The 70,833-nt window shown below is 45.2% G+C and overlaps 5 protein-coding genes and 1 long non-coding RNA gene across 12 annotated transcripts; 3 read left to right on the top strand and 3 right to left on the bottom strand.

Moving 5' to 3' along the window:
- Nucleotides 1–25,559: 25,559 nt before the first annotated feature.
- LOC127306051 (uncharacterized) lies at nt 25,560–26,133 on the top strand. Its single transcript, XM_051336655.2, has one exon. The coding sequence runs from the start codon at nt 25,684–25,686 to the stop codon at nt 25,942–25,944; it is 261 nt and encodes an 86-aa protein (XP_051192615.1). The 5' UTR covers nt 25,560–25,683; the 3' UTR covers nt 25,945–26,133.
- A 1,788-nt stretch (nt 26,134–27,921) lies between these two features.
- On the bottom strand, nt 27,922–40,174 carry LOC127306050 (E3 ubiquitin-protein ligase BRE1-like 2). 6 transcript variants are annotated; one of them, XM_051336650.2, is made up of 19 exons: nt 40,064–40,174; nt 38,969–39,130; nt 38,795–38,882; nt 38,456–38,686; nt 38,187–38,354; nt 35,175–35,365; nt 34,994–35,077; nt 34,760–34,879; nt 34,496–34,682; nt 34,243–34,403; nt 33,092–33,163; nt 32,041–32,117; nt 30,497–30,691; nt 29,670–29,742; nt 29,501–29,587; nt 29,109–29,246; nt 28,763–28,965; nt 28,519–28,681; nt 27,922–28,331 (listed from the first exon to the last, which is right to left on the bottom strand). In XM_051336650.2, the coding sequence occupies exons 2-19, from the start codon at nt 39,128–39,130 to the stop codon at nt 28,200–28,202; spliced, it is 2,532 nt and encodes an 843-aa protein (XP_051192610.1). In that variant the 5' UTR covers nt 40,064–40,174; the 3' UTR covers nt 27,922–28,199. The 6 variants fall into 6 exon arrangements, with proteins under 6 accessions (XP_051192610.1, XP_051192609.1, XP_051192611.1 ...); XM_051336649.2 differs by lacking the exon at nt 40,064–40,174 and adding an exon at nt 39,913–40,020; XM_051336651.2 differs by lacking the exons at nt 33,092–33,163; nt 40,064–40,174 and adding an exon at nt 39,913–40,022.
- A 1,388-nt stretch (nt 40,175–41,562) lies between these two features.
- Nucleotides 41,563–43,196, bottom strand: LOC127306049 (purine permease 3). Its single transcript, XM_051336648.1, has 2 exons — nt 42,278–43,196; nt 41,563–42,048 (listed from the first exon to the last, which is right to left on the bottom strand). Exons 1-2 carry the CDS (start codon nt 43,073–43,075, stop codon nt 41,719–41,721), a joined length of 1,128 nt encoding a protein of 375 aa, XP_051192608.1. The 5' UTR covers nt 43,076–43,196; the 3' UTR covers nt 41,563–41,718.
- Nucleotides 43,197–50,875: 7,679 nt separating this feature from the next.
- LOC127306048 (uncharacterized) lies at nt 50,876–54,860 on the top strand. 2 transcript variants are annotated; one of them, XR_007854340.2, is made up of 3 exons: nt 50,883–51,097; nt 51,177–53,551; nt 53,733–54,860. It is a non-coding gene; the product is annotated as an uncharacterized lncRNA (long non-coding RNA). The 2 variants fall into 2 exon arrangements; XR_007854339.1 differs by lacking the exon at nt 53,733–54,860 and having other exon boundaries at nt 50,876–51,097; nt 51,177–52,832.
- An 8,792-nt stretch (nt 54,861–63,652) lies between these two features.
- On the top strand, nt 63,653–64,468 carry LOC139831999 (ubiquitin carboxyl-terminal hydrolase 21-like). The gene is made up of 3 exons (XM_071821392.1): nt 63,653–63,713; nt 63,833–64,014; nt 64,103–64,468. The coding sequence occupies exons 1-3, from the start codon at nt 63,653–63,655 to the stop codon at nt 64,466–64,468; spliced, it is 609 nt and encodes a 202-aa protein (XP_071677493.1).
- A 3,255-nt stretch (nt 64,469–67,723) lies between these two features.
- LOC127306047 (uncharacterized) lies at nt 67,724–68,875 on the bottom strand. The gene is made up of 2 exons (XM_051336647.2): nt 68,649–68,875; nt 67,724–68,186 (listed from the first exon to the last, which is right to left on the bottom strand). Exons 1-2 carry the CDS (start codon nt 68,757–68,759, stop codon nt 67,953–67,955), a joined length of 345 nt encoding a protein of 114 aa, XP_051192607.1. The 5' UTR covers nt 68,760–68,875; the 3' UTR covers nt 67,724–67,952.
- Nucleotides 68,876–70,833: the final 1,958 nt, after the last annotated feature.

Raw genomic sequence — 70,833 nt, 5'->3', positions numbered from 1 at the left:
CACGTTAGAAAGTCTACGGACTATAAATATGTATCTAGGGTTTATGAAATAAACAACAATCACGTTCACCACAAACCAATCTAGGCGCATCGCCAACTCCCTTGTCTCGAGGGTTTTCTTCCGGGTAAGCATCATGCTGCCTAGATCGCATCTTGCGATCTAGGCAGTACAAGTTTATTCGTTGTTCATGCGTTGTTCGTACTGAAGCCTTTTTGATGGCGAGCAACGTAGTTATCTTAGATGTGTTAGGGTTAGCATTGTTCTTCGTATCATATGCTGTTGTAGTGCAACCCTTAGACGTCTAGCCGCCCTTATACCTGTCTTAGGTGTAGGGGCGGCACCCCGTTTGATCGTTATTTAGCAGATCCGATCCGTTATGGTTGCTCCTTGTTCTTCAAGGATTAGTTTAATATCTGCATGGTTAGGCCTTACAAAGGGTTGAAGGATCCAGCGACGTGTAGGGTGTAGTTTGCTAGCCCTAGACAGGATGTTCCGGGGATCAACCTCGTGTTGGTTTTTAGGCCTTGTCTAGGATTGACTTACGAACACCGTACGCGGCCGCGAGGCTCAATCACGAGTAGGATGTTCCGATTATGCGGTGAAAACCCTAAATCGTAGTAGATCGCTTTAGCTTTATTCTGATCAAGCAGGACCACCATATATTCGTACACCTCGTGCGAATCATGGGTGGATCGGCTCTTTGAGCCGATTCACAGGACAACCTGAGAGCCGATCGAGGCTCGTATTTAATGTTTACGTGTATGCCATGCAGGAAACTAAGCGAGGCATCTCCATCACCTTCCTGACCAGGTATAGGTCAGGTGGCACGCCCTTGCACCAGCATCGGACGTGCGTGCCGGAGTCTTTGCGGGCCGTCGCTCAGAGGGACCAGGGCCAGCCGCAGCCCTAAGTTGTTCCCGGCTCTACTGTGTTGCCTGTCGCTGCTCGCCGGTGGGTTTCTGACCGCAACACATTCTGGCACGCCCGGTGGGACCATCTTCGACATCAACCACATTGCCATCTACATCTGAGATGGCGGACGGCACTCCAGTCACGTACGAGGATCTGACCGAGGAGCTCAAGAAGAAGTATGACGAGGTCAAAGCAATCCTCGAAGCCGACCTCATCGGCTCTTTTCACAGAACCCGCTCATATGGCATCAGGTGGAAAGGGTTCTCACCTGAAGGCGCGCTCGATGGAGTGGACCTGTCCGCCCCGTCAGAAGAACGCACCAGGTCCCTGCGTCAGGGGATTAACTACATGGTGGCTCACTCGCTGCACCGCCATTCTGAGAGCCTGGTGAACACTTTGGAGCGTGTCGCTCTTCGAGTGATCCAGGAAATCATGAGGCATCAGTACTCTCCGTCAGGACCAGCTCTCGGGACTTACCAAGGAGAGAAGCCACTCCAGTCCCGTCCACCGCTGCCATTCGCGTTGGCAGCACCAGAAGTGCCGGGGTCACCGGCATACGCCGTTGACATGGTGGAACGCACGTACCCTGGGAGGTGCCAGCCAAGATTCTCATTCAACATCATAGCGAGGACAAGGAGGGAGCCGTTCCACGCGATCGGTCCCGACACTTCCAAAAAATCCTGGTTACAATCAAGATGAAGGCCGATTCCAGCAATCAGCCCGTATTATCCGTGCCACACGCTCTCCCTGCATTTGGTGTCGACCTCACAGGTGACGGGAAGTTAGGGTATGGGTTTACATCGGCCGATGAGCTAGAGGAAGTCGACATCGGTCCTGGGGATAAGCCGCGACCAACTTTTATCAGCAAGAAGTTAGATCCACAGCTCAGGGGTCAGATGATAGCTCTGTTAAAAGAATACCCAGATTGCTTTGCATGGGATTACACAGAGATGCCTGGGTTAGACAGGAGCATCATTGAACATCGGCTCCCCCTTAAGAAAGGATTTCGGCCGTTCCAACAACGAGCACGTCAGATGAAGGCCGAAATTCTGGAAGAGGTCAAGAAAGAGACCGAGAAGATGTTGGCCGCCGGGTTCATCAGGCCATGCAGGTATGCCGAGTGGATCTCCAGTATCGTTCCTGTAGAGAAGAAGGACGGCCGATGGCGTGTGGCCATCGATTTCCGAGATCTCAACAGAGCCACTCCAAAAGATGAGTATCCGATGCCTGTGGCAGAAACATTGATCAATGCACCGGCCACAAGGTGTTGAGCTTCATGGATGGCAACGCCGGCTATAACCAAATCTTCATGGCTCCGTAAGATATACACAAGACCGCATTCAGAGTACCAGTGCGTAGGCTTGTTTGAATATGTAGTCATGACCTTTGGGTTGAAGAATGCTGGTGCAACGTACCAACGAGCCATGAATTATATATTTCACGATCTGATCGGCAAGTTGGTGGAAATCTACATCGACGACGTGGTAGTCAAATCTGTCTCCATGGAGGGACACTTGGATGATTTACGGCGCATCCTAGACCGAACTCGGAAGTTCGGACTGAGAATGAATCCAAAGAAGTGTGCTTTTGGTGTGACGGCTGGTCAGTTCCTGGGTTTTCTGGTTCATGAACGGGGAATTGAGATCGGCCTGAAAAGTCAAGAGGCGGTGCGTACCATGCAGCCGCCCACCACGAAGAAGGAACTCCAACATCTCATCGGCAAGATCAATTTTGTCCGACGATTCATCTCTAATCTGTCAGGATGAATCGAGCCGTTCATAGCACTGGTGAAGATTAAATCTGACGACGAGTTTCACTGGGGGGCAGAACAACAGCAGGCGTTTGATGAGATTAAGCGGTATCTGACGACACCGCCTGTACTAGTTCCGCCCCAACAAGACAGGCCGTTCTACATCTATTTGTCAGTAGCTGACACGTCCATCGCTTCGGTGGTGGTGCAACTCTATGAGGGTGTTGAGAAGGTCGTCTTCTACCTCAGCAGAAGGATGTTGGACGCGGAGACAAGGTATCCTGAGGTCGAGAAGCTTTGCCTTTGCCTGTTCTTCACCTGCACCAAGCTTCATCACATCCTTTTGACGGCAGAGATCATCGTCATATGCAAGTCAGACGTTGTCAAGCACATGATGTCGGCCCCTGTTTTGAAAGGCCGACTTGGTAAGTGGATGTTTGCGTTGTCAGAGTTCGATCTTCGTTATCAGCCTGCGAAAGCAGTCAAGGGACAAGCGTTGGCCGATCTTATAGCTGAACGGATCAATACCAATATAGCAGCACTCTCTATACGTGCATGGGCTATGTTCTTCGATGGGTCGGCTTGTGACGATGGTTGTGGCATCGGCATTCTGCTCGTGTCGCCTCGGGGGGCAACATACTCCTTTTCCATCAGACTATCTACCCCTTGCACCAACAATGTCGCTGAATATGAGGCAAAGGCGTAAGGGAATGGAGTTGCTACTGGAAGCCGGGCAGAAGTGAGAGCTTTTGGAGACTCAAAGTTGGTGATTAACCAGCTCACGGATGAATATAAGTGCGAGAGTGAATCGCTTTTCCCATATTGGATGGAATGCCGTGAGTTGATGACACAGTTTCGGTACATCAACTTTAATTGGGTCCCAAGATCCCAAAACGCCGAGGCCAACGATCTCGCACAAATGGCGTCAGGCTATAAGGACATATCAGACGGGTCTAAGTTCGTGCAGTTCCGGAACAGATGATTGGAGAGCCGAAATCTTCAATTACTTAAAAGATTCGGCTCGGGGGGCACCTAAACGGATAAGATACAAGGCCATGAAGTATGTCCTCATAGGAGACGACATGTTCTACAGGACGTTGGAAGGGTTACTACTCAAGTGCCTGGGACCAACTGAGTCTAATCGGCTCTTACATGAGGTGCATGAAGGCGCCTGTGGAACTCATCAGTCGGCTCATAAGATGAAATGGCTAATTAGGCGATCGGGGTTTTACTGGCCCACCATGCTTGAAGATTGCTTCAAGTACTACAAGGGGTTCCAAGCGTGCCAGATGTTCGGGAAGATTCAGATGGTACCCGCATCAGCAATGAACCCTATCATCAAGCCTTGGCCGTTTCGAGGGTGGGGCATGGATATGATCGGCAAAATCCATCCGGCGTCGAGTAAAAAACATGAATGGATTTTGGTTATTACAGATTACTTCACCAAGTGGGTGGAGGCCGTCCCTATGAAGAAGGTGAAATCAGAAGATGTGATCAAGTTTGTGAAAGAACACGTCATTCATAGGTTCGGGATTCCCCAAACTATCACGACCGATGGAGGTTCGGTCTTTATTTCTAAAGAATTCAGAAAGTTCTGTGATGACATGGGGATTAAGCTGATCCGATCATCTCCATACTATGCTCAAGCCAACGGGCAAGCTGAAGCGTCCAATCAGAGCCTGATCAAGCTGATCAAGAAAAAAATTGACGAGAACCCTAGGGATTGGCATGAAACGTTATCAGAAGCTTTGTGGGCCTACCGCATGTCATGCCATGGAGCTATAAAAACTTTGCCATACCAGCTCGTCTATGGACAGGAAGCCGTATTACCTTGGGAAATTACGGCTGGATCAAGACGTGTCACGTTTCAGAATGATCTAACAGCTGAAGAATATGCAGCTTTGATGAGTGACACTATTGAGGACGCAACAGAACTTAGACTTTGGTCGTTGGAGAAGATTAAAGAGAACAAAGCCAGGGTAGCTCGTGCATACAATAAGAAGGTTAGACCAAAGGAGTTTCAAGTCGGTGATTTAGTATGGGAAGCTGTGTTGCCATTAGGAACCAAGGACAAAGCATATGGCAAATGGTCTCCTAATTGGCACGGTCCGTACAAAGTTGTCCAGGCCTTGAAAGGTAATGCATACATGCTGGAGCAGTTGGACGGCGTTAAGTTCCCAGTAGCCGTCAATGGTCAACACCTCAAGAAGTATTTTCCAAGCATGTGGGATGATGGGCAGTGAGGTATGGAGGCCGATTTTAAATCGGCCAGTTAAAAAAAAAATCATAGCCGATGCGCAGACATCGACTTGAGAAAACATGTGGAGACAACAGTATGCGAATACGGCCGATGCACGGGCATCGACTTCAGAATAATAAAAGCCGATACATTGCAATCGACTCTAGAGGAATAAGCTCAATTAAGCAGGTTAACGAAATCGGTTCAGACCAGAAATCATGATATTTGGGATGAATCTCCTAGTGAGTTGCTGAGGAGTTCAGTCCGCGCGTTTTAAGGTTGGAGGATGGTTTGGACGTGAGTTAGACCTGTTGGTCCGCGTGAATAGGCAACGGCTTGGCCTCAAATCGCGTTTATAGTGCAAGCTGATGCCCTGCCATCGGCTCTCTGTACAGCGACTTCGTTCGACGATCGGTAAAGTTGACAAGAAAGCAAAATTAATTGAAGAATATTTTCTTCATTAATAGCGGTATTTCTTACAAAGAAAGAGCCGATTGCTCAGGGAAGAAAGAACAAAAGCCGACTACTACTACTAGTCCCTAATCTAAGGGCCATTGCTGCCCTCGTCATCGTCGTCGCTGCCGCCGGCGCAGCTGCTGATAGGCTCCTCATCGGAGCTCCCGTAGCCTTCTACGGGAGCCTCATCTTCCTCATCGTCGTCATCGCTGTCGTCGTCCCACCAGGCGCGGAGGCGCTTCGCCGGTGGGTAGCCTTCGAGGGAGTCGTCGTCGTCCTCCTCCGCCTCTACTTCGGAGGAGGTGAAATCGTCCCAGGAGAAGCGGTCGTCCTCGCTCTCCGCCTCCTCCTCCCCCTCGACGAGGAATTGAAGGTCGCCCTCTCCGTCGGTCAAGGATTTGTCATCCTCGGACCAGATGGAGGAATCGTGTTCCTCCTTGTCCCACTCCGATGCGGCGAGGATGTCGTGCGCCGCCAGCGAGCCCCACTCCGGCGTCGGCTCGCGAGATGAGGAAGAGTCGGAGAAGACTGACGAGGTGGAGGACTGGGAAGAAAGGTCCGACGAGGCGGAGGAGGAAGAAGAAGAAGACATGGCTACGGGGGATGGAGGATTGTTTAGGTGCCGATGGCCGGAGCAGAGCAAGGGGGTAAAGTGGCGAACTGTTCGGCGCAGTTAAATAAAGGGGATATAGTGGAGATTCAATGCCACAGCAGTTTCCAAGGAGGTGGTGCCCAATAGTAATAAATCTGCCAGGTCACGCGGAGAAGTTGAGAAGGCAAGGCATCATGATGAAGGATACTGCGACGGTTTTGCTCTGCCACGACATGACCCGACGAAGAAAAGTAGAGTGATTTTGGAATTACTAATTCCAAAACCGGGGGGGCATGTGTTATCACCAGAATTTGACCGAATCAGAGGTGGGCCGCGATCAAGATGGGCTTGAAGAATGTACATGGAAGAATATACGTGAATCGGCCTTGTATGCAAAGTTTGGGCTAGTTGGCCCGTGTATCTGTAATATAGTAGGATACGTATCGATTAGATAGAGTTTGGCTCGTGCACGGTTGGGATTATTCCCACGTTAGAAAGTCTACGGACTATAAATATGTATCTAGGGTTTATGAAATAAACAACAATCACGTTCACCACAAACCAATCTAGGCGCATCGCCAACTCCCTTGTCTCGAGGGTTTTCTTCCGGGTAAGCATCATGCTGCCTAGATCGCATCTTGCGATCTAGGCAGTACAAGTTTATTCGTTGTTCATGCGTTGCTCGTACTGAAGCCTTTTTGATGGCGAGCAACGTAGTTATCTTAGATATGTTAGGGTTAGCATTGTTCTTCGTATCATATGCTGTTGTAGTGCAACCCTTAGACGTCTAGCCGCCCTTACACCTGTCTTAGGTGTAGGGGCGGCACCCCGCTTGATCGTTATTTAGCAGATCCGATCCGTTATGGTTGCTCCTTGTTCTTCAAGGATTAGTTTAATATTTGCATGGTTAGGCCTTACAAAGGGTTGAAGGATCCAGCGACGTGTAGGGTGTAGTTTGCTAGCCCTAGACAGGATGTTCCGGGGATCAACCTCGTGTTGGTTTTTAGGCCTTGTCTAGGATTGACTTACGAACACCGTACGCGGCCGCGAGGCTCAATCACGAGTAGGATGTTCCGATTATGCGGTGAAAACCCTAAATCGTAGTAGATCGCTTTAGCTTTATTCTGATCAAGCAGGACCACCATATATTCGTACACCTCGTGCGAATCATGGGTGGATCGGCTCTTTGAGCCGATTCACAGGACAACCTGAGAACCGATCGAGGCTCGTATTTAATGTTTACGTGTATGCCATGCAGGAAACTAAGCGAGGAATCTCCATCACCTTCCTGACCAGGTATAGGTCAGGTGGCACGCCCTTGCACCAGCATCGGACGTGCGTGCCGGAGTCTTTGCGGGCCGTCGCTCAGAGGGACCAGGGCCAGCCGCAGCCCTAAGTTGTTCCCGGCTCTACTGTGTTGCCTGTCGCTGCTCGCCGGTGGGTTTCTGACCGCAACAGAAAAGAAAAAAGCTCACCTGGTGGACCGTCGCAGCCCAGCACCATAGCCCATGGACAGCCCAGCCTTGGCCCAGCACCGCAGCCCAGTCCAGCCCACGGACACTTACCGTTTCGTCGCTGGCACAAAACAAGACGAGGGCGTCGTCTTCCTCCACGGCGTCGACAGCGTAGCGAGGAACGGCGGCCACGTCCTCGAAGCTGATAAGGATGCCCCGGACGCCAACGAAGCTTCCAGAACCCTCCACTATCTCTCTCGCGTCCGAGCTTATCCAGGAGCATCAAGATTCGCGCCCATACACCGCTCACCATCGCCAGTACATCTCGGCCAGTACCGCCGGCGAGCCGACGAACCAAACCTCGCCTCGCCCTATAAATATGCCTGGAGCTTCTCCAGGAAACCCTAGAACCTCACCGCCCCTCCATTTCTTCTCAGTCATCCTCAATCTCTCGCATTCTTCCATTCTCTGTCGTCGGCGTCGATCAAGAACACGGTGGTACAGGCCACCCTAGCCTCAGGCGCGTGGTCGAGGAGAGGCGCCTGGCGCCGTAGATCATCTGGGAGGAAGGAATCGTCCTGGATCTTCCTCAAGCCGACAAATTTCGCCGATCCCTTTTGCAGTACCTCGCCGGCAATGGCGAAATCGAGCTCAACTCCGGCGGTCATCGACGTCGCCGACCACACCATCAACTTCACGGTGAGCTTGCGCATCTATAGAGCCAACTTTAGCTTCCTAGTATCATCCCTAGCTCGAGTTAGCCGCTTGGCTGGAGCAGCGCCGCCGCGGATGTCTTCTCCGGCGATGCTCTGGTGAGTCCCCGCACAAACCATCACCACCGTCGTGCTCAGTAGATCAAAGGGAGTCGATTAGTACTAGCCACGCATCTCGGGGAGCCCAGAATCGGCGTCGCCGTCGCGCTCTGACTCGCCGGCGTCAAGCCGCCGGTGATGTCAACGTGGCCGTGGGGTCGATGACCTATTTGACCCGGTCAATTGCCAACGAGGCAGCTGACCTGGACCTGACCCCACCAGTCAGTGTCTCAGACTAGAAACGAACCGGTACGTTTAGTATTTCATTTAAATTTCAAATTCCAGTAAATGTCTGAAACTTTGCAAATTCATAGAAATTTCATTTCAACTCAGAAAAATGCAAATAATATATCAAAATGCTCACAAAAATAAACTCTATTCAAATAAAATATAAAAAAAAATGTGTGTCACAATAAAAATTCATTTATTTTTAACCTTATTAATTATGCCATTTCAATTATTTAAAATAAAATTTGAATTCAATAATTAGTGAAGTTATAAAAATTAAATTTTAACTATTCAGTAACTAAGTAAAATGTTAAAATTAATTTTATTTACCATAATTGCATTAACTTAATTATTAGTGGTAATTCATAAACCCTAGTTTGCAAATTACTATTTTCTATTTTCTTTAAATAGTAATAACTCAAGAAAAAAATATTATAAGCCAATATTATTTTGGTAAATCAACACTCATTTACTTAAACATTCTTAAGTTAACAAATTAAATATTTTAACCTAATAACAATTATTAAACCCTGATTCTTAATTAAACCAAAATAGGAGTTACTCTAATTATTAAATCTTGTAAAAATTAATAAAATGTTAAACCATTACTAATTTTTATTCAAAGTAATTAGTAACCACAACTCTAGTTATCAACTATTATTTTAGGAGTTGTACCATAATTTAGAAACCCTAGTTTTAATTTAAGTAAGACATTGATCTCATTATTTCATGTGTTCATCCATAGTAATTGCAAACCTAAAACCCTAAAGATTTAACCCATGTGATCATTACACTTTAGTAGTAACTCTAAAACCCTAGTTACTTATCACATCTGATCATGTGAATTTCAACTTTACTTGTAGAACCTTGATAAGTAACCAATGAATGCATAATCATGATCCATCAACATAAAACTAATTCACATGAGCTTGTCATTTCATGTTCCTATTCTTAATTAAAAACCTATATGATTCACTAGTATCACCTAGGTATAAACCCTAGCTTGTTAATATATTAGCACCACTGATTATCATACTTAGTATCACACCATTAGGATTAACCTCAACCATCAAACCCTAGTAGAACCATAAGCTAAACCCTAGTACCAACCTTGTGTAACAATTCATATCACATGCTCCTATTCAACCAAACCCTACTTAGGAAATGATAAGCCACTTAGCTTAGAAACTATTAGAGATTATTTGGTAAAGCAAATATGAAGTCATAGTAAACCCTAACTCATAGCAACACCTTGATAACCATCCTTTGATATGATGCTTAGGAGAAACCATAGTAACAAACCTACTAATACTTGCTACATGTAGATCACTTCTACTTAAGCACCAACTAGCCCTATTAGTAAACCCTAATAGCACTTAGCTCCTATTTAAAGTAGTTCTTATTCTTATTTAACCTGTTCTTCAAAAGTTATTCTTTTGAAGTACAAATGTTAATCAAACCATAGAAGCCATAGTCCTTCTTTGAAATACTAAATATTTCTTAAACAACATGTTCTTCAAAAGTTATTCTTTTGAAGTATAGTATAAGTAATCATCAACCATGATCTGTAGCACTTAAAATTGACAATTGTTCTTTACATACTATTCCATCACTTTCTTATGTGTATGATTGTTATAATGCCTTATATCACTTGGTTATGATGCTAATATAACCAAACCCTAATAAGAACCTTGTTTGAGAACCATCCTAAAAGTGCAACACACCCTAAAGAAATCCTTACAACTCATCCATCCTAAAATCATCGAGGTTAGGTTACGCTCGGGACGATTGCATCTCATACTATGCATTATAGCATTATTGCCAGTTCTTTAAACATTGTCCTTACCGGACGATGATGGTATTTCAGCATTTGGACTTCTCACGTATCGAAGCTTTTGCCTGCATAATCTTGCAGTCAAGAAAGGCAAGTTCATCGCTTGCTCATGTCATTTGATTATTTTTATCAAACTATATGCAAAGTACTATACTTATCACTCATGCATTGAAAAGCAAATATTATTTTACAATTATGAATATGACTATGTGGTGGGCAATGGAACCATGGTATGTGATGATATGGTGGAGGTTCCATTGCATGGGTTATATCACCCTAGGATTAATTACCAATGCCGTCCAGTGATTCTAGCGCCGTACAAACCGCGTTGACCATGAGATCTATAATGGCTCTGGGGAAGCCAGCCGTATCTTTTCCCTTCTGCACGCCAACGGATCGGAGAGTCGGTGGGGTGCTGGAGGCACTGCCGCAATAGGTTGGGATATCCTTTTAAATCTCCATCCATTAGTGATGATAAGCTCTACGATCTATGATGGATTGTCCGGAGTACACCATGAGTAAAGCCGTATTATCGGGGGAAGTCTACTGGAGGTGTACGGTTGGACAAAAGGGTGGGTTTGCAGTCGCGGAGAAGGCGGTGTGGGCTTGGGTCTTTATACCTGGCCTCACACCAAGGAAGTGTGAACGGGGGCAAGTCCCTGCGGATGGCAAAAAGGGTGAGATCTCTTGTGGGAAAAGTAACGCACCTCTGCAGAGTGTATCAAATTGTGGCTGTCACTCCTCGTTCGGGAAGGAATCGCGAACGCGGCAGGAAAGGAACTCCACGAAGTTCTAGTCAACCTGTGAAGACTGACGGGCATAGTTTTCAGAATAAAATGAACCTTTTGAAGAAATGTTTATGAAAACTTGCATTCGCCTATGACTTTCTGGTCTGTGGCTGTAGCTAGTGCATGATACACCTATTTCCTAATATGAACTTGTTGAGTACGCTCGTACTCATCCCACTCTTAAATCCCCTGCTTAGCTATGGAGACACCGAAGGAGAAACTACCGTGGAACTCGAAGACGAAGGAGTCAACTGCAACAAGATGAAGAAGCCAATCAAAGAAGTCAATGGAGTCAACTTCTGCATCAGCTAATATGAAAAACCTAGACTAGTAATAGAAGGGAACCTTTCCCTAATCATAGCACCTAAGTAGCTAGATTTCCATAGCAAGCCAATTAGATCTTAAACTTGAATTAGCAATAAGATAGACTACGAGTCGTTCTTCTGGAGCTTTATTTGAAGTTTTACCTCACTGTAAAGTAGGAGGTTGTGTGGATCTTATGTAAACAGATTGTGTATCCTTCTATAGACGTACCTTGGACTCGCATATGTTTCTGTTGTACCACTCTGAGAGATGTAATATGAGTGGAACGGTGTTTCACTTGTGTTATGTCAACGACTTGTGTACTACACCATGCAGTGGTACGCTGGGTCACCACAGAAAGCGCGCGAAACGTTCCCGCGCGTCTGGTGGCCCCAACTTGTCGGCGAGAGACACCGATCGTCGTCCTCATCGCATCGTCTTCCGCGCGCTGTAAAAGCCTGCCGCCGGTCAGCATTCGCCGGACGCGTAGCTTCCACGCGGCGAGTTAATGCCGTCGCCTCGGTTTCATGCGCGCCTACCGCTATTTATCGCCGAACTACCCCGGCTGCGTCGCATTCACCTCCTCGCTCGTCTTCCCCCAAATCATCCCCGAACTCGAAGGAACCAGCAATGGCGAACGACGGTGTGGCCAACAACGGCTTCGGCCGCCGCTCTCTCCACCAATGGGAGGGGCGACTCCTGCACGCGGCGGGCTACCCTGCGCCGCCGGACTTCCGCGCACCGGGAGGCTGGAGGCTGAGCGCAGGCGGCGTGCCGATCCCGCCGCCGCCAACGGGTGGCGGCTGTTGCGGTCAAAACCCACCGGCGGGCAGCGACGGGCAACACAGTAGAGCCGGGAACAACCTAGGGCTGCGGCTGGCCCTGGTCCCTCCGAGCGACGGCCCGCAAAGCCTCTGGTACGCACGTCCGATGCTGATGCAAGGGCGTGCCACCTGACCTATACCTGGTCAGGAAGGTGATGGAGATGCCTCGCTTAGTTTCCTGCATGGCATACACGTAAACATTAAATACGAGCCTCGATCGGCTCTCAGGTTATCCTGTGAATCGGCTCAAGGAGCCGATCCACCCATGATTCGTACGAGGTGCACGAATATATGGTGGTCCTGCTTGATCAAGATAAAGCTAATGCGATCTACGATGATTTAGGGTTTTCACCGCATAATCGGATCATCCTACTCACGATTGGGCCTCGCGGCCACGCACGGTGATCGTAGTTTCCATCCTAGATAGGGCCTAAAAACCAACGCGAGGTTGATCCCCGGAACATCCTGTCTAGGACTAGCAAACGACACCCTACGTGCCGCTGGATCCTCCAACCCTTTGTAAGGTCTAACTATTGCAGATATTAAACTAATCCTTGAAGAACAAGGAGCAACCGTAACGGATCGGATCTACTAAACAATGATCAAGCGGGGTGCCGCTCCTACACCTAAGATAGGTGTAAGGGCGGCTAGACATGCAAGGGTTGCACTACGATAGCATGTTATACGAAGAACTATGCTAACTCTAACACATCTATGATAACTACGTTGCTCGCCATCAAAAAGGCTTCAGTACGAGCAACGCATGAACAACATAAAGCTTCTGCTGCCTAGATCGCAAGATGCGATCTAGGCAGCATGATGCTTACCGGTAGAAACCCTCGAGACGAAGGAGTTGGCGATGCGCCGAGATTGATTTGTTGGTTGAACGTTGGTTGTTGTTTATTTCATAAACCCTAGATACATATTTATAGTCCAGGGGACTTTCTAATGTGGGAATAATCCCAACCGTGCACGATGCCAACTCTAACTAAAACGACACGTAATCTACTATGTTACAGATACACGGGCCAACTAGCCCATATTTTGCATATAAAGGCCGATTCACATATTTCTTCTATGTATATTCTTTAAGCTCATCTTGATCGCGGCCCACCTCTGACTCGGTCAAATTCTGGTGATAACACATGCCCCCCTGGTTTTGGAATTGATAATTCCAAAATCACTCTGTTTTTCTTCGTAGGTCATGTTGTAGCAGAGCAGAACCGTCGCAGCATTCTTCATCATAATGCCCTGTCCTCTCAACTTCTCTGAAAATTTTGATAGGTTCAGCACTACTTCCTTGGACACTGCAAAGGCATTAAATCCCCATCAGGCTCCTCCTTATTTAACTGTGCCGACTGACTCGCTTTTCATCCTTGGGTCTAGCTATCGGCACCAAAAAACCCTCTTCCCCTGTAGCAATGTCTTCTCCTTCATCCATCTCTTCTGGCCTCTCTTTCCAATCTTCTCCCTCGAGCGAGCCGATGTCGGAGTCCGAGTGGGACTCTGACTTCCTGTCAGATGGCGACATGCCCCTGACTGATGAGGAAGGCAACCTCCAGTTCCTCATGGAAGGGGAACTGAAGAGCGAAAGCGAGGATGACCTCCACTCATGGAGGAACTCCACTTCCTCCGATAATGGGGAGGAAGAGGAGGACGAGGAGGTAGAAGAAGAAGAGGCAGAAGACGATTCCTCTTCCTCCGCTGGGTACCCGCCGACGAAGCGCCTCCGTGCTTGGGCGGCCAGTGAAGATGATGATGATGACAACGAAAAGGAAGAAGCCCCGGTCGAAAGTTGGGGCAGCGGTGACGAGGAGTTCTCCGGAAGTAGCGCCGGCGGCAGTTACGACGCCGATGATGAGGGCAGTGAAGATTAGTGACATAGGATCAATAGTACGCGAGCAATCGGCTCTTCTTTTGTTCCTCTTTCCTTGAGCAATCGGCTCTTCATTGTAAAAACCCTCCTTTGTTAATGAAGAAGTATTTCCAGTCAACTTTTTCGCCGATCGTCAAAGTCAAATAATCTCCGAAAAGAGCCGATGGCATCGCACCGGTCTCTATCATAAAAACACGAGTAAGGTCGACCTAGCCGCCCCTCCAAACGGTAACTTGCAACCTCCATCTGAGAAAGCAAACTCAGATCCCCAAATCGCCGCCTGAGCAGTTCCAACTCAAGACCGACTACATCACAGATCTCAACCGTGCCGCCCCCAACTCCTTCAACGCATCCCATGGCGGAATCATCCAACACCGATGCCACGGCTTCTGGTCTGAAGGTAATCCTCAACCTCCTCTCGCCATTCGACTTGTCATGGGATTAATGGCAAACACCTGGATTAATGTTCCGTTCCGCTATTAATTTAGGTTTCAGACATTCTTCTGCCACATCCTTCTCTCGCAAATTCGATGTGCCTCGGTCCTCGTTCTTCCGAGAGTCCCGCCCTGTTAATTTCGTGCGAAGCTAACAGAATCCCCTTCGTGAGTCAGAACTTAGATCTGACTTCCTGGGCCGACTGCCTGCGAGCCTGGCCTAATCCTCCTGAGAGTTGGGTGGCATGGTACAATAGAGTATCCAAAACCCATTATACCACTTGGGAAACCATAGGGATAGCCGATGCCTTGTCATTATCATTGTCTCCTCTTGAGAAGAATGAAAATATTCTGAAAACCATCGGCTACTTCTGGTCTGATGCACTGAATTGCTTCATGTTTGGCCATGGCCCTATGACACCGACTCTGCTGGATGTGGCCATGATCACAGGCCTAGACATTGCATCCCCCAGCCCTTCTGCATTCAAACTGCCAAAAGTCCCTTTCACTCTTTCCTCTAAAAGAGTGTACCACCGGGGCGCCTATCTCAATCGTTATATGAAAAACAAAGGCCCCGTGATAGAGAGGGAACACACAGCCTTCCTGAACTTCTGGCTGGAGCACTTCATATTCTGTGGCCCGTCGCTTGCCCCTACCAAGAATTACCTTTCCCTGGCCTATGAACTCGCTAAAGGCACCCAACTCGGCCTAGGCAAACTGTTTCTTGGAGAAGTCTATCGATCCCTTCAACTGATGTCTGTCAAACTGTTCTCTCAAAAGACAGTTAAAACTGGCGGCCCCTGGTGGTTTATTCAGTTGTGGGCCCAACTATACTTCCAGAACCAGATCCCAGACTTCCCACCGCTGACCACCTGCACCTTTCCAGATGTTAATGGAAAAGAAATTCGATGCACCAGCTATGGCCAAGCTCTGTATGGTCTCCCAGGCAGCAGGCTGATCCCCAAGGAAGCAGCAGGGTGGTTTAAGATTTTCTTCCAAGGTTTGGACAACCCCCTGTTCTACCCTTATACTGAATCGGCAAACTTTGAAAACCCAATCTCTTTTCGATTGGACAACTTTGCCGATGACGCCAGCACCCAGCATTCGTACTCCATCATGATTCGTCCTTGCTTCCTCCCTGTTGGCATGAGTACCTCGAACCGGATCATCAAGCCCGGTTATGAGTGTTATCAACCGGTAGTGGCAGCCCGACAGCTTGGTCTTGGACAGGTGCCTCCACACTTCTTCTTACATCACCTGACAGCAAGTAGAGCTGAACTGCCTGACATCCTTACTGCCCAAAGGTGTTATACCTTCTTTGATGCTTTGGCCATTCCAATTCCCCACGACCTCCGTTTCTCCTTCACTGCCGACGGTTTTGAAACTTGGTGGTCCATGTGGAAGACCCACGTCTTCAGGAGGGCTCTAGGACCGCTGCTGAGACAACTTGATGCCGAGTATGACATCCCTGCAGACCAGGTACCGTCACTTAAACATTTCTTGTAACAGCATTATGGTGATTGTTTGTGACCTGACATCCATCTCCTGGCAGCAACAAGATGGCCCGGCTCCCACACAAGCCGACGGCTCCCCTTTCGTGTTCCTTCCTCCGGCACCAGTGGTTCTCTTCTGCCAGAGCTCGCCACCCCTGAAGAAAGTCATAATGCAGAGTCAGCCGATTTCACCGAAATCGGCTCCCAAGAGTAAAGCATCTTCGGGGCCAGTTGCCCCCCGAGCCTCGACTCAGGCGAGGATGGCAGTGAGGAAGGTGGCTGCCAGGAAAACCCTGAAGCGTAAAGCTCCTGCCCAAGAAAGCTTGCGTGTAAGTTGGTTCAGGCCCTGTCCACATTTATCCACTTCCAAGTCTTTTACAACACGCTCGTATTCTTTTCTGCAGACTTCCACCGAAGAAACCCCCAGCGGGGCCGAAGAATCCAGTCAAGGGGACTCGAGCTCGGGAAATTCCGAGAGGTCCACCACCCAGAGCCAGACGGCTTCACCAGCGCCAGCTTCTAAGAAAAGGTCGATCCCCGAACCTCCTGCTTCCCAAGCCTCGACCAGATCGGGGTCACGCACGAAGCGCCGCTGCGTCAAAAGGGTTCGTAAGATTTCACGAGCCTCTCCATCAAGCCAGGAGGTCTCAAATGTAATTATCTCCCTGGTCACACTTCATGCTAACCCATTGTCATTTGGATCGGCTAATCACTTCCTCCTGCAGACCGAAGAAACTTCTAGCGGAGACGTCGAGGAGGTACCGATGCCATCCACCACCCTGGACCTAGCCACCTCGACGATCGCGGCCGACCAAGTGGCTGACCTAGCCAAGCCCATAGAAAAACCGATCATCACTGCATCGGCTGTTCCTCTTACCTTGGGAGAGGTATACCCCTTCTCCTTGGCTCTATCACCTTCTTCATTGTATGCTAAACTCGCTTTGTTTGCCTTATCAGGGTTGTGATCTCTCGAGCTTGCTGACGTTCGATCCAGAATCCATCGAACCAACTTCTTCCAAGGCGAGTGGAGAGCCGAGTCTTAGCACGGTCCATGGCCCACTCCAGCGTCTCAAAGACTTGCTCTCTTCCTCAACTGAGACCCTGATTGAACATTCCGAGGAAGTCAAGGGCATCCTCGAAGATATCCAGCCCCATCTCCCTATGACACTGCAAGTGAAGCTCTGGCCTGCTGTTACTCTGTCGGTCTTCAAGTCAAGGTTGCAATCGGCTCGACAAAGGGTTACTCTTCGCCGCACCCAGCTTCCACTGAGAGCCGATATTGCGGAAAAGTGTCAACGGCTCAACGAGAAGAAGGCCGCTCTGGACGCCAAGATGGACACTTCTGCCAATCGCGCCGAACTCGAGGCCCTGCGCAAGGAGCTGGAGAGCCTTGAAGAGAGGGTCAGGGTGACCAAGCAGCTCATCCAAGACAAGGAAGCTCTTATTGCCCGTTCTCAAGATGAAGCAAAAGGCCTCACAGCCGATCTGAAGACCGATCTGGCTGAAATTCGCACTCGAGCAGCCAGCTGGTGACGGGTAAAGACGAGGACGACGAGGCTGAGATCGCTGAGGTAGATCGCATCCGAGTTGACGCCCTTCACGCCCTCGACGCGTTTCTTCAGTAGGGCCCCCAGAGACAAATGTTTCGTTGAACTTGAGAAGTACCGATGCATCTACTTCGGCTGTATTTGCTACATTTTTTTTACTAGCCGATTTTCCATCGGCTCCTAATATTTCATTGCCTATGCGTCTGTCTGCCTGATCATGTGCCCCCCGAGCCGAATCTGTCAGGTCACTGCAGATATCGGTTCTGCGGTTATCGGTAGGATTATTCCCGAACATCGGCTCTGCAGTCAGGACCAATGCTGATTTCCCTGAACTTGCCAGCCGATGTAACCCCATACTCCAGTCTTCCGTCACCCGCTAGATCGACGCTGAATGCAGGCGAAGCGTATGGCAAAGATAATACGGGGCAGCTGCTGAATTAGCCCCTATCTTGGTTGTATGGCTCAAAAGAGGCTTACATCTCGTCGTGTCAGCCGATGTCTCATCACCGGCTTTCCTTCGTTTGGGGCGCCATACTCTCCTTTTATGGTCGACCCTCGTGCGCGACTGGAGTGCCGTCCGCCATCTCAGATGTAGATGGCGGTGTGGTTGATGAAGAAGCTTGTCCCACCGGGCGTGCCAGAATGTGTTGCGGTCAAAACCCACCGGCGGGCAGCGACGGGCAACACAGTAGAGCCGGGAACAACCTAGGGCTGCGGCTGGCCCTGGTCCTTCCGAGCGACGGCCCGCAAAGCCTCTGGTACGCACGTCCGATGCTGATGCAAGGGCGTGCCACCTGACCTATACCTGGTCAGGAAGGTGATGGAGATGCCTCGCTTAGTTTCCTGCATGGCATACACGTAAACATTAAATACGAGCCTCGATCGGCTCTCAGGTTATCCTGTGAATCGGCTCAAGGAGCCGATCCACCCATGATTCGTACGAGGTGCACGAATATATGGTGGTCCTGCTTGATCAAGATAAAGCTAATGCGATCTACGACGATTTAGGGTTTTCACCGCATAATCGGATCATCCTACTCACGATTGGGCCTCGCGGCCACGCACGGTGATCGTAAGCCGATCCTAGATAGGGCCTAAAAACCAACGCGAGGTTGATCCCCGGAACATCCTGTCTAGGACTAGCAAACGACACCCTACGTGCCGCTGGATCCTCCAACCCTTTGTAAGGCCTAACTATTGCAGATATTAAACTAATCCTTGAAGAACAAGGAGCAACCGTAACGGATCGGATCTACTAAACAATGATCAAGCGGGGTGCCGCCCCTACACCTAAGATAGGTGTAAGGGCGGCTAGACATGCAAGGGTTGCACTACGATAGCATGTTATACGAAGAACTATGCTAACCCTAACACATCTATGATAACTACGTTGCTCGCCATCAAAAAGGCTTCGATGACGAGCAACGCATGAACAACATAAAGCTTCTGCTGCCTAGATCGCAAGATGCGATCTAGGCAGCATGATGCTTACCGGTAGAAACCCTCGAGACGAAGGAGTTGGCGATGCGCCGAGATTGATTTGTTGGTTGAACGTTGGTTGTTGTTTATTTCATAAACCCTAGATACATATTTATAGTCCAGGGGACTTTCTAGCGTGGGAATAATCCCAACCGTGCACGCTGCCAACTCTAACTAAAACGACACGTAATCTACTATGTTACAGATACACGGGCCAACTAGCCCATATTTTGCATATAAAGGCCGATTAACATATTTCTTCTATGTATATTCTTTAAGCTCATCTTGATCGCGGCCCACCTCTGACTCGGTCAAATTCTGGTGATAACAGCGGCGCACTCGAAGCGGCGATCGAGGAGGTGCGCGTCACTCTCAGTGACGAGCAGCGCGCGGATCCGCGCTTCGACCCCGACAACCACGAAGCGTGGATCGCGTTCTTCCGGCGAAGGTACGAACGCGAACTCGCCGCTTACGACGGCCCTCCTCCTCCTCCGGCAAGGAACAACGCCGCCGGCCGCCGCCGATGGTGGAGCGCGCCCAACCGCACCCTCGAGAATGTGCTCACGCACATCGAGGACAGGAACTCCCCTGTCCTGGGGATGCCGCCGCCGGTGGCCGCTACCGTGTCGCGCCGGCACGGTAGTTCCTGGATACCGAGGAGGATGGCGCCGTCCTCTTCGTCGTCGGGCTCGAGATCGGCGTCTAGGTCCGGCGGGTCGACGCCGGCCACCGTCAAGAAGGAGTGGCCGTCTCCGGCCACCGTGAAGAAGGAGCCGGCGTCCCCACCGCCGACCAGAGGGCGCAGCAGCGGCGCGCTCGTCATCCGCGACCAGCCCTCCTCGCCGCAACGCGGGCGGAAGAGGAAGACAGCGAAGAATGAGGCCGCCGCGGCCGCCGCCAACCAGCTCGCCGAGGAGGAGGCGAAGCGCGCGGAGGACGCCGCGGTGGCGGAGGCGATCGCCAGGTCGCTGAAGGACCTGGTGCCCGCCGACAACAGCCTCCCCATCGACGCCGCGCTGGAGTGGTCCAGGCGCGACTGGGAGCGCCAGGAGGCGGAGCAGCAGCGGCGGATGTTGGATCTGGCCGCCGCGCGACAACTCGCCGCCCGCGCCGCCGCACCGCCGTCCTCGCGGAACGCCGCGCCCAGGGAGGTGATCAAGCTCGAGGAGAGCAGCGACGACGACATCTACCGGCCGTCGCCTCCACGCGCCGGCGACGCTGGCCAGGGCACGAGCCGCTGGTACGAGGCGCCGCCGCCCCAGGACGACGCCGGCTCCAGCGACGACGAAGACGGCGGCGACTACATGACCTTCTACCGCCATTTCGGCATGTAGGAGGCCACTTTTAGTTTTAGTATTAGTTTGCCAATCGCCGAATTCAAATATATGTACGAATTCGGCCTATTTATGTACGAACTCGCCTCTATATGTTAAATATCATTAAATTTCGCTTATGTTTGAAGGAATTCGCCTATTTTATCTGAATTCGTCGTATTACGTTGCATCCATCCTGGGCTCGCGGCTGGGAAAATGGGCCTCCCCACGCTAAATCTTCCTCCAATCCGGACGAAAATTTCGCCGGATTTGGGCGTGGGGAGCCCAAACGAGTGGGGATGCTCTTAGCTATTCTATTCAGGATCGCCATGTCCGTCCAATCCGGAAAAAGAATTTTTGAGATTTCATCGGAAAATTCTATGCTTTGTTTGGTCGCCCGTCCAATTGGTACATGCACGCATTAATATAGCGCCATGACTTTTCATTCCAAATTCACAAGTACATTTGACTTCCGTCAGAAATATGTACACTCCTAACATTCAATATGGAAATAGAAACTCTTTCCGGAAAAAATGTACTAAATGGAAAAAATATGATAAATATAAGATTCATATACTCCTTCCGATTCATGTTACTTGCGACTAGAATCGAGGTATTTAGAACTAAAATATATCTAGATACATCTATATTAGTGTTAAGTAATATGAATCGGAGGGAGTAATAAATAAGTAAATCTTTGATACGATGGACACTTCACAAGCTCGCTGGTAGTTAGAGGAGAATATCAACGTCGGGCAGCATGGGCATGCACACATTTATTCATGGATATTCAGTTGAATACATATTTTTTTGCTAACAGAAAATGATGTAGTATTTATCCTCTCTAGCCCAACCAAGCTAGCTCTATGTGTGGCCAAATAGCAGCAAACCGGCTAGAATTTTTTTTTTTGAAAACACAAATATATTAACCTAGCAAGCAAGCCGCCTCATTAAAAACCTTCCAGTCCCCTTCGGTACCCTGGTAAGGAAAAGAGTACGTCTGAAACTTGCTACTGGAATCATTGTTCGATTACATCATTGCTCAAGAGAGCTAAATCATTAAGGGCATCTACTAAAACATGACTTGGTGGATCTCCCTCCCATTGAATAATACTATCAGTCTCAAAGCATCGCTTTGCAAGTTTATGAGCAACCATATTTCCTTCTCTTGGGCAATGTTGGATCTTGAGCATTCCTAGACGTTGTCCAATTTGAAAGCAGTCAGCCAGAATTGGTGTATATGGCCCCCAAAGATCAGCACCATTGCAAGCTTCAACCAATTCTAGACAATCTGATTCAACAACAACTGGAGAACATCCCAGGTTTTCAGTCAACAACAGGCCATGTCGAAGTGCTTCAGCTTCCGCTACACTAGCATCCATCAGATTACGCTTTGGCCATGCCCCCCCCCCCCCCCCCCCGAGATCACCCCACCAAGGTGATTACGGATAATGACAGCCACAACTCCCCTGCCATTAGGATAATATGATGCATCTATATTTACCTTATAGTTGTTCCGAGGGGGTTTCGTCCAGCGCAACTGTTTTGGTACAGAGGGTTTAGCTGCTATACCAAAATTTAGTGTCAAAGCTTGTATAGAAAAAGCTGATCGGCCTGGTGGCGCCACCTTTTCACCTTTAACAGATTCTCTTCGTTGCCACCAAATGTACCATGAAGCAACTAGGATAGTTTCCTGTAGCCCAAGTTGTCCTAGAACAGGTGACTTCTTAACATTGCTTCTGAGAATCTCCTCTAAAATAACAGACCCCGATCTATCTAAACAGATGAATTCATTGATCACCTCTTCTAGCCCCAGAGACTTTAAGATTTCCTTCGCTCTCAAGCAGGTAAACATAAGATGTCGTATGTCTTCCGACCCCTGCATACAAATTGGACATTGGGCTGAAACCTTAATGTGTCGGTTTGCCAGCACCCCAACACCAGGGATCAAACCATGTAAAGCCCTCCACCCAAAATTTTTAATTTTTGATGGCAAATTTAGCTTCCAGAGAATATCCCAGACCGGGTTCTTCATAGATGTCCCTTGTCCATCAGTTCTCCCAATCTTTATCCGATACTGATGTTCTCATTCAGTGTAGTAAGCAGATTTAACAGAAAAAATATGGGTCTTTGTTTTATGCCATGCCACAAAATCATCATCTAGATTTGGACTTATACGAATCTCCAGAATCTTTTGAACCTCCAATGGATGAAAGGTGTCCCTTATCAAATCTTCATCCCATAACCCAGTATAGGGATCAATTAGCTCATTAACAGTTCGGAGAAGGTTCTGTCCTCTTGCAGAATCAATTTTCCTTGATAGGTTACTAGGGATCCAATGATCCTTCCAAATATTGATATTTTGCCCATTACCCACACGCCAGATATGACCTCTCTTGAGTGTTTGGATACCTTTTACAATACTTTGCCAGGTAAAAGATGAACCCCGTTTTGGACCAGCATTAAGGAGATCGCCTGAGGGGTAGTACTTTGCTCTGAGCACTTGTGCGCAAATAGAATCAGGTTTTTGTCAATAATCGCCACGCTTGTTTAGCAAGCATAGCTAGATTAAAGGCGTGCAGATCCCTAAAACCCATTCCTCCTTCTGTTTTTGGAATACACATTTTCCACCATGAACTCCAATGCATACGCTTTTGTTCTTCAGTATCTCCCCACCAAAACGCAGCCATAGCATCAGTAATGTCCTTACATATATTCTTCGGAATTTTAAAAACTCCCATTGCGAAAACCGGTATTGATTGAATAATAGCCTTCAACAAAATTTCCTTTGCTCCCATAGATAGCAATTTCTCTTTCCATCCTTGCAAAATAGCGATAACTCTTTCCAAAAGATACATAAAATGATCACTCCTTTTCATCCCCACCATAGCAGGCAACCCCAGATATATGTCTGATAGGGCTTCAGTCATGATATTCAGTTCTGTACACATCTCCTCTTTGACTTGTACATCAACATTAGGACTGAAGAAAATACTACATTTTGCCTCACTCACCATCTGTCTAGAATTTGCACAGTAATGCTCAAGCACTTGTCTCAACGAGGTTGCATTAACTCTGTTTGCTTTCATAAGGATCAGGGAATCATCAGCAAATAATAGATGTGAAACTGATGGTGCATTTCTACACACCCTTACACCTTCTATGCCACGAACCTCCTCTCTATGAGCCAATAAACTTGATAACCCTTCTGCACAAATTAAGAAAATATATGGGGATAGAGGGTCCCCCTGTCTCAAACCTCTAGTAGGAAGGAATTCTTGTGTTTCTTGATCATTGTATCTTACTTTAGAATTCACTGAACTAACACAAGCCATGATAAGCTGAACAAAGTTCTGATGGAATCCCAGCCTAATAAGCATATTCTCTAGAAAACCCCACTCAACCCTGTCATAGGCTTTATGCATATCGAGCTTAACTGCACAATAACCATTTTTTCCTTCTTTCTTATTCTTTATGTAATGAATACTTTCATAAGCAACTAAAATATTGTCTGTAATAAGTCTACCAGGAACAAAGGCACTCTGAACCGGTGAAATGATCTCATCAAGAAAAGATTTTAACCGAACAGCAATCATTTTTGATATTACCTTATATAAAACATTGCAGATACTGATGGGCCTGTACTGTGTTATAGTTTCAGGACTCTCCACTTTAGGGATCAGAACTATGACTGTGTCGTTCCATCCCTCCGGGATCACCTTATTATTTATTGCAGCCAGAACTTCTTGAGTTAAAATATCACCAATAATGTGCCAACATTTTTTTAAAAATATAGCATGCAAGCCATCAGATCCAGGCGCCTTCATATCACCAATAGAGAATAAAGCTTTTTTGACATCCTCTGAGGAGAACGATCGCTGAAGTGCCTCATTCATCTCATTAGTTACCCGGGGATTAACTTTGTTCAGAAGTTCTGGGTCAGTGTCATAAACTTCTGTTGAAAACAGTCCAGTAAAATAATCAGAGATCATAGGATTCAAGTAAGCAGTTCCTTCTAGCCAGGCTCCCTGATCATTTCTTAGTCTTTTAATTGGTCCCGAACTGGCTTACTTGTCCAGCACCTAGCTCGCTCCAGTTGGAAATTTCGATGCCTCGTGTGGCGCGGCCGTCGCCTACCTCTGCGCATGTAGTAATGGCGATGCCACGCGTGGCGCGGCCGTCGCCCTGCCTCCGACCTATATATACAGGGGCGCGAGCATCTCATCTCCTCACCACTAAACCCTAGCCGCCGCTGTCGTAGCGCCGCTTCCTCTCAGTCTCCAGCAGATCCACCATGAGCAGCGCCGGACGCGGGCAGGCTGCCGCGCCTCCACCTTCACCTCTCACTCCACCTCCTCCGGCCTCGAGCTCCTCCGAGGAGTTCGACTCCGAAGACAGCATGGGCGACCTCCTCGACCCGGTCAGGGATGCCGCGGCCCTGGCACTCGCGGAGCAGGAAGCAGAGGAGGAGCTGGCGGGCCACGCGGCGTTGGACGCCGAGCTGGAACAGCGCAGGCTGGCGGCCGTCGCTGCAGCAGAGGACTCCGACTCGGAGATATCTTGGTCCTCTGATGACCCTGATGTGCCGACGCCGGAGGAGAAGGCGGCGGAGCAGAGGGCCCTCATCGAGTCTTTCGAGACGCTCAAGGACGACGCCACCAATGCGAGGCTGGAGCAGTGCCTGCAAGAGGACGCGGCGGCGCACCGAGCCATAGCGGCCGCGCGGGAGGCGGCGGAGCGACGAAACGATGGCGCCGGCCCGCCAGGAAGCAAGTAGTCTAGGCCTATAAATCTACTTTGTATAGTTTTTATGCATTTTTATGTACTATTTTGAATGTTTTCAACTATGTTGCAATTCAAAAAATGGGTCGCCCGGTGAGAGCACACCAAAACGCAAACGGACGAGCGGATAAAATTTGTCCGCGGGGCGACGCAAACGGATGCTCGCGACCACTTTTGGGCGTCTGAAATGGCGCGTCGCGCCGATGGAGATGCCCTAAGTGACCGACATGCGGGCCACAACCACCTACGGCTGGAAGGAAGCTTCGGAGCCAGGTCGCGTCGACACGCACGCAGCCTTCCGGTGACGCCGGTCAAAACCGGCATGCAGGCAGGTGCAGCTGCCACCGTGTCCGCGTACTCCGACGCGCGTGCAGCCATATTCAACTCCCCAGATCAGGACAATCTCCGGTTAATTAGTTGCCCCGCCCGAGTATAAAACCCGCCATTCCCCGGCGATCCATTCCATTCCATTTGGTCGACCGAGATCGAGCAGCTTAAACACCAGGATCGGAAAAGCAGTACGTGGCAATCTTGATTCTCTCTTGAAGGGGGGTTCTTTGGGGAAACATGGAGCGCAAGAACTCGTTCGGCACGTCGTGGGCGGACCAGTGGGACACTGGCAGCGACCCGAGCCCGCGCGCCGCAAGCGACGGCGGCAAGAAGCAGGGCGGCGGCGGCAGCGTCGAGAAGACCAAGGCGGCCGCGGCCACCGGGCTGAAGAAGGTGAAGGAGGGCACTGCGCACGGCTTCCAGTGGATCAAGGGCAAGGTGCAGAAGAAGAAGCAGGGCGGCGCCGGCGCCAGCGACGGGATAGCCGCCGGGTATTAGCCCAGGCCCTGCTTCCTCTTGCCGGATGGATGATCCGTGGATCGGTTGATTTGGCGATCTGTGCTTCCTCTTCAGTCTTTGTATATAAGTTTTGCTGTTGGATTTAGGATGTTTCACACCACCTTGTACATGATCGATCGATCGATCTCTTGGATATCTACCTTTTATTGATTGGTTCGTTGTTCCGTCTGTCTCCTGCCGTCGATTGATCCGATGAAATTTGATGTTGATTAGTCCAGTCCGATATACTCATCAGAGGATGCATGTGTCTGTCTCGGAGCGTGGTGCCTGATCTTCAGGTTTGCCCGCTATCAGCTCCACAGTTCCAATTCTAAGACTGGCTGTTTTTTTTCTGAATTCTGAGTTCAGGCTGGCTGCGTTGCATGTGTTTCCACTTCCGCCACTGCCTGCAGCCAACATAGCCTGCAAGTTAATGGAGCAATTCTTGGTCAAATCTTCCTCTTACCGATACTTGGTAGCACTACGACCTAGATTGTGGAATGGACCAAGTTGTTTTGCGTCTCTTTCAGAGATGAAACTTCTGCATCACCACAAAGATAAATGTTAACTTTGGGGCGGATCGAACGCGAACCGCGTCCCATAGTAGGCTGTTTCAGCTTAGGGCATGTACATTAGTTCCGACCCCTTTCTTCTATAGCATTCATGTGAGATTACCTATGAAATCAGTAGCGAGGAGATCCATAGAACACATGTGATTTTTAGTACCCAAGAAAGATCATTAGAAAGCTGAAGGAAGGTAAATCCTATCCGATCGGTTCAATATGGTATCCCTGTACTTTTGTACTTCTGAAACAAATACTTAACTTCTGTAAATCATATGCTAACAGTTCAATTGCTACTAGGTAGTAACAAATCTGTTACTAGGTAAACAACAGATCAACAGTCTGCTGCTAATGCCAATGAAGAATTCTGAAATAAAAATACCAAAGCAACACAACATGTGCAGCTGAACTCTGCTACTAGCACAACAGTGCTCCTGGTTTTCAAAATATTTAAAAATTATATATCAGCGTTTTAAAAAATTCGTCATATTTATTCCGTGAATACATACATATGTCCTGAATACTCTTGCAAATTTTCGGTAGAAATTACATTGTATTTTGAGCTACATGAAAAAAAAACAAATTTGTCCGGAATTTTTCTTTTTTCTATAGATCAAAATACAACATATTTTCTCCAAAATTCATACCGTATCTTTGAAATGTTTATATGTATGTGGATATTTAATATCATTTTTTTATAATTCAAATAATATGATTTTTTAAAAACAGGATCACTGGTGCTCATATGTCAAAGATACTTTTCGGTTGCCCCTTAGCGTCCACATGCTCTTCCTAAACCTGGGTAGGCGGTTTCATCGCTGACGTGCTCCGGCATGCCCGTGGCAACTCATTCGCTTGTCAACTACTATTGCTAGTTCATTTAAAAAAAAAACTACTACTGCTTGTTTATCTAATAGTTTAGTCCAGTTTCCGTTTCGTATACAAAAAAAAAAATTGAAGAAAAATTAACTCTTGGGTAGTATCAGTTTGTTCTATAAGTTTGCTAGAACGGCTTACATTATGAAATGGAGGGAGTACATTTTAGACGAGATGTTTGTTGAGATAGCTGAATAACTAGTGTAAATATTAATGTAGTTTAATCATGCTAAATTTGTACTCCCTCCATCCCCTAAAACAATGTTACTGATTTGTCTAAATTTAAACGTATCTATACAATATCACTCATATATCTAAATTCGGATGTATAATTTAGACAAATTTACAACATCCTTTTTTTTTTGGTATGGGTGGAGTATGAATAATCTTGCTCTCGTCCTTGTTGTAATAACATCAGCGTGTAGCTTTATCTCACAGATGAAACTTTCTGAGTTCAAGCAAGAGCAACTTTTCTAGTTCAAGAGATATAGACAGAGGCCAATGTATGTTCGTCCTAGCGTATAAACACTTTCGAAAAGAAACAAAACTTCACCTTCTATTCATTTCTTGTTTACTCCCAGTTCACTACAAAGTACAAACATAACTAAAAACAGCTTAGCAATAGCCTCATGTAAAGCCACATATCCTACACTCAGACACACATCACAGAAGCTACAACGCTTTGTTACATTTTCACTTTTTGCAGGAAGGCCTATGAGTGCTCGATCTAAGCGCCCCCACGAGAAACATAAACTACATAATTACAAGTTACAAGCATACACCAGTAGGTTGTCATTAGAGCCAACCTCACGGATTTCAGATCTTCACCTCTCGCACATCGTTTTGCCCAAATGGGGTGCCGCAACCTGGGCATTTTCGGTGGCGGAGCTCAAGGTTCCTCTGGATACATGGTGAGCAGAATAGGTGGAAGCATTTGGTGATCACAACCTGACAACAACCAAGACAGGAACATAAGACTAATCAGCAGTAGTTCTGTAGGTGGTCACAACATTAAAAGCTTACACTTTGGTGACATGTGAATAGATTAAATGTTAGATCTCAGCTGCTCATTCTGAGTCACACAAATCCACGTCGTTCAAAAATAAGCTGTGCAATTCACTGGACAATTAATTACCTCTTTTGGTCGGTCAAAGCACACACCACACTTGAGAATAGCCTTGCAATCTTTAATCTCATCCTGAAGCTTCTGAATAGTAGCCTCTTCGTTTTCAGAAGTCAGCTCCATGACTTCATTTTTCACCTCTTCATATTCTTCCTCTAGCTTTCTCTTCTCGCCTCTGAAATAGCGAAGAAATGTAATGACTAAGCCCTGGTGACAGCATAGCTAGACAAACTTGGAACCAAAAAGTAACACTAACCTCTCGCGCTCTAGCTCCACTCTTAGCTCAGCTATCTTTTTCTGATTTAGCTCGTATTCTTTCTCAGATGATCCAACGGTGGATCGAAGCCACTTGAGCTCCTTCTCTGTGTCAGACACCTCCATCAGAGTCTTTTCAAGGTTAATCACATGATGCCTGTTCTCCAAAGAAGTTTTTATAGCTTGCGCGACATAGGATTTCATCTGTGACAATTATTTAAACAAGAAAATTCAAAACCAGCTCAATGGTAAACAGAAACACACACACAATATATTTATAAAAGATTTGCGTCGGTGTGATTTTCAAATACGGTTGGCAGACAGCAAAATTCTAACTCGGAGATTACCTGCTCTTCACCACGGGCAATTTTTTGTTTAGATGAGTCCAGTGAACTATTAACTTGATGGAGTTGCTTCTGTAACAAATGCTTTTCAGAGAGAAGGGATGCAGAGGCCTGCTTTGTCTTCACACTATCTGATACTAGCTGTTAAATGAGAATCAAGTTATTAATGGGAACTAGTAAAAAGCAACAAGATCTTCTGGCAATGCAACAGAGTATATATGATGTGGTCAAACTGCATGACTAATAAGGCGACAAGGCAAGGTGATGTGCCCCACTACTCCAGATGGGGCAGGGAAAGAGAAATAGACCAGGCCACCTAGGGCAACAGCCTCAAAAGTGTAGAGCCCAGAAAGCTGGCAGTGAAGTGTCTGCATCAGGAGAAATATGCTACGCACCTTAATGTTAAAATCATCTCTATCGGCAACCTGTTGCTGAAGATGCTGATTTTGTGTCTGCATGTCTTCATATGCTTGACCAATTGTCTGCAGTAATAGCATCATATGCTTTCTCACACGTGCACACAAGCACGATAAAAAGCTGCTAACAAAGTAAAAATGAGCTAACCTCAATTTCAGAGATATAAGCATCTCCTTCAGCTTCTTTAATCTTTATTGCCTCGTTGAGTTCCAGAACATCTCTGGCAAAAAGATCATACAAAGTATGAAACTGCAGAATGGATACAGAGTACCAACTCCTCATTGAACAATATAATATGCACTGATTCACAAAGATAGCATATACTGCTGGTTGTCACAAAATTTGCAGCAGGAAAATAATACAGCTCATCTCAACTACTGATCGCAAGAACCAGTTGGATAATACTCGATAGCAAGATGAAGACAATTGAGATATATCGCATTAGACTATCAGTTTCAACCTAGTTTGCCAAACATATGAACAGCACAGGTTGGCAAAAATCTAAGTAACAAGTTTAGGAAGCCGTTGCAGGAGTTAAACTGGAACCAACCAGTTCAGATTTTCAATTGGGTTGGTTTCTGGCTGAAAAATGAATCCAGTTTGTTTGGGCATTTGAGTCTTAATTTCAGAATTTGATAAATGGAAATTAGAAATAAGTTGTGACAGCTATGAGGGTTTAAGGGAGTGTATTTCTATTGAGCGGCAAAACAAGCGGATTTGGGAAGTATAAAGTAGTTAGCCATTAAAAAATAATGTACCTAACACACTCAACATCTTTCACATCATTAATAGCAGGGACAAGGATGAAACAACTGCAGTAACTACTCCTGACCCCCCTAATGGATAAATATTTTAAACAGCGCTCCTAGTAAACTGGACAACTATTTCAAGTGGTGAGAGTGAAAGTAAACAGTCACCAATTGCTTCTAGCAGTGGTACACACATCAAACTGTCTCCAAGAGCAGATAACTAACCTTTCGAATGCATCTACCTCGGTCCTTAATTCTTCTAGTTCTGCTTCAGCAAATGAAAGCCTTTGCTGGCATGCAGTTTCAGTTTCATTTGCTGCTCTTACACGAAGTTCAAGACTATGCTCCTCTAGACTAGTTCTCAAATATTCAGCCTGCTTCCGAGCTTGGTTTCCTGATTCCTTGATCTCTGCAATTGTCCTAGATGCACAGAAGTGTAAAATAAGAATCAAACAGATGAAGCAAAATATATGTGCATGCCAAATAGAAGAAACTGTCAACTGCCTATCATTCTATGAAGCATTTTGAGGCGAAATCAATGAGCATTTGGTACTGCAGAAAGCGGCAGACTGACATACACTTCCTTCTTCGGAAAATTTAGCTTATATAATCTAAGATTTTTTTTTCCTTACCGCATATATTTTCTCATACAAGATATATGCCAGCTAGTGTTAGCGACTTAGCGCATCCAAATCAACGTCCTCATCACTTGTTGTAACAATTTGATAGATGTGACCTGGCCATAAACTTGTAACAGTCCATGACTCCATATAGCTGAAGTCGTTAGCTCAACAAGCATCACCATGTCAACGACTTCAAGCTCAAGCGCCACACGGATTGGACTATAATAGCCAAGACAAGGCATAAATGGTGACACTTATCCTTTGCGCCTGTCCATCTTATAGTAACACCGATGGTACGCTACATCGAAGACCGTTCAATATGAAGTCAGACGTACACCGAAGATGTGAGGAACAGAGGCAAATCTCGGACTGTCTGACCTCCTCTTGCATCAGTCATCCCCCAGCATTTGACGAGGAGAAAGGGATGTCAGACCGTCTGACTTACTGCATGTGACTTGGCACATCTAAACCTACAGTTAAGGGGCTGGACTATACCCCTTCTGCACCTATATGATCAAAGGATACAGAGCTTTCTCTTATGAATTTGTGTTGAATCAACAGACAGGTTGAGTGGAAATAGAATTCAATTGGGCATTGTTGATTTCTGTTCTTCCTCCAAAGCCCTATGACATCGGTGTGTGTTGGAGTTTAAATCCTGGGTAGGATTCACTAGTTTTGTTGGCTTTACTGGATTTGGGCCCTCTACCCAAAGGCCATCAGGTTGGTGAGTGTTGTTGGGTGTTTGCCTTGGATTTGCTAGGCTAGTTATCCTCCAACTGATGAAGATTGGGAGCCTATTGTATAAGTGAGCCACACAACTGAAACTAAAATTTAGAATTGCAGTAAAGATGAACTTCCTTTGCTATAATAGGGGTACACATCATAGTATGTGTGTTCAAAAACATAAAGCATAAACCATAACTTTTAACAATCATAAATGGATTATGTATCAACTTCGTTCTCTTGTTCCCAAGGTGTGGTAAACTGTAAATCCCAACTAAGCAGATTTTTTTTCCCAACAGAGAAATTCAAAACCCTGATGGAGAGTACAACTATGCAATTACTAATAATTTAAGAGAAGCATAAGTCATAATCATTAAAAATCAATATAACTGATGAATGGTGATGATAACAATCAAGTCATACCTCGACTCAGAACATTCTTTCCCATACATATCCACAATGTATTCCAACTTCTGCTTATCATTTTCCAACGTCTCAATCTGCCAAAAAAATCATTGAGAAAACATGAATTACAAATATGTAACTGTGTTAGTTCTTCACTACCAAATGTTTGTTTACCAACAACTCTTAATCAGTTTTTTGTTCCCTCTGCAGTCGCTAAATTTTAAACCTTTTAGTAGAGAAAATGGTCAACCTATATCCAACTATGCAAACATGATTCTATTCCTAATTTCTAAATATAACATACTGATATGCTGATAGCCCCTGTGACTAGCAAAATATACAGTTCAGGTCTGATTTTACTCTGCATAGAAATTGACCAAATATGGCAGCATGGGCCCTTGGAAAATAACATTAATTTCACGTAGCTAGTTAAAGGCTGGATATATTTGTATGCTAGATTAAGCAATAACTGTTAATCAAGATCATCACAAAAATACTAGAGCTACCCAATCAAGCTCTGTAACCTTACAATGCAGGATATCCACACTATGACTGTTGTGTGCTGAACTTGGCCAAGTACGAGCATCAAAGAATGTGGCAATGGAGGTATGGCTCCGAGTAGCGAGAGTACTGGGTAGGACGGCCATGTCGCCAAGGATAAGGCATATATGGGAGGGAGTGGGTATTAGATCTTTACTAGTTTATTATCATTGCATGATGAACATATGGTACATGCTGTCTCTTTTAGAGACATGCCTTTCTTAGCCTGAAAATCTAACCACATTTGATCATATCTCACCTTAAGGTAACTAATCCTATCTTTTCTTATCTCTAATTGGCTCAAGGCCCAGGCTACTTGCTCTCCAGCTGCTCCTTTATTCAGCTATTCGGCGGATCTACACTGATGAAAAATCAGATATAACTGCTTGTGCGGCAACATGATGATAGTTACACGCTGAGCTGAGAGAACACCGGTGGAGGGAAAAGGAAAAAAATTCACAGAGAAGCAAATATGTTTCAGGCTGTCAGCACTACTAGAAGACAAGGAGAGATATTTATTATACCATACCAATGCTTTGAGGGACTTGATCTCAGTGAGTTGTGTGTTGTATCTATCAGATATCTCCTTGTGTTCATTGATCTGAAAATTGGAGATACTTTCATCAGATTTTTTGTACTAGAGGTTTGGTTAGCTATTCATAATTTCTCCAGAAGAGGATGATAGAGTATAGAGTTTTGTTAAGATAAACTGTATGCAAATAGTTAGTGAATAGTCTGTTTGAAGGTATAACAATGAGCCTATGAACATGTAGCAGTGCAAGTATGCATAACGGCATCAAAGTACACACATATTTCTTCTCAACACATAATTCAAGTGAGGCAACCAGAATCCAGTTAAGTAAACGCTCATGGTGTTCAATGGAAGATACCTAGAGTATTAATTTTATTCCAGTTTCTGGAAATGGTCACCAATCTTTAGCAAAGAAGAAATATGTCAATTTTAATCTGATGATACTAGACTGACCATAATCTATCCTAGACCTCATTCACTATTACTTTGTGTACCCTTCATTTATAAAATATTCAAGATAAAATGACAATAGTGTGTACGCCATATATATATATTAATATAATTAGATGTGAAAAAAACACTTCTGCATACTATACTCGAAAAGGTAACCGTAAATGGAAGAGACAGTAGCTTGATTACAGGGTTTAGATACTTGTGCATCTTGAGAAATACATGCATCATGTTTGAACATGTTACATTCTAGATCAAGTTGGTTTGGATTGAGTTGGTCATGTGCTAGCGGTGAGCTATTTAAGTCATGGCTTCGATTTTTTTTATAGAATGCTGTCAATAAAGAAAGTTCCCTCAAACAGTGTTTATCCATCATCGCCAACTCGGTTCATGAAACTGTAAGAATGGACTAATTCAGGTACTTGCTCCTTCAATTAATCTATATGTCAGATATATGAATGAGGGGAATAACCCATCAACTGAAATCAAAGCACAGTGAGTAGATGCGCACATAAATCAAATGTAAAAAACATAAATGGTCTATTTTTCATTAGTGTGTGGAAATCTTACTACCAATATGGTAAGTTCATAACAACATTCATAGACATGACTATGAAAATTCCAGTATACTTTTACATATGCAGACTGAGTGCCAGTTTAAAAACATAAATTAAGATGGGTCCAGGTCAATGACAGACCTTCTTAGCTGACAGGGTTCTTAAGGATTCAGCTTCTTCACGTAATGCTACTGCTTCAGAAGCCGCATCCTTTGATCTATTCAACTGATTCTCCATCATTTCCATCTCTTTGGAGAGTGCGGCAGCCATGACATGAATCTCATCCTTGAAGTCTTTTTTACCTATACCAAGGATTTAAGAAGTATATTACATTCTGAAGGAAGAGGTGAACCACAGATCCTGATTTAACAAGCTACCAAGTCAGACCCATTACCTGAATCTTGCAAGGATTCCTCAACCTTGATCTCAAGATCATTCTTCTCAGCCATGAATTTCAGAATCTGATTTTCCAGTTCTTCAATTTTGGCCTCGCAAGTGGTACTGGATTGTTTAATATTGTCGACTGATTCTCCTTTTGCACAAATTTCTTTCTCCCTTTGCAAAAATTGGTTCTTGTCATTCTAAAATCAAAGAAAGTAAAAGCTGATTAAGAAACAATACCATTGCAAAACAGCACATCAGAGGAAAAGCATGGTACCTGTAATACTTCAACCAGACCCTTGTATCGTTCTATCTCAGCATTCAGATGATGCAACTGATCGCTTAGAATTGTACATGGTTTTGAAGTGAAAATGTATTTTTCGTCTTTTAGTTGACCCTGTACAGTGCACACATAGAAGCACCGGGATGCAAATTAAAGGAAGGAAATTAGGATCCAACTCAAAACTGCAACAAATATGTCAACCCCATCCTCCATTACAAAAGTGCCAACCTGAAGATCTTCTAACTGCCTAGACAGTATCAGATTATCCTCTTGAGTCTCATGGAGTTCAAACAGACGGTTTGCTGCAAGAGTCTGGCCTCCATTGGACAAATTAGCAGCTATAAGATAAAGGCTGAGAAGATAAGGCATACATATGAAGAATGATGGAATTTGGTATAATTGAAAGTACCTTAGCCTCATCAACAGCATCTTTGAGATCTCCCCAGCCCATGCTTTTGTCTGAAGACTTATCAGTTGAAAGACCATTCACACCATTTGAACCAGATCCGTTCATTAGCAAACCTCCATGTCTCTGCAACTGCTGAATAACCAACTTCCGTCGACTTTCCTCAAGCTCTGCCATGGTTTCCTCTAGCTCACCTGCATTACAATATGTACACATGCATATGGATTGGTTTGCTTTAGAACCAAAGTTTGAATAAGTTTTCATAGCTCAGAACTTGGTAGCATTGACCAGGATATGGTATGTATTTATGTTTTCTACTAGCACATAAATGCCCATGCGTTGCAACGGGAGATTAAAAAAATGTATTGCATTCAGACGTCGTCGCCACCTCTGCCCGCCGCATTTATATTTGTTATTATGGCGTGGCATTAAACCAGGACCGTCCTATGGTAGTTTTGATTGTTTTATATTAAAATTCGAACCTCTGAATGATTCAGATACATGATATGTTGATTTGAAACAGAAGGTATAAAAGGAAAAGAGAAAGAAACCTAGAGTTAATTATTTGGCACAAAAGAAGCCGGCGATAGAAAATCCATGAAATAAAAATATCCAAGATCCAAGATTATTTTCTCTTTGTTGCCTTCTTTTTTCCTTGGACGCCTATAATTAGTGCACACGTTATAGATTTCCATAATCTGTTGATGGTGCACTCTGGATGTCATATTCTTCATGTGCTTTTTTACTACACTTAATGACTCGTCTCGATCAAAATTCTCTTAGTACCAGGCAAACCCCATCGATAATTATTTTTTTTTGATTTTTTCATGCACACAGCATAACCGACATGAAACCAAGTACTCAAGGCGAGCATGTAATAGGCAATTAGGATGGCATCCATCTGAATTATTCTTTCGGAGTTGCTTAATTAATTTTCCAGAGAATGTCCACATGACAAAGAATGGTATTGCAGCAAACTGTATGCAACTGCACGTTTCCAAACATACAGACGGAAATAAGATACTGAGACCTTCTCCGGGAAATTCAATTCGGCTCCCGGTGCGTATGCACCCTCTACCAAAAAATCATATTTCGAAATATCGAAAAATTTTAATAAAAAAATTTACATGTACATCTTCATAATATATGTTCCTTCGTCAAGTTTCACGAAAAACCAATATTTTTTGTGGTCTATATAAAAAAGAGAAAACTTATATTGTCAAAATCATTATTTTTAGCACTGAGTTTTGTCTTTTTTACACACGTCACATGATAAGTCGATCTTTTATGAAACAACTTTGTAAGCGTGTAGCACGAGAAGATTTACATGCGAATTTTTGGTTTCAATTTTTTTGAAATTCAAAATATGTCTAAGATGTATTTCAAAATAGAGGGGGTGATGACCCGGACGTTTGGAACCTGGGTGCGCGCGCACCCATTCACGAAAAGTTCAAAAAAATGTTATTTAAAAGTTTCAAAAAAATGTGAAGTAAAATTTTGCATTTACATATTATGTTGATACTTACTCACGTGAGTTTTCACGAAAAAATACCATTGTGTGTGGCCTGCATAAAAATGACAAAATGTCCAAATGAGAATAGTGAATAGGAATTTTACTATTCACAGGAATAGGAATTTGCATTTTGTCATTTTTGTGTAAGTCACACACAATGGTATTTTTCCGTGAAAACACACACAAGTAAGTATCAACATAATATATACATGCAAAAATTTACTTCACATTTTTTTGAAACTTTTAAATAGCATTTTTTTGAACTTTTCGTAAATGGGTGCGCGCGCACCTAGGTTCCATTCACCATTTCCGGAGCATATGCTCCCATGTTCCAAAACACCACTCCCGACCTTCTCCCCGATTGTGGAGCTATCTTAGCTATAAAATTTCCAGATAATAAACTGAGATAGCATACAGTGTTGTAGCCATTCGCTGCTGTAGACTCGAGCCTAACCAAGACCACCCGTCCTTCCATGGGGCGTCCTTGCCTCTTGCACTCCTTCGCATCTAGATGCTCTGCCGCCAGCATCCTTTATTCGGCTCACCGCCGGCGCAGCTCGGACGAGATCTTACCTGGGCGGGGAGTACAAGCGCCAAGGCACCAGTCGGATCCCGCACATCCCCGATTCCCAGCATATCAGTGCTTCCCGGATCCCTTCTCTTCCTCCTCTGAATTCACATCCCACGATCTCGATCTGCTCCACCGTCCTGGACCTCCCAGGTCCCTCAGCTCCAGCGCTGGGCTGTGCTCTCTCTTCCATCGCCATCGGTCCATCAGCTCATGCAATTGCTCGCTGATGATTGGAATTTCCGAGCGTATATAAACAAGATGAAGCTGCTATAAAAAATCGATGTGGGACTATTCAGCCGAAAACATCAATACACCACTTTTGTTACTACGTTCGTAGGCCAGGAACCACCCTCGTTATTTTTAAAGCCCAAGTTTAGCAGCCAAATTAAAGCCCAAGGGCGCTTCCTCGTTTGTGGTGGGCAACCCAGGCTGCCTTTTCTTGTTCACGATGGACCGGAGCGTCAAGGGCGCCAGCGACGGGAGCGCGAGGTGTTCTCCTCTCGATAGGCTGCTACAACAAACCGTTTCGTTGACTTACCGGTGGCATTGCTTGTAATTTGCACTCAAACTTAAGGGCAATTTTAAAACGGACGAAAAAAGTGGGGAGAAACCTTACTTCCTTTATTAGTAGGTAAAGATTTGGCAAGGATCTGTTAAACATATACAGTTCATTTCTCCAGTTTTACTGCCAGAACTTTAAGCACAAATAAAATTATTTCCATAAGAAATATCCAAAGTATGATGGAAGGCCAGCCTTGTCAAGAATGCAAAGCCAGGTTTCTGAAAAAAGGGGGAACTTTTAATTGTCCAGATGACAAAAAGGAACGTCATGTTTAGTTAAGCCAAATGCATTCGTGTAGATTACATGTACATGAGAAAGAAAATACAATAACTGTTGATGCCCAGAATGCACACAAGACAGAACAATAACCTGAAAGACGCTTGGTTTCCCGTAATTCTTCGGGGTAGTTGTTTTTGAAAGCCTCGATCTCATCCAGATACCTTTTGTGCTTCTCATTGACAACAGAAATAGCTTGACGGACATTGCCAACCACCTCTTTCAAGTAATTATTATGGTTTTGAAGGGCATCAATAACATCTAAATTTAACAAATACAGTTCAAGAGATGCATAATTAGCAAACATTAAAAAGTACAGTGCAAAGAGAAATGGAGGGAAAGCACAATATTAGTTTCTTTACCCTCATTTGACTTTTCTCCATTTAAAGCTAATGACAGAGATTCACTTCTAGCCTGTTGTGCAGCAATAGCCTCTTGGAGGGACCTCATCAGAGCAACAGTTGCCGAATGGCGTGAAGCAAGAGCTTCTTTAACGAATTTTAGCAGGCTACTGCCATCATTATTTCTAGAATTTTTTGACTTCAAGAGCATGAAGAGAAATATTTCCTCAGAAGGAAATGACTCGGCTGAATCTGAAGAACAAACAACAACACACAATCAGCTAAGGCAACATCGCTAATCAAACAAAAAAAGAAAATTTCATAATGCAAGATTAGCAATTAAACAACTTAGGTAGCAACCTTCTGATACATCTTCATGGTCAAGCGCTTGTAAATTGTCCAAATCCCCACCAACCCGAACTCCAAGCAGGACTAAATCATCAATCAGCTATAATTAACTTTTATTAATAAGAAACACGGCAAGCCAGAAGAGAGCCATAAAAAAAAGTTTACATGAGATTCAGAGGAAAGAACCTGATTCCACATCTTATTCAGAGAAATCAGAGTATCGTCATAAGAACATTGTTCGTTCCTCAACTCCGTGAACTTGGTTTCCAATATATGCATTTCAGACTTCTGTGCCTCCAATTGTTGCACCAGCTTCTGGTTCTCATATTGAAGAGATGTGGCATCCATCTTAAGAAAGAAGATGAAATACAGAAAGTTAAGTCCTACAGCACCAGATAAATACACTGCAACATGACACTAAAAGGGAATAGGTGTTTGCAGAGATTAATATCCACTAACCAAACTTCGAAATTACTTGACCAACTGATAGCAGCGAGTATTCAGTTAGTCTGGTGGTTTTCTTAATTTTCTAACCAAATTACGCCTCAATTCAACTTTTACAATCTAATAAAGAACTTCAAAATCAAAACATATCGAAGTTAGCAACTACAGATTAAAAATTCACCATTTTTTGACTGGGAAACAAGCCAACGTTAACCATGTGGAGAGAAATTGGCATATCAAGCAACCTTTCGACAGCATAATGGATTAATGAACAAAGCTTTGCATTTAAGTGACCCCTAAAATTGTCTACTCGGACAAAGCACTATGGTGAATGGCATGATGAAAATAAACAGTTCCAGGGTTTTTCTTCGACGCTATAATTTGGAACGACTTCTTGAAAGGAGCACACGAGGTAGAATCTCCTACCAAGTCTACTTCTTGACACGCTAAAATACATAGCAAAATTTTATTTTAGGTATTATTACTAAATTCGCCATTTATCGATCATACAGTTCAAAATATACCAAAATTGCGCCTAACTTTGTAGCTTATAGTACACTTTGCTCAAACACATAGAATTATATTCCGCATCTTTCGAGTGATCAAATCAACTGTGTTTTACTAAAGAGCCAAAGGTCTAAGCAAACTACAGCAAAAATAAGAATTTTTCTTTTAAAAATCTATACCCCGACAGGCCGCTGCTGGACTAGGGTTTGGGGCAGGGTCATGGAGGGGCGGACGCCGCCGGTGGAGCGCTCCTACGAGGAGGCCGAGAATAAGGAGAGTAGGGCGGGGTAGGGAGAGGAGGGCGGAGGACGGAGGACGGGGAGGACTCACCGCGCCGGCGGCGGCTTGCTCCAGGTTGCGCAGGTCGCTCGCACACGGCCGGGGAGGTCGCGGTCGGCCGGTCACTGGCTCGTTTACAGAGGGGTGCTCCTAGCCTCCTATACACCGCTTCAGTTGGGCCGCGGCCCGTTCAAGTAAGCGTTTGCTTTTTTTCCTGTTGTTTTTTCCTGTTTCTTTTTAAACATTTTGAAAACTGAAAACTTTCAAAACTGATTTTAATAAAAATATGAATATTCTCTAAAAAAATTATAAATGCTTTTGAAAAGCTTAATTTTTAAAATCTAAAATCTGATCATTTTTCAAAACTGGACATTTTTCAAAAGTCTAAGGTTTTTAAATCGAAAGAAAAGATAAATGGTGAGCATAAAAAAAAAACTAACATAATACCAGAGTAGAAAACATAAAAGAAACGAAAAACTATTAGAAAACCACAACACAAAACCCAAAACAAAAAAACCAAAACGGAAAACAGGCCAGACTCACGCACCCACGGAGAAACATACTCTAGAGAATTAATCGTCGGCCCAAAATAGCGAAGGGGGTGTGCGGCGCGGGCGAGATGCGCTGCGTTAAGCGGAGCATATGATTTCAATACTAAGGTATGTATTGCAAAGCGAGAGAAATGACCTCGGACGGACGCGAGCTGAAATTGGCCTCTATTTCCAGACCTAAATTCTCTGTGTACCCAAACGATGTAATTAGAGGCATGAATTCCTAGTCCCCAATTACATGCCCAATTCACTACATCCAAACACACCAAAAAGGTTTTTATTCCATCTTGATACATAGGACATACACACGTGCCGACACTCTCATGTATATATGTGTCACATTACTCTCTACTTTCTTTACTTTCTTCATATGCACATGCGCCAGTGGACACATATCCTCCGACGGTCCGACGTGGACCCGTCGATGCCATCACTTATTGTCGGCTTCCACAACCGTCTTCATGCTTTCTACTTGGACCTTGGCAACATCATGGCTGCTTCATGCTCCGCGCCCTCCAGTAGGAAGCTCCCTCCCTCGTCATCGCCGATGACCTAGAGCGGCTGGGAGCCGAGACCCTCGAAGACTGCCAGCATGACGCGATGCATCTCTTCGCGGAACATGGCCTGGTCGACGGTGTCGTCGTGGTTGATGTCGAACTGCTCGAAGACGGTATCGTAGAGCGTGGTGACCTTGGCGGGGCAGAAGCCCTCGTCAAGGAGGTGGAAGGGGAAAGCTTGGTGTGGGATATGAGTATAGGACGCCTTCGCCATTGGCATCAAGCGCGGTGAAGCATGCGTCCATGTTGCACGCGACTTGTGGGCCACAAACACTAGGGAGTTTCAAATAATGTGCACTTTAATGTGCCCCAAAATACCACTAAAGTGTCTATAATTGTTTTTAGATGCACCTCAAAAAATGTCGAAATATAATCATGTTGCTAAAACTATTTGCCACCTTTTGGAAAGTGCTTCTAACCGTTTTTCGCCGCAATTTAGGAATTAACTCTAAAAATCTACTTTCCCATAGTGCGTGCGAGTGCGACAAAGCAACCGCAGATACGAATGTACTGGAGTATACAATGCTCATACACATTGTATTGGAGTATGCAATGCATTCCTTCTTTCTGAAATACACGTGCTGGTTGACTGGTTCCATTAATTTTCGCAATCAGGACTTGACTTTTGTTCTGTATCCTGGGCCTTGGCCCGCACCTCGCCGTAGAAATAAGAGGCGAGGCCCCAAAGCGAGAGCCCGAGAGCGATGCCTTTCGTGGCGCTGAAATGTTCATGGAAGAAAACAACGGCGAGGACCTCAGTCACCGGAATGAGCACGGCGATGATGACTCCGGCGAGCAGCGCCGAGCCATAGAAGATGGCGCCGATCGTGCCGAGGCAGAAGCACTGGTACACGGCGGCTGTACCAACCAACAGTAGGTAGTAGCTCGCCTCGCCGAGCTCGAACCGCCGGGCTTCACCTGGGATTGCCTGCGTCGTGTTGTTCAAATTAAATTCTCAGTTCTGCTGTGGGTCAAATTCAGTTTCTAGTTTACAAGATCATCAGTACGTAGGACTGTAGGAGTACAAAAATAGTCACCCCAGAAAAACTGTACTCTACCCGCAAAAAGAAAAAGTACTCTAGTTTTGCATCACTGATATTGATAAAACTGGCCGCAAAAAATTGCATAGCCCGGAATGTTTGAAAGTCTAGTCTCACCTGGAAATCTTTGTTGACAAGCATGCCGACGGCGCAGAACGCCGTGGCCGTGAGCCCGATGACGACCTGCATCTCAACGACGAGCGTGTACGTGAGAGCGGCCGCGCCGGCGCGCGCGGCGTGCCACGCCTGGCTGAGCTCCATGACGGGCAGCATGAGGCCGTAGAGCGCCGCGGCGCCGAGCGCCATGCCGAACCCGGCGCCGTACTGCGGCCCCGTCACCCCCGGCGGCCGGTCCCCTCCGGCGTCCAGCCCCAGCATGGCGGCACCGACGCTGAGCAGCACGATGGCGTTCAACGCGGAGCCCGTGAAGCGGTGGCGCACGAGCAGCAGGGCGAAGCCCGCCGTGAAGGCGAGCTGCGTGGAGATGAGGATGGAGGAGGTGGACACCGGGAGGTAGGCCTGGCTGTAGGCGTAGAGGAAGTTGTCGGCGCCTGACATGAGGCCCACGACAACGGACGCGACGAGGAGGCGGGGCGTGATCAGGAAGACGGCGGCGTCCTGGCGTCGGTGGCGGCGGGAGAGGAAGGAGAAGCAGAGCGGCAGGAGGAGGAGCGGCCAGCCGGCGGTCTGGAGCAGGCTGGAGAGCCACTTGCGGGTTCCGCCGCGGACGAAGTAGGCACGGAGGAGGAGCGGGCCGCACGCCGTGCCGACGACCAAGAGCAGGAAGTTGACGGCGAGGAGGGGGTCGCGGCGGAGGGACTTGGCGGCGGCGATCGGGAGCTCGTGCCATGCGCTAGCCTTAACCTTGCGGGCTTGCTGCTGCGCGCGGTGCTGGGTTGGGATTTCGATCTCCATGTCTGCATGCACGGGACGATTGATCGATGCGAGCAAGTGCTTATGCTCTAAATTGTCTCAGCGATTGAGTGGCGAAAACGTGTCGTTTTCAGCATGGAGGATTATCGGAGTATGCAAAATCATGCAGGCTCCCTTTTTTTAGTGGTTTTGGTCGTTATCAGAGCTTATCGCGGAGAAAAACGATGGCATGTCTTTCAGGGTCAGGACTGTCGGCTACGTGCATCCTCGATCACCGGTGTGACTTCCACAGGATAGAGGAGACTCGGCTGCTAGTAGTGACCAAGAACAGTGAGGATGAACGAGTGTTGACTTGAAGAACACCGACGATACTACTACTTTTCTTCTGGAGTTATGATTGCTTATTAAGCTTACCACTCGGTACAGTGACGATAAGTGTATCTAACTATCTATGCCCATATTTGCATGATCAGTGCTAGCGAGAAAGTATCCGATCGAAATCTAGAGGGAATTTTTGAAACCTGGGTTCAGCGGAACCCAGTTAAACTTACTTTGCTATCTTCCTAACACTAGTTGTTGTGGGTATACTTCATGGGTGTACCATCGACAGTGCCTAGATCCGGCAAGCCCGGGTGGCCCATAGATGGCGATGTGGCGTGTGGCCCGTCGGGCGGCCCAGTTGCTGTTGATCCTAAAGGATGAAGTCCAGCCCAGGATAGGGAAGCCGGATCCCAACCGACCATCGGAGGAAGTCGGATCCGTGAAGGTCCATGTGGAACCCGGATCCATGGAGGCCCATGTGGAACCCGGATCCAGTACGACGTAGGGAGGAAGGCAGATCCTTGACGTACACGGCAAGACCTTGTACTGTAGTTAGGCGACCTGTAATCCGGCTAGGACTCTCCATGTAAACCCTAGATCCGTGCGCCTATATAAGCCGGATCCGGGAAGCCCTGAGGGGAGATCTCGAGCTAGAAGCGAGACAACCACAACTCATTGTAACAACGCGAAAGCACCCAGATAATTCCAGACAAGCAGCAGTAGGCCCTGTCATCGTGCAGGTGTTCCGAAGCCGGGTAACTCGCGTACCACCGTCCCGTGTGCACCCGCCCAATGGCCCCTACTTCTTCTCCCCTCGTGAGGATCCCTCCTCCGGGGTGCATCGATTAGGCAACGACGGTTGGCGCCCACCGTGGGGCTGCGGCGTCTGGAGGCCGGAACCGGGCGGGTTCCACATCTTCATCTGCGAGACCGTTGATTTCGACGGAAACGCACTGTTAAGTAATGTAGCTACGACCGCCGCCGAGCAGGACGCAGCTGCAAAGATTCGATCTGAGTTGCTGGACCTTCCTAAGGAAGACTCCGCCTTAGATCTGAAAATTTCAAATTCTGGTTTCGGTTGCCGGATCCGCGCCTACGTTTTTGGTACTCGGATCCGCGCCTATGTTTTTGGTTGCCGGATCCGCGCCTACGTTTTTGGTACTCGGATCCGCACCTATATTTTTGGGTAACCGGATCCGCACCTCAATTTTTGGGTAGCCGGATCCGCACCTCAATTTTTGGTAGTCGGATCCATACCTATTTTGGTAGTCGGATCCGCACCTATATTTTTGTAGCCGGATCCATACCAAAATTTTGGTATGTGGATCCGCACCTAAATTTTTGGAAGTCGGATCCACACCTAAATTTTGGTAGGTGGATCCGCACCTACAGGACCACTGCGACAATCAATCTCGCACCGGCTCGACGGAACGCCGAAGAAAAACCGCCACGTCCGACGTTTGACTCCGCTCCAAACAGCTAAGTCCCTATTTATATTTAAATTTTAAAATTTTATGATCATGAGATTAAGATTGGTTCACTCATATCCTGAGTCTTTTACCGCTTTCGCTGTTGGTCATATCTTTCCCACGATTTGCCTCGCGCTCGTGAAAAACTTTGTACTGTTTTTGCCGCTTAAGGCTCCAGTACGCTGCAAATTTTCCGCCTTCGGGCGTTAGCTTGAGTTTTCTGGCCTACACGTTTTCTGTTGTTTTATGTGTGGATTCCTTAGTAGTGACATCTCGGTACTTAAAGCCGGCCTCTGTTTCTGAGGTTCTTGATTGTTTCGCTATTAAGCGCTATCGCCTCAGCAGATGTTCTGTGTTTAAAGTTTGCCGTCTCGCGAAAAGTCAAGCATATAAACCAGAAGAACGGATAAACCAGCACTTGCTTAAAACATGTAAATTACATTAACTGTTCAAGTTAGTCGAGTTTTTTCCGCCTTGACAGTTTTATGTTGTTCAACTGCTGCATAGTTTCAGCTTTAAAACATTTGTTCAAAGGCCGTTTTTGTTCCGCCTTACATTTGTTCGTTGAACATGATCAAAGAAACAATTTAATACAAATATGTTTTTATGTTTATGTATCAGGTACATGACACTTGGACGTACAACAGTCCTCGATTTAAGGTGTTTTCAAGCAGATCTAGCATCGCGCGAAGCCCCAGGTGAAGCTAGCCGGATCCAATGAGAGAAGGTTAGGCGGATCCATGGCGTGCACAGCTGGAGAAGCAGCTTGAGTCTTGATTCCGCTATGCTTAGCTGGAACCAACCCTCGGGGGCTGCGGTTTGATCTTAGGTGAAAAGTGTGTTTCTTTTCGGTATCAGTGCTGGAAATTTCCGCCTAGATGCTTGGGATTTATGCTATTCCTAAGTCACATATAAAGATAAAGCTACTCTAAGAGCACCAAGCCGGATTTTCAAGAAAATTCACCTTGGCGCTCGGGGGCTACATCGATGAAGTTCTCTGAGTAACAAGCCGGAAAATTTCCACCTTGACGCTTGGGGGGTAAGTTTCTGAGCATCGAGTCTCCTTGGAGCAAGCCGGCTCAACGCTCGGGGGCTAACTAGCCGGATCCGCACCTATATATTTGGTAGCCGGATCCGCACCTATATATTTGGTAGCCGGATCCGCACCTATATTTTTGGTAGCCGGATCCGCACCTAATTTTTGGTAGTCGGATCCGCACCTCAACTTACCGCTCAAATCACGCGAAAATGGCGCCAAGATAGGCGGAACCGTTTGAATCTTTTAAGGTTCCGGGTAACGGCGTGAAGATAAGCAAATTCTTGTCCGCAAGCAGGGGAGTAACCCGGAGACATGTTATGTACTGTCGATGGATGAAGTCCCGCAGGATGAGGGTTTTTTCCGACTGAAAGTTGGGAAAGAAGAAAATATGAAGTTAGAGCTCTTCAAGTTTCTCCGCGTTACCAATATTGCCGGAGACCATGATGGACTAGTGAGGCGGAAACAGCAGGTGAAACTCGGAGAACTCTGGGGGCTACTGTTGTGGGTATACTTCATGGGTGTACCATCGACAGTGCCTAGATCCGGCAAGCCCGGGTGGCCCATAGATGGCGATGTGGCGTGTGGCCCGTCGGGCGGCCCAGTTGCTGTTGATCCTAAAGGATGAAGTCCAGCCCAGGATAGGGAAGCCGGATCCCAACCGACCATCGGAGGAAGTCGGATCCGTGAAGGTCCATGTGGAACCCGGATCCATGGAGGCCCATGTGGAACCCGGATCCAGTACGACGTAGGGAGGAAGGCAGATCCTTGACGTACACGGCAAGACCTTGTACTGTAGTTAGGCGACCTGTAATCCGGCTAGGACTCTCCATGTAAACCCTAGATCCGTGCGCCTATATAAGCCGGATCCGGGAAGCCCTGAGGGGAGATCTCGAGCTAGAAGCGAGACAACCACAACTCATTGTAACAACGCGAAAGCACCCAGATAATTCCAGACAAGCAGCAGTAGGCCCTGTCATCGTGCAGGTGTTCCGAAGCTGGGTAACTCGCGTACCACCGTCCCGTGTGCACTCCGCCCAATGGCCCCTACTTCTTCTCCCCCTCGTGAGGATCCCTCCTCCGGGGTACCGTCGATTAGGCAACGACACTAGTTGAATGCACGTGCGTTACTACGGCTGTCTAAATCCCTTCGACTTTGAATACCTATCGCAGATTGCAGTAGTACATTCTAAAAAATACATGCTGTGTTTTTGGATTTTTATTTTCATTGCCTTCCCATGTTCCATGTATACGTGCCTCTAGTTACTCATGGGAGAGAACTGGTGCATACTTTTAAACTTAGTTTTGTAGTTCCAACGCATATCGTTGAGATGAGCATAATCGGCGTGCGCAAACTGTTATGACCAACTTCATATAAGATGGAAAGGTAGACACCTTACGAAATAACATATAACATATCAAGGGTAGTCCACATAAGCGTCGGAACGGAAGCTTGAACATCTTAGTGTCATGTTAACACAAACAAAAATTATCTTACAATCAAATACTGGTTGTCAGTGCATTTGCTTTTGCAAATCGAAACATATATTAGAGGACCACATGTTACACTCAATGTAATAAGGCAACAACTGAATATTTAAAAAATATTAATTGGATTACACATATCAATCATTAACACCAATGGCCTAAAAGCATGTTAATACGACAAGCCAATTAATAACTAGTCATTCTAGAAATGAAATGAAAACCACCATCTTAACAAATAAGAATACAAATACATTGTTAATCAATTACGTGAAAACCTTCTATCACGCAAACACAAATGCAAATGCTATACGTGAAAACCACAATCTTAACAAATAAGAACAACGCAACACTTCATGGCTTCTCTCTAACTAATCATATCATGATTCATCTATGATACTACCTCAATCTCAAAGCTTAAGCCTTATATTATTTTTAGAAAGTCAAACTATGCCAAATTTGACTAAGCTTTTACAAAAAATCATTAATATGCAAAATACAAAATTAATATCATTAAATAGATAATAAAATATATTTTCGTATGGTATCTACAAAATATTATATTTGTTGATAGATTGTTCTAAAAGTTTGGTCAAATTTTACTTGATTTCACTTTTCAAAAAAAAAATAAGCTTTAATCTTTGGGATGGAGGTAGTATGAAAAAAAATCATTCGTATCATTTTAAGTTGAACAACTGACCATCGCTCCTTACGTGTCGTTGAGAACCACCATTTGAGCCTTCTGTAATATCCTCAAATTCTTTGCCCTCATTTGCGACTGTGTATCTATTTTTGGTCGCTAACTTTCACCATGAGGCAGCCTCATATACATCGTGAGCTCAATCGATTAGACCTCAATGCAAGCACAACTTCCCTTTTCTGCTCGGAAGAATTCTCGGAAGAATTCTCGTACGGCAGTTAACAAATGTAATTTAGCTTACTAAACACTGGGGGTAAAAAAACTCTAACTACAACAAACAATGATTCACTGATCTATCAAAAAAACATGCCTTGTACTCATCTTAGTATACATGTGGTTGTATTTTGCAGATGATGCAAATATATAAGCCTTGGAGAACTTCGAGCATATATCAATCATATGCTTCACAACTGATTTTACCTTCCTTGACTAACTGGTTATATTACAAACGATGTATTACCTATTATATAAACCAGGTCATAGTTCATGATAAACAATAGATAATAATCATTTTTATCCCTGACTAAGATAACTGGAAAATCTAAATACAGTACTTCTAAGACAAGAGCAGATGTAGCTTTTATCATGACTGCATATGTAGTGAAAAATAGAGTGGTACATGATAACTGAAAAAACAAGATAAATGTCAGGTCTAGATGATGTCAAGTAGATTGTTTATCATTTTTATTTCCACAATAGTACCATAAGTTGCATCCAACACCATAGATCTATCTTTCTAACTGCCAAAAAATAGATAGCATATATATAAGGTTATATCTTGACAGTAAGGTGAGCATACTATAAACAATATAGATATAATAATAACAATAAAGTAAGCATACAGAAAGGAAGGATATATGCAGCACCGGCCCATGGTAGCCAATCCCCTCTTAATTTCTTTCGGATAATGTCTGAATGGACATGTAGGTGCTCAAAAACAAGGCGTACCTAAAAAATTTCTTAGTGGTTGATTGATAGAAAAAGAAGCGAATTCACATAGAGATTCATGTAGAAAGGACATTAAAGTGTGAAGTGTTCAATGACATAACATGACATGCAAAGTTTGTATGGCAAGTTGGAAGAGCTCGGTGGAGGTTGTCAATTGTTACAACAATATGTTCATATGTCCAGGCAAAGTCACTGATGATAATCAACCAACCAGCAACAGCAAGTTCGTACACCACGCCTTATTATCCCGAGCAACATTTCAAAAAAAAAGTACAAGTATCTGCTCTCTGTCTGGAGAGCCACGTAATAAACGACAACATATCTGCCACAAACTTCTTTGTACGATGTCTGGAGGTCACATGAAGCATCAGAATCTCAGAATACAAACCAACAAGTGAGAAGTTATACAGGATTGCCATGACAAACATTGGATCAAACATAGAACCAAACGTGAATTGTATAAGTGTACCTTCATCTCGTCGGCGCATCTGCAGGGATAAATCCCATCTGCAGATCTTCTGGATCATCTTATTATACTCCTTCTCCACCTCCTTTGCGAGTTGCAGGCAACTCTGCATATGTATATGAAGTTCTGAACAACACATACGCAACATTCGGCGATCGATTACATCGCATCACATGATACGCTCGGGGCAAGAGATTGACGTGAGACCTGGAATGCATCGGAGATCACCTGGGTGCGCTTGCATATGCGACAGTGGAGGCCTCGAGGTCATGGACATGGTCACCTTGGAGAGCATCGAGGCGGCGTGAGCATTCGAGGCTTGACCCGGCGAGGCTCCTCAGGTCGCCGATGATTGGACATGGATACGGGGGTGGACGGAATCGAGCGGACACATGACTTGCCAACGTCTCGTTGTCAGCCCCATCAGACCATGCCACGACCACCATGCCATGCCCACGCCACCTCCTAGCATCAACATCGACCACTCATTGCGAGAAGTGATGGAAACCACGCTAAAGGCCCTACAGTGGCCAGTGACGCAACGTGCGAGGAGGCGACGACGCCATGGTGGAGGCCCAACGACGGGAGATCCGGATGGAGCAAGGTAACGAGCGCTACGCCTCCTAATTATTCTGGATCGAGCAAGAGATAGAATGACCAGAAAGAGCATGGTTGCTGTGAAGAGAGAATGGTGGGGAAAAGCAGATTCACATGTAGGTAGGAAACACGGAAAGTTTTGATTCGTGATTGATTTTTGATTGATTGAGTAATTAGTGGGATATTTGTAAAATGGAAACTACTCCATGCATGAGGATATTTCTTTCCTTTTGCGTCAGAGAAAGAAAGGCTGAGCAAGCATCAAAATATTTTTGCCAAGTATTTTAATGCCTGCCGGATTGATTGATACCATGCCTGATTGTTACTATTAGATGGGGTGAAGCGAATACCGTGCGATTAAATTGGACAGACATAATGCTTTCAATGTGTTGAGTGTTAAACGACCAACTTCAATTTAATAGTAAAGATAGTTTGTTTTTCTTCAGAATTTTTTAGCACTTTCAAACATGTTTTTATGTGTTTTTTACCAGTTTCCATCGAAAGCTGATTTTCACCACATATTTGTCGTTAGAGTCACCCCTAGACACCACTGCAAAAAGACTTCACTGAGTATATATCCGTGAAAATACACTCAGCAAACTTTTTTTTGGCCAATGCGATCCTTGCCGAGTAGCCTTTGCGTGGCCTCTGCCGTGTGTTTTGGTTACTAGGCAAAGATCATGTAATCCTATATAACTAAAAAGTTCATCCCCACTAACCTATCCTATATAACTAAATAGTTCATCCCCACTAAGGTATTTCTCTAAGCATGCAAGTTGTCCATATCATCAGGTGGGCCTGCACCAGAAACCTGCCCACATCATCGATGTTTTCTTCTTATCCCTGAAGCTCGGTCCTATCATCTTCCCCAGAGCAGTACAAAACCGTGGTCTTTCTTTTCCCATCGGTTCCTCTTCGTCTCCCCACCAGAGTTTCTTGCAAGAGAAACTGACCCCATTTATTCTACGTCCTCATCTTGGATTTGCTCTCTCTTTTAAGCAGCGGAGCTGATCCATTCCGATCCACCGTAGCGCTGCTTGGTGTTCGTGCCTCTATTCCAGTTTTGGTAAATTTTTTCACCATGATTTGCGGCACCTATAATCGACGCCCATCTCTTTCAGGTACCACGCATGTCAGACGAGATAAACCTGCCTCACCATTGTCGTTGGGCCGCCTTCGCTGCATGCTAATCTGCATCCACGGCCGGCGGGTACAGCTTCCTCGCTTATCATCCATCTTTGGTCCCCTAGCCTGTTGATGCATTCATTAATCTCCGATGTTAGCATGGATTCTAGCCTCCTACCCATCCAATAGTTCAGGTACCAGATTCAAGATGTGTAGATATTGATGGAGGAAGCAATTATGTTTTTCCTCCGCACTTATTTGACTACAACATCAGATAACACTGTCTCTTTCTGTTGCAACAATTAAAAGATTCAGGATAGGCTATTGTTCATGTTCTTTCGAAGTCAAAGTTGGATGATATAAGAGTTTCCGGAATGATGCATAAGCTCATCTTTATCTTCCGGTTCCATTTCCTTTCCTCTGTCAGCTTTGATGTATATCTGTTCTGGATAACAAGAATTATGTGGAATTCTACAGTTAATCATATGTTGTTTGCAGACAGCCCATCGCCACAGATTTAGGCAAATTAAATTACCATGTATGTTCTCCACATTTTCCTATAACAGTTTATATCGTATGGGGCTGGAACATAGCATGACTGATTTCCTTCTGTTTGATCGCCCAAGGCTCGCCCCATCAAGGAAATACTACTATTCAGAGCTGGATTTCTTTTCAGATCACCAATTCAGAGCCATGTACAACTCTAATATGTCATATCACCAGTTGCACGTTTTAGAAAGCTGAACAGAAGTTTACTGGAACGGAAGTACGGATTCCACCATGCATCATGGCGATTAGACGTCTATGTCTCTGTCTCTGAATTATTAAGTACAACTGAGATGAATCAAGCTTTTCCATATTCGAGAATCCTAAGTTGCTGAACGTCAGACCATGGAACATGCAAGATATTCTATTCCCCCTCCATTAGCAGAGCAGGCTGTTTTGCCGGCTAATTTTACTGGAAAAGAAAAATAGCTCAGCTGGGAGCTAGATTGTGGCATCTATTTTGTACCAGCAGTTGCGACATCAGTTCTCTTTACATGCTTAACATGCAATTTCTCACTTCATTGATCTCTCGGTGGTACTTCTTAGCAATATGCTCATAATTTTTAACAAATGTTCTCATTGTTTACATATTGGACAGCTATTCTTTTTCTCGCATTCTTCTTTTAACCATAGTGATCCTATATGTAGACAAGGTAGGCTCCACTTAATATCTTACAATTTAAATATTGCCATTTCCGTTTCCTTATTCATAAATTACTTCCACTGACCTATCTACTTCTCACTTGGGCGGTGTTTGAGTTCCAGCATAACTGGAATTTGGTATTTTCAGTTAGTCATATTTTACAAATATTTATATTTCAATTTCCTTATTCATAAATTGTGTATCTAGACTACTATTCACCAATCACTCGAACTGTACTTAATTTCCATCATAATTTGAATGTTTATTTTCAGTCACACATCAGTGCTATAGATGAACTATGTGGAGCTTCGCCTATGGTTACCGTCTGCCAAGTTCCCATACAAAGATATTGTGGTTGTTTGCACAAGTAAACTTATTGAGAGTGCAATCTTCTTATTTGTATGTGCACTGTTAATATGTGTGAACACCATTCATTTTTCGTTTATTCACATATTGACTAATCATCTTATATTGTATTGTCCAGTTATATTTCTAAATTTTCTTCTTTAAACGTTCGTTCCCAATATTATCCACGGCTGACCGCCGCAACGTGCGGGGTATCATCTAGTTTCTCTAGACATGCAACCATGCCACCTCATCGGGCCCACCACTAAGCTATTGCTCTAGGCACTTTTTTTTTGTTCCTTTTCTTTGAGAAATTTCGGTGCAGTCATGGCTCCTTGCGTGTAGTCATGGCTCCTGAGATTAATACGCCCTACAATCATAATGCCCATTACGATGGCTCACAGCCAACCCACAATTGTTTCTCCTCTCCACCGACTACCGTCTCCTTTCAATCAGTCCACGTTACCTCTTCCTCTCCCCTCGCGAGAAACACCCGAAGTGGGAATTGATGCAGGTATATGAGAGGTTTGCGCAGGATCGCCCTTCCCCCTATAAATTCTATGACGTGCCTCGATTGTTTGCATCGCTCTCCCCGCTATAAATTCTATGATATGCCTCGATTGTCTGCATCGATTCCTCTCCTCTCGCAGTCCAGAACGACACCCGTGGAACTCATCATGATCCGCCATGGCTGCTACAAGGTTAGCGGCCGCTACGGAGTCCTGACACGATGAGGAGAAGAATGGTGACAGCAGGGGAGCCAAGACTCATCATCTGTATCCCCTACACGCAAGTGAATTTTGGGGGCCAACACTCATCCGTATCTCCAGTACATAGGTGAATTTCTACCACTTTGAGCAGATCGTACACGATGCTTGCCGCCCAGGTTCAGTTAGATTCACCTGCTTATTCTACTCACGGCCCTAATTTTTTTGGCAAGTTTGAGTGCTATTTGGAATTTGGGCTTGATTTATTTTGCTTTGCATCTTATTGACACTGATGTTTTATGTGTACACAGGTTATACTGATGTATGCTCTGTGACATTGATGTTACGAACTTGCAAACTGAGATTGCATTAGAGTACTACCTTCATTCAGGCTTTTCACTCCAAGGTCGCAAATGGAATTCTCCATATTCCTTACTCAGATTCAGGTTATCTCAAGCCAGTTAAGCCATACATTTTGTGATTTGTTACTATCTATTTTGTCACAGCTTTTTTAGCAACTGGATATTGGATCTAATTTCTATCGGTTCTTCAATTTGCATCGGTAAATCTCTGGACGCTTATATTTCCCAAGGGAAGTTGAACACGTTCTCTAAAGTGGCATATAAGGCTCTTTTTCAGGCCACATATATGATAATACTTGATTGTTGATGTATCAGCCTGCAAAAGAAGGATGCTACAGGTTACTGAATTTATTTAATTTTCTGCTGATACAACAACAAGATTGTCAAACCAGGGAGCAAAGAAGGAAATCTATTTGTGTCATACTTTGGGTACTAAGCTGGTGCTGAGACAATATATGCATGTCGTAATCTGAAAGGGAATGAACTTGAGTTCAAATATCTAAAGAATGGCCAAGGTCATCTCAAAATAGTTCCAGCCGCCTCGAACATGTAATCTGAATTGTTTTTCCTATATTTTGTCGGATCCATCAGGTCGCTTTGCTTCAACCATGCCATCATGAGTGGTAAATTGGCATCAGTAGTTCAGAACTGACATACCAGTTTCAGGCTTTCAGCATGCTTCTCTCCATGGGGTAGAGTTTGAACGCCTTGATAATAAAAATTACAGTTGGCGTAGCCTTCTCTTGCCTGGTACTACTTTTATTTGGACGACTTTGTAAATTTTCTTGGCGATCAAGATATATGATGTGATGCCCAAAATGCATTTGCATCCATGAAAACGAACTATGTAGAAAAAGATAGATGTCCTACATTTATGCGTGCAAAAACAGTTACCTTACATTATTTGCATTACTAGGATTATTTTTTCCATCACTACAATGATACTCAACAGGTCAGCGTGGATGGACTGGTTGAAGAGTCTAGATGATGTCATTCTTTGATCAATATTATGACACATGTTTATTTAGTACAGGTGTTAGCTAATTGTCCATCATACAGGAGTATACAGCTAGCTATAAACATTCATGCTTACTTTTTTTTTTCTCTTTTTTGTAATCAAATAATTCTTGTGGTCTATGTTGTTGCCAGAGTTTATTCATTTGTCTTTCTTGGATTCTTCTACTGGATGTTTAATTTGGCAAAAATAACTTAACATCAGTTACAGTGGTATTTATTTTTGAATATGTTCACTGTTTTGCAATCATGCATGGGAAGATAAGTGATGTTCATGTTTCATACTCCAAGGGAGTATAGATTTTTCTTTACTCTGCGACCAGAATACTCTTTCATTTTCTCCTTATTTGTCTTAATTTTTCTTGATGGGTGCATTTTTTTATCAAAATATTCCCACTGCAACGCGTGGGGAGTCATCTAGTTTCCTTTAGTGAGACGTCACTCTTCATTTAAGCGATCAGAAATATTCACATAAATATCTCCAATGACTCTTCTCGGTATCAGCCTCCTCCAGGTCCTCTTCTTCTAATCTTGCCCTTTTGGTATTAGCAATTATCTTCAATGACTATTGTTCACATGCCATACTGCGAAAGCACACAGCGTTATAACAAAGCTCAGAGGAACATACGGGAGTGGTGTTTTGGCACCCGGGAGCATATGCTTCCGGTTTTTAAACTTCATTTTAAATGCACTTTTAAAATATTGAAAAATTTGAACATAAAATTTAGTGGATACATCTCAAAATTCTACACGTTCACAAAGTGGTTCCACATAAAACTGACATCTTGAGTGTCATTTGTAAAAAAGACAAATTTTTCTGTAAGAAAAAGTTGTACGAGACGTTTTGTTTATCTTTTTCACACAAGTCACAAAAAATGTCAGTTTTTCGCAAGACTTGATGTGCGCACGTAACATGTTGATACGTAAGCGAGAAATTTTTTGTTCGAATTTTTTAAACATGTCAAAATGTTTTTCCGGTGGCAGGAGTATATGCTTCCATGTGCCGAATTGAATTTCCGGGAACATACTCACTAATATCAGGCAGCTTATCCCAAATGGAACCATGCTAATATGCTATATGGTCCCGGCTAAATTAACCACGAGACATGATTACATAACATTTACGAAAATAGATTCCGTAGTTCATTTTAACGCAAGAACACATCAACATACCACACTCAAAACACTGCTGGAGGAGATACAATTATCTGGATCTGATAACACTGATAACACAGAGACCGTGTCCACAGCTTGGAAACTGCAATAGCTAAATGTTTACTGTACACTAATTAAGGGCGTCACGCGTCACGCTTCCTTTAACCGGTCAGAGATATTATCATGAATATCTTCATCTACGACTCTTCTCGGGACCATCTTTGCCCCTAGCCTTGTCATTATCCTCTATCCCTTTGAGGTTATCAATTATGTAGGGTACAATTGTACACACACCCCAAGTGAAAGCACACAGCGCCATAACATTACTGAGAGGAACATACTTTTCAAAATCAGGCAGCTTATCCAAAATGGAATCACCGCGCCGTTGCTGCAACGTAAACCAGAGGCAATACATGATTATATGACATTTACAAAAATAGAACTTAGCAGAAACGAAACAAACTATAAAAGTATGTGCTCAAACTCGTAGCAAGTAATTCCTTCACGGTTGCATTTCATTCACCGTCAAAAGAAGTGGAACAAAAGGCGAAAAGTGTGTTTAACACATGAGCAGGTTTTTAAAAATCACTTTTTTGGATTCTATTTTTTCTAAAATTAAATACCCACATACATATAAACATTTTGAAGGTACGGTAGGAATTTTGGAGGAAAATATGTCGTATTTTGAGCTATACAAAAAAAAAGACAAATTTTTGACAAATATCTCCATAGATTTGTTTTTTTTTTCATGTAGCTTAAAATACAATGCAATTTCTACTAAAACTTCACACGAGCATTCAGGACATGTGTATGTATTCAAAAAATAAATGTGACAATTTTTTTAAACAAAAAAATATTATTTTTAAAAATTAACTTGGAGCAGTGGTGCTCATGTGCACCTCCCTGCTTCAGCCATCTCCCCCTCTGCCATGACCAGATCCGAGATCTCCTCCTCGCGCTTGCTTATCTCCCCGTGCTGTCCAAGGTCTCCGCCTTGTGGGTGGCAGTGGCGGAACTGTAGTACAACAATTGGGTTCACATGAACCCAATGAAAATTCTAAATTGTTCATTATTATAGTCTTTATCATTAAAGTTAGTGAAAGATTGCACAGTAACAAAGTTAACTGAACCCAATGAGAAAACACTCTAGCTTCGCCACTGGTGGGTGGAGCTCCATCTTTTCAGACCCATCTTGCAAGTTAAGCCAGCGTTTGTCTCCGGCGACCCTTCCATCCAACCAATGGAGAGGTACGACAAGGCATGTTCAAGTCAAGCTCTGCAGACTCCGTGCCCGTTGCTCTGGCTCTGTCGGCCTCCTCCGCCGCCAAGTTCTTCTTGCCGCCACCGTTTGGCTCGTCCTCAGCGCCCCCATAGGTTCGTGACGGCACCCTCTCCATCCCCCTGCGTCGTTCCAAAGCCACAGACGGGCCTGTCATCCATGCAGCCAAGACCGGCCCTGGCGTCCCTTTTGCCATGTACATGGGCAGCATTGTCAAGTTGTCCATCCCGAGGCGTGCCTATCTGGGCTGTGGAGTCGAGTGAATCTGCGGTCGTGCTGACACCAAGCCTGTCAGTGCCGGCCGCCATCGCTGCTTCTTCCCATCGCACTGATGACAATTCTACGCACTTTGGTGCCGTAGAGCAGCTGGATGAAGTCACCGAATCGGCTCCTCAAAACCTTTGGCGGTGAGGTGGTGGAGATGCTCCAGACTTTGAACAGCTCGTACTTCGACCTGAAGCTGCAGACAGCTTGTACTTCGATTTGACCTGAAGGCATGCTGCACCTGGGCAACCTCCCAACGGTGTACGAAGTCAAGCTCGTTCACAACTGCGTGCCCGCGGTCCCCTAAAACTATGAGTCTCTAAGTACGGGTCCAAGCTTCGGATCATCATCCACATCTTTCCATGGATCCAAAAAAAAAATGCAGACAAAAGGTTTGCACGACTCTAACCAGTTCGCTGGCCAGAACGGCGAAGCTCACTGTTAGAGAGGAGAGAAGCACCAACAGCCTTTTGGTTCTATTCTAGTATATCGTTTTAATTTGTAATCCTTTAAACCAAGTGTTTTGTGCAATATTATTAACTCATATTTGATCAAAACATGTGTGATACTCATATCTGTTGATGGAGTTTACATTTTTTTTCAAATGAATGCCTCGCAGCGAATGATTATGATCATACGTAGCGTTATGGAGAAGCTGGAACGCGACCCACATGTCTACGACATGCCCAGAACACGTGCAACACGCCATAGTCAGGGTTAGGGAGACTTTGTTGACCGTTCAATTGTTGCTACCGGTGGGGCAATGGCATGGGATGCGCATGTCAAAAAATAAGTACTCACTCCATTCCAAAAAAAAAAAAAACTGCTCAACCTTTTCTGGATACAAATGTATCTATAACTAAAATATCTTTTTATGTCTATATGCATCTGTATCTAGATAAAATTAAACAACTTTTTAGGGATGGAGGGAGTATATGTTCGGAGGGTGGGCGCCAGATGTAAGAAAACAAGTGGCATAGAAAACAATATATATGTTTCTCTCTCCTCTCCTTCCGAAGAGAATTGGTGGTGGGTCCAAAAGTAAGAAAACAAGTTAGAGATGGAAGTTAGCCCAACCTAATGGTAACCGGCATCATGTCTCTCCAGTGGCATAGAAAACAAAGTTATCAAAGTTAGTGGCATACATCCAATTACTCGATTTTTAATGGCGCATGCCAAATTTACGCGAGAACATGAAATCCCTATATTAAAATCCCCATGAGTTATTCCCAACTGACGACATATTACGTGATTGCAACTATTGCGGTTTATTAATACATATAATGCACACATTATAATGTAGAGACTGATAGTACATTATTCATATAGACCTTTGAAACCACGAAAATTGTCGGGGTATTCCTCATAGATGTGAAATCCCATGGGTTGATCATATAGCAAAGAAATGCTGCCAATGCAACATTTCCTAGGTGAAGTCCCTTGAGTCATCATTAACCAAGCCTTGGTAAAAACACATGAGCCCATAACGTTTCCTAGTGGAAAACCATATGATACACGGCATACCACAACAAATGGACTGGTATGTGTTGGCTCCTAAATTAGTCCTCACCTACAAAAGATTACTATACTTCAACTTTACACGGGCTTACCCACTTAAATACATGTTGTCATGGGACGAGGAACAAATGACCGAGCATTTCACATGCTAGTGAAACACTAGCATTTCATTTCCACTCATGTACTTACTATGGATTCAACGCTATGTTAACATGTGTTGCTAAAACAATTAGGCACAAATGCATATTTTCAGCTAAAAAGTATTTTCATTGTTGTGTTTACTATAACCGCTTTCGAAATGAAACCTAATTCTATAGGCATTTTGTTTCACCAATATCATAATTTTTACGTTTGCATAATATAACTAACACACCTTTCTTTTGCTATTTAGTCAGCATTGCAAAGGACAATCAAATCTAATGGTCCCACATTGTACTTTTCAATATTATTTAAATTTTGCACCTCTTATTTTTTTAACTATTTGGTTGTCTTGGATGGATGGCTCTTTTTTTTTCCAACCATAATAAAAAATGTACTCCCTCCGTCCGGAAAAGGGCGTCCGACCCTTAGTTCATTTCCGTTTTTTCGAAAACCCCCCTACTACATCTAAACCGTGTAAAAGCAGTCCTAAATTTCGGATTTCAAACCACCGTCTTCCCCGACCGGCCCGCCGTCCGCCATCGACGGGGGCGAGGAAGGAGGTCGTCGAGGACCTCTCGCCCTCCGTCCTCCTCTTCGAGGTCCACGCCCTCCAGGCCCTCCGCCGCCTCCGCGCCCTCCGTTTCCCTCTTCCAGGACGTGCTCGAGCTTGAGCGAGCTTTGACGAAGGTGTGGCGCAGGATTCGCCGGAGGAGACGAGCTCGAGCTCCACAGAGGCCACGCGCATGATCTACGTCACCTAGAGAAGAACAGGATCTCCGCCATAGATCCACGCTTGTCGGGAATCCGTGAATCGAAGGAATCCAGGCGTCTCCTCCAACTCCGGTGGCCGGTCGAGCTCGACGCCGTCGCCGCTCTTCAGGCTTCCCCGAGCTGTTCAACGGTTTCAGGGTGATAATCTGTTCCTCCGGGACCCTTTCCCCCTCTCGATTCCCTGGTGGTTTTCCTGGACGTCTTGGTGCTCCTCCGCTGATCAAGAACCAGCGGCGCCGCCGTTGGTGCTGCCAGTGAAGGAACAAGTTTTTGTGCTGCCGGTCAATGAACAGGTCGCCCGTGTAGCTCACTGGTGCTGAATTTTAAGTCCTCTTGGTTGCTAGTGCTGAATCTGAGGTCCTGGAGCTCACTGCTGCTCCCCTGAATTTGACTGAAGTAAGATCTCGAACGATTCTTCCTTTCACGTTTCTCAGTATTGCTTGAACGGAGGGAGTACCTGTGAGGAAGTGTGCACTTCTAATCAGCTCAACTTATTGCTTTACTATAAATAAAATTCAGTCAAGAATATTTGTTCAGAAAATGATACTGAATGACATGTCTCAATTCAGTCAACGAACAGCAACATGTCACAGTACTGCTAATAAGCTGAACAATTCTGCACTTCTAATAAGCTGGACATTTGTGCACTTCTAATCAGCTGAACATGTTGATGTTAGATGTCACAATATTTGCTACAGAATGCTGACTTTGTGTGACTAAGTCACAGCTACAGTATGCTGATTTAGCCCCTACAAGCAAATGGATGTTGAACTACCTAGATTTATCACTTTATGCGAGCAATGTTCCATGATGCAGCATCTCATTGTTCAGCTGACCTTATCGCTTCACCAACCTGTTGCTGTTAGATGTCACAAAGATAGTTGCTATAGAATACCCGCAAAGACAAAGATCTCATTTTCAATGCTCCTTTGTTGCATGTTTACATGGAAAAAGTATGAAACATGTTAAACTTCTTTTTATGTTTATAGGATATGGGCAACAAGCGTAAGAGAATGGACAACAAGATGAGCCTCCAATATGATGACCCAATAGTGCTCTCCAATAGCTATATGATGGAACAAATTGTTGGCGACAACTTATATAAGCTTGTTTCCGAGAGGAAGAAACTACCCCTTAGTGCAAAAGGTATGTGGAGATATGAAAGAATGCGCGAGAAGGACATCTTCTCCGAACCTTTGATCCAGATGAGATTGGGATTCCCTCGAACGAGATCACATGATGAGACTCGTGGAGCACATCACATGCAAGAGCAGCAACAAAGAGGCTTGGTTGGTGTCCTTGACCTCAATTTGAGTTCGACGGAGATGATGAAAGAGCAACAACAGAGTGGCTTGGTTGGTGTCCTTGACCTCAATTTGAGTTCGGCGGAGATGATGCAAGAGCAACAACAGAGAGGCTTGGTTGGTGTCCTTGACCTCAATTTGAGTTCGGCGGAGATGATGCAAGCGCAACAACAGAGAGGCTTGGTTGGTGTCCTTGACCTCAATTTGAGTTCGGCGGAGATGATGCAAGAGCAACAACAGAGAGGCTTGGTTGGTGTCCTTGGCCTCAATTTGAGTTCGGCGGAGATGATGCAAGAGCAACATGGAGGCTTGGAAGGTGTCCCCGATCGACCTGATGAGATGATGCAAGAGCAACATGGAGGCTTGGAAGGTGTCCCCGATCGACCTGATGAGATGATGCAAGAGCAACATGGAGGCTTGGAAGGTGTCCCCGATCGACCTGATGAGATGATGCAAGAGAAACTTGGAGGCTTGGAAGGTGTCCCCGATCGACCTGATGAGATGATGCAAGAGAAACTTGGAGGCTTGGAAGGTGTCCCCGATCGACCTGATGAGATGATGCAAGAGAAACTTGGAGGCTTGGAAGGTGTCCCCGATCGACCTAATGAGATGATGCAAGAGCAACATGGAGGCTTGGAAGGTGTCCCAGATCGACCTGAGGAGATGATGCAAGAGCAACTTGGAGGCAAGCGGAAAGGCAAGGAACTGAGAGATGAGGAGAGATATGGTGCCTATTTTGCCTTGGAAGTAATCAAAAGAAGAGATGGAAGGTTTCAAACGGCGGATAAGAAACTCATAGCAAACATGCTAAACACAAGTAAACGAACAATCGAAAGGATTTGGAACTTAGCCCAAGAACAGATTGGAAAAGGGCAACGAGTTGATGTTTCAAATAAAAAGAAAGGTAATGTTGGCCGTAAGAGATTAGATTTGGACCTCTCGAGGGTAACAACAATCCCACTGAATAAAAGGAGAACGATCCGATCCTTGGCAAAGTGTCTGGGTGTTAAGCGATCAACCTTACACTGTAGGTTTAAGTGGGGCGAGCTGAAACGCCACACGAATAGCCTAAAGCCGTTGATGACGGAAGCAAATAAGATCCAGAGATTAAAATTCTGCCTTGCGATGCTCAATGAGAACTCATTACAATCTCCCGAGCCAACATTTAAGGATATGGAAGACATGGTACACATAGATGAGAAATGGTTCGTTATGACTAGGGAGAGGAACACGTACTACCTACACCCCAAAGAACCTAAACCCTTGCGCACCGTCAAAAACAAAAATAGCATCGGGAAAGTGATGTTCTTAACGGCGGTTGCCAGGCCAAGGTACAGTGACTCTGGCGAAGTCACCTTTGATGGGAAGATTGGAACTTGGGCCTTTGTTAAGGAAACTCCAGCTGCTAAAAAGAGTAAGAATAGAGAAAAAGGAACGATCGAGCTAAAATCAGTGAAAGTTACCAGAGATGTCATGAGGAACTACCTCTGCGAGCTAGTGATTCCTGCCATCCAGGACAAGTGGCCTGATGAGGATGAAGGTAGAACAATCTTCATCCAGCAGGACAATGCCAAACCTCACGTTCTCCCTAATGATGAGGGTTTCCGACAGGCCGTAGCACAAACTGATTTGGACATCAAATTGTTCCAGCAACCTCCAAATAGCCCTGACCTAAATGTGCTCGATCTATGCCACTTTAGGTCCCTGCAGTCACTCACTGATACGAGATCACCAAGAAATATAAGGGAGTTGATAGAAGGTGTGGAGGAAGAATATAAGCTGTACGAGGTCGACAAACTGTCTCGAAGCTTCCTGACATTGCAATCATGTATGATTGGGATAATGAACAAAGCAGGAGGGATAGGCTACGATATCTCCCACTTGTATAAGGACAGGCTCCAGGCAGAAGGACGTCTTGGAATTGCTCTAACAATCCCGGCGAACCTACTTGTTACGATCAGAAACCTTATACAAGCAGCAGAGGTACTTAAAATTTAACTAGTGTTTACATTATCTGTTGCTCATAGAAAATAAATTGAGTTTGAATTCTGAAATTTATGCAGGTGGAAACTAAGCAGCACTCACCGCCCATTTCATTGAGACAACCCCATTTAGTGGTACGTAATAGTCCTACTGTAACATTTTAATACTCCTAGTGATGTCATATGTTGGAGCCCAATATTTCCTTTGTGCAGGGAGCTGGTCTTCGGAATTTGGGTAACACATGTTTTCTAAATGCAATTCTTCAGTGCCTCACTCATACTGTCCCACTTCTGAAGAAGCTCGGTTGCACTTACCACTCCACTCCATGCTCATGTATGTATTGTTTCTGTAAATAGCTTTTTGTTTTGTTAAAATGCCGCCAAATCCATTTTTCTTTGCTTTGCATGATTTGTTCTAGTGTTACCATATAGATGATGAAGATGGGTTCTGTTCTTTCTGCGCCCTTAAAGAACATATGGCAGAATCGATTCAAAGGTCTGGGTCTGTTTTAGTGCCAACAAGGTTCAAAGATAATTTAAGCAGTATCCTTTGGATTGAGCATTCGTTTTCTCTTAACAACAAGCAAGCAATGTTTTAAATTCTGTCTATTCCTTGACAAGATTTGCCAGAATTATCTTCAGATTTTTTACCAGGACAACAAGAGGATGCACATGAGTTCCTTCGTTGCTTGTTGGATAATTTGCATAAGTGTACCCTTGATCCCAAGTCAAAGGGGAAGCCCTCGTTTATTGACGATGAAAGTATTGTCAAGCAGGTTTTTGGTGGTCGAATGAAAAGCCATGTATGTATACTTTGTCTTTGCTTGTTTGTCATTGCTTATTTGTTGCCTTTGCACTTGTGTTCCAACTAATGCAATCCTATTTGTATAGTTGACATGCCGTGGATGTGGCCACTGCTCGGACACATTCGAGCCGTTCTTTGATCTTAGCTTGGAGATTGATCAGGTTGATGACCTTGCTGCTGCATTGGAATCTTTTACTAAGGTGGAGCAAATCGGTGATGCTATGAACAAGCTCACATGTGGAAGTTGTAATGGTCAAGTTTCTAAGGACAAGCAACTTCTACTTGATAAAGCACCAGATGTCCTTGCATTTCAACTAAAGCGCTTCGCCATACTTGATGGTTCCATTGAAAAGATTGAGAAACATGTGGTGTACCCATCAGAACTTGATTTGAAGCCATTCCACAGTAATCCAGACAAGGAAGTGAGTTTTTGTGCTCTTCTCGTATTGTAGGATTATCACTAAGCATATTTTGATGTTTTGCATGTATTTTCACATGCATCAGGACCTAAAATATGATCTTTATGGCGTTGTTAAGCATTCTGGCTTACCTAGCTTTGGCCATTATGTATGCGCCATTCGTTCTTCACCAAGCAGTTGGCACTTGATGAACGACTCGCTTGTAAGTGTCACAAGTCATTTGCTCTTTCTTTTCACGATAGAGCGTTTTCACCTTGTAAAAGTCATGATTGTGTTGCAGGTTGATTCAATTACTGAGACAAGTGCACTACACCAAGAAGCATATATGCTCTTCTATGTTAGACAGGGCATGTTTCCGTGGTTCTCAAGCTTGCTACAGGAAGCTGGCAGTGGTGCATCTCCTATGTCAGTTTTGGATAATAAAGATGTGATGCCAAGGTGTGCCCCAAGTGCTACTAAAATCACCAACCCGGAGAGACCCTCGACTCCACCTCCACGCCCCAAGAGGATGTACTCTATTTATGACCATAATGTGTTTGCCTTTGAGAACTTAGGTAAGGATTTATTTCTAGGCCTTTGAGAACTTAAGGATTTATTTCTTAGCCTAATCATTCCTTACTGCATGTCTCATTTACTGTCTCATTTACAGATGAGGATGATACTCCCTTGATGCCTCTGAAGGTGAAGAAACCAAAGGATGCATCTGCGTATAAATATTTGAAAAGCTCTTCCCTGGATCAGAATGCGTCGCAGTTAATGAGGAGCATGACATCTGCACGTAGAAAATGCTTTCTGAATAGACTAGATTCACACAATGTGGTGCTTTGTTGAAATATTTTCAAAACCTAGTTGACAGACTATTATTAGTAGACAGACTATTAATTAATACTCTGGAGAAATGTGGTGCCTGTATGGTATCCCCATTTGACTACATCAGCGATGCTGAGATTTATACTCTGGAGAAATGTGCACAAGTTCAATTATTGAGAAACAGTCAGTCAGTGTGACTGAAACCACTTCTTTCCTGCAGTATCAAGTTCAGGTTCACCACGATATGAATGATACCAGGGAGGCTTAGATTACTTTGTCAATTCAGGTTTGCCACAATATATTTCTCTTGGAAAATCTAAGAATTTTCTCTGCTATAAGAAAATAGTCAAGCCAACTAATCAGCAAAAATTGGCATGACCTCCCCTGTTTCTAGAACATCCACATCAAAACAGTGGAAAATAAATTTGCAAGTTTTATCAAGATCATTCCATAACTCAGGGTTGTTACCCAGGATAGCTTTGAAAGATTAATGGACATGATGCATCAACCATTGATGCACTCACACTAGCAACCATTCTGATGTGTTTTTGGATCAACTTAATTGACTATGTGCTACTCCTGTGGAGTATCAGACTATATATGCTTCATCACAAGCATATGTGGTATAGTTGTGCTATAAAGATTACAATGTCAACATTTGGATTCAGTGGTTCATAAACTGCAATATCAACATTTGGATTCAGTGGTTCATAAATCTCTTACAGCATCCTTGGTTCATAAATCTCTTACAGAGAAACCCAAAAAGATTTGAGATAACCCATAGTTCACAGAAATTGCAGCATCCATTGATTCTCCTCGACACAAATTGCAACATGGTTTAGACTAGAAATTAAAAGAAAGAGAGTTGCAGAGCCGTGTAAGCATTGAGGGAGAAGAAGACATATCTGAGATATGCGGCAGGATACGTACCTTACCATGAAGTTGATGTGGCACGCCGCCGCCGACCGCCGCGCCCACGACTGCTACCGGCGGACGAACTATACCGCCAGCAGCACCAGCTTTGGCGGATCCAGAGCAAAGTGGCTATTTTTAGCTCCAGCTTGGGCGGATCCAGCAGCACCACCTAATTGGAGCTCCGTCGATCTACCACCAGCAGCACCAGCGAGATTGGATCTCCACAAGCCGCCACCAGCTGTAGCTCCGCCATGCTGCCAACACCGCCGCCATGAGAGATCCGGAGGAAAAAAATCCCCATTTTTAGCATGAACTTGCTGGGCACGGGAGGATGAGAGCGGTCGCGATTCGAGAGAAGGAGAGAGCGGCGGAGACGCGAAAGAAGAGGGTGACGGCGTCACGAGCAAGGGAAAAGGCGTGGGGACGGAGGGGGAGCGGCGTCGGGTGGCGGACGCCGTCGACGAGCGCGAGGAAGAAAAGGTTGGGGCTTGTGACGCGGAAGGAAAGGTCGCGCGGAAGAGACTCTGTCGGTTGGACCGCGCGTTTGGTCGGAAAATGCTTAGGGGGGTTTTCGAAAAAACGTCGGTCGGTCACCTAAAAACGGACGGAGGGAGTATAAATTATTAGGTATGCCGTCACAGCACAGGAAAAAGGGGTAGGATTCCACCATCCACACTAAGCATAATTTTTAAGTTAAAGAGAGAGCCCGATCTATTTGTAGTTCCTACATGGGAATATGGGACACCCATGAAGATCACAGCGATCTGAACTTTGTCTGAAATCTTCGCGAAACCATCTTCCCTACAATTTGCTACCCACGTCATGTTTCATCTTACGTGCAAGATTGTTAACTACTCGAGACAACGTTTTGCCAATCTGATAGCACCAACGGCGCAAAATCGTCATCCAGGGAGGGTGACGACGAAACCCTAGAACAAAATCCTCCATCGACAATACCGATGAAAAGGTAAGAGTGTAGATGGAAAAACAGAGTATGGGGCTAACCTTGCCGGACAGAAACCGCTTGCCCACGGTGTTTGCAGTTGTGTTCCGCTGCATCATCCATCCAGCGGACGGGAGAGACGGCTCCAGGGCGGCCCTCGCCGGAACAAGTGGCTGGGAGGCGTGGCGGCCACAGGCCGCCTGCGCCAACACCGAACGCGCTATCGCCATCGACATCGCCGCCGACGCCTCCTCTGTCTCCTAGCACCGTAAAGTTTATTTCTTTTCCGATCTTTCTCTCGTCGCGGATCTGTTCTGCAAGCGCCGCCGCCCCCGACCAGACCAGAGTCGGTGCCGTGCGGGCTACAATTAGTTCGGCCCGTTTGTTGTGGGCTTGGCCCTTCTCCCCTTCGCACACGAGACTACTGTTTTTTCTCGATATGCACGAACAGATTGTATTTCTGAGTTCTGACGAACAAAATGCAGATCCAATCAATCATGAGCCATCGCCATCTGACGCTCAATCTCACAGAGCATTATCCCTTTGTCCAAAACATCCAAATAACATTCTTACAAAGTGCGCTCAAGTTGCAGTCAAACATCCCCAAACGACGATTCACGAACATTTTCACAAGCTCAATCTTATTTATTCTGCTGCTAATGTCACGCAGTATAGTACCAACGTCCACTAATGACTAAAGGCAAAGCCTTATTTAGTCTACAAAGGGACAACATGCTGCACCAAAGGCCACTGATGATCACACACAAAAAAAAACAAAGGCCACCTGATCTGAAGAGTGGACTAGCAAGCCTAGCGTAGCAACTTCGATAGAGCAGAAACGCCTGCCGCCTATTTCTGGTGGTACCTCCCCTGCTCGACCCTCTGCTTGAACGACTCCTTCTCGTCGCCGGACTCCCCGAGCACCGCTTCCTTGGTCTCGTGCGCTGTTTCCTTTGCTTCTTCGGTGACCTCCTCGGTCTTCTCCTTGGCAATCTTCAGGAACTCCTCTGCCGTTGTTCTCGCTTTCTCTCCGATTTCGCCCAGTGTAGTGTCGCTGTCATCGTGTTTCTCGGTTGAGTGATACTGCCAAGGAAAAATGACAGGTTATAAAATACACAATAGAAAAGTAATCTACTAGAGATCAATTCCAGCAGTAGGTGCATGCTGCATTTGGCTGACATCAAACTGCATATGTGAGTTGCGACCTGAACATTTATGCATCACGTCTCCTGCACTGAACTGCAGATTTGTCTACCTTCTTAAAAGGACACTATTTTCCCTTTTTATATAGTTTCCTATCAAAAGATTTACTATGAAGAATCCCATCCTAAGATTTTGAGCAGTCTTACATCACATATCTCCCGTATATATTCTACTACGCAAGAGGATACTACTCTTACAAAATTCACAACATTAGATCTAGTTTGCTCTTCCACTCCACATGGTGCTACCGCTGAAGAGTACAGAATAGCGAAACCGTGGCCAGGGCAATGAAACACGGAAGAAAGCATGAAATTCAAGGACAATTGCAATTGGTGAACTCACCCTGGTTAGCAGAACGCCGTTGCCTACTGCAGGCATGACAGAGGATTCGCCCACCAAACCCCTGGAAGAGCAACCGATGCCCCTCGCGCCATGAACAAGCAGCCTCTGCATCTCTGACGAAGTCGATCTCAGCTTCTCAAGAACTCTACTCAAAGATGAGAAATGTTGGCTTCAGTGCCGAGAGAGTCGAGGCAAGACGATAGGGATGTGATGTGAGACAAGGAGCCGCCATTTCCGGAATAAGAAGTCGGGGAGCGTGGAGACAGCTCACGGGAGCCGAGTAGGGGTGCAAACGTGGCGGGGGAGCATTGCAGCACGTAGCGACCTGGCATGCGAAGCTGTGCAGGCTTTTCTCCTCGTGTGGCCTTTGGCTTTGCCTACTTCCTCGGGAGGCGTGGCTATGGCCGATAAAAATTGTTTACTGGGGTCTTGCCCCTTGGGAAAGCACGAATCCAATGAGCTGGTGCTCCACGTTGATGCAAAGCGTCCGCGGGAGAAAATCTTTGTTGATACTCGCTGAAATCATCTCAGCAAGGCCGTAACTGTTGTTTATAGCATGGGCATATACAATGGTTCAGACTTTTTTTTGATCGTAACAATGGTTCAGACTTCGCACCTCAGCCCTGTAGATGGTACTATAGACATCTGCTATAACGGGTTGCTCTTTAAGTTCTCTAAACTGTTTCTCAAAGAACTTTCAAACGCACCGGATAAAAAACCGCGTCAATCCACCTGCTCCAAATACCTTGGGTTCGGCATGTCCAACGTTTCGAGCCATCTCGATTTAGGAGATGTGTTACACCCGTGCAGGGTTTTGGACTAGCTGTCTCAAATATCCATTTATGTATTTGTATTCACAATCCCATGATCAGTGTATTGTGAAAGCATAATCAAACTGATATTAAATTACATTAATAAAAATATTACAAATAGGTTGCATGACCAATTTATATACCTAATACTCCCTCCGTCACGATTTAGGTGTCGGAATGCCATTTTTGCGAAAACCCAACATCGTTCTCCTAACCAGTTTCCGGCCCATCCGCCCCGCACCCTCCTTCCTGGCGACGACCCGACGACCTCGTCACTGTTGTTGACGGCGCCTCTCCCTCCTCCGTCCCACGCCCTTTTCCTTGCGCGCGACGTCGGTGTCCTCTCCTTCTCTCTTGTCGCGGGCGCTGTCTCCTTCTATTTCATCGGCGTGTCCACATCCTCCTGTACCCACCGAAGAGGTGCTAAAAATTGGGATTTTTCTCCCGGTGGTGGTGGCGATGGCACGGCTGAGATCAAGTGGTGCTGGTGTCTGGCGGAGATCCTATTGCGGTGGAGATGCTCCAATCGGGTGCTAGTGTTGCATCCCCCCGAGCTTGAGCTCAAAATGGGGATTTTGCTCGGTGGTGGAGGCACAACGGAGATCCAATCGAGGTTGCTGGTGGAGGAGCTCCAATCACCAGCAGTGGTGGTGTTGCTTGTGGCGGCGGCGGAGCTCCAATGGCGTGGCAGCGGAGGAGCTCCAATTGGAGGTTAGGTTCTTCAGGTGCGTCTTGTGGATGTGAGTGTTTTTTGCTTGTGGCTGTTCATTTTGCTCTTACCAGAAGCACAAATTGATGGTTTCCATCGATGAATTGTTGCCATACTCATCCTTGCACTCTGCCCACAATCCACTAGCAACAGCAGGCATGGTTGTACTCCTTGTAAGATTACTGATGTTGAGGTTATAGCTCTGGAACTCAACCTTGAAATATGATGCAAACTAGGACTACTGTATGTGTTGATTTTATTCTCAGTTTATCTCCCTAGTTTACACTACTCCAACAGGAGCAATGCAATTGAATTACTGGTTATCTCAGAATTCTCATTGGTTTTCATGGACATTGACATGGCTTTAGCGCTATTCTCATTGTTGTATTTTATCTATATTTCATTGGAGTATAAGAAGAAAGAGGTCATGGATACTACTGAAGCTTTGATGCTAGCTTAATTTTAGGCCCTTTTCTCCAGTAATTTTGATTGAGCTGATAGCATACATTAAAACTGAGTAATCATCAAAACCATCCCAGTAATCATCTCAGTAATTGTAGTTGATATGCTTCTTGGTTTAGTGCACTTGTCTCAGTAATTGAATCAACCTGCAAGTGAAAATATGTGTTACTCCATGAAAAATATCAGTGGCATGAAAAAGGAA

This window comes from Lolium perenne, chromosome 6 (genome assembly GCF_019359855.2).
Source record: "Lolium perenne isolate Kyuss_39 chromosome 6, Kyuss_2.0, whole genome shotgun sequence".
In the NCBI taxonomy this organism is placed as follows: Eukaryota; Viridiplantae; Streptophyta; class Magnoliopsida; order Poales; family Poaceae; genus Lolium; species Lolium perenne.
This window is presented reverse-complemented; position numbering and strand designations above follow the sequence as displayed.

What these genes read in the sequence shown, in the direction of transcription:
- LOC127306051 (XM_051336655.2), top strand. Translation starts at nt 25,684, where the DNA reads ATGGAGCGCAAGAACTCGTTCGGCACGTCGTGGGCGGACCAGTGGGAC.
- LOC127306050 (XM_051336649.2), bottom strand. Translation starts at nt 39,954, where the DNA reads ATGACCCTGCCCCAAACCCTAGTCCAGCAGCGGCCTGTCGGG. An exon ending in AAAGAATGTTCTGAGTCGAG is followed by an intron (nt 30,692 to 32,040) that starts GTATGACTTGAT and finishes CTGTGCATCTAG; the next exon opens with GACAATTGCAGAGATCAAGG. An exon ending in TTGCCCGTGGTGAAGAGCAG is followed by an intron (nt 28,966 to 29,108) that starts GTAATCTCCGAG and finishes TAATTGTCACAG; the next exon opens with ATGAAATCCTATGTCGCGCA.
- LOC127306049 (XM_051336648.1), bottom strand. Translation starts at nt 43,075, where the DNA reads ATGGAGATCGAAATCCCAACCCAGCACCGCGCGCAGCAGCAAGCCCGC. An exon ending in TTGTCAACAAAGATTTCCAG is followed by an intron (nt 42,049 to 42,277) that starts GTGAGACTAGAC and finishes AACACGACGCAG; the next exon opens with GCAATCCCAGGTGAAGCCCG.
- LOC139831999 (XM_071821392.1), top strand. Translation starts at nt 63,653, where the DNA reads ATGGGTTCTGTTCTTTCTGCGCCCTTAAAGAACATATGGCAGAATCGA. An exon ending in GAATCGATTCAAAGGTCTGG is followed by an intron (nt 63,714 to 63,832) that starts GTCTGTTTTAGT and finishes TTCCTTGACAAG; the next exon opens with ATTTGCCAGAATTATCTTCA. An exon ending in GTGGTCGAATGAAAAGCCAT is followed by an intron (nt 64,015 to 64,102) that starts GTATGTATACTT and finishes CTATTTGTATAG; the next exon opens with TTGACATGCCGTGGATGTGG.
- LOC127306047 (XM_051336647.2), bottom strand. Translation starts at nt 68,759, where the DNA reads ATGCAGAGGCTGCTTGTTCATGGCGCGAGGGGCATCGGTTGCTCTTCC. An exon ending in ACGGCGTTCTGCTAACCAGG is followed by an intron (nt 68,187 to 68,648) that starts GTGAGTTCACCA and finishes TTTCCTTGGCAG; the next exon opens with TATCACTCAACCGAGAAACA.